General features: G+C 40.9%; 2 protein-coding genes across 5 annotated transcripts; one reads left to right on the top strand and one right to left on the bottom strand.

Annotated features, from left to right (window-relative positions):
- Positions 1–7,564: 7,564 nt before the first annotated feature.
- On the top strand, positions 7,565–8,687 carry LOC116752004 (olfactory receptor 56-like). Its single transcript, XM_032628559.1, has one exon. The coding sequence runs from the start codon at positions 7,669–7,671 to the stop codon at positions 8,587–8,589; it is 921 nt and encodes a 306-aa protein (XP_032484450.1). The 5' UTR covers positions 7,565–7,668; the 3' UTR covers positions 8,590–8,687.
- Positions 8,688–29,156: 20,469 nt separating this feature from the next.
- PGBD2 (piggyBac transposable element derived 2) lies at positions 29,157–58,882 on the bottom strand. 4 transcript variants are annotated; one of them, XM_032629264.1, is made up of 3 exons: positions 58,751–58,882; positions 33,268–33,331; positions 29,157–31,040 (listed from the first exon to the last, which is right to left on the bottom strand). In XM_032629264.1, exons 2-3 carry the CDS (start codon positions 33,282–33,284, stop codon positions 29,279–29,281), a joined length of 1,779 nt encoding a protein of 592 aa, XP_032485155.1. In that variant the 5' UTR covers positions 33,285–33,331; positions 58,751–58,882; the 3' UTR covers positions 29,157–29,278. The 4 variants fall into 4 exon arrangements, with proteins under 4 accessions (XP_032485155.1, XP_032485157.1, XP_032485156.1 ...); XM_032629266.1 differs by having other exon boundaries at positions 29,157–31,037; XM_032629265.1 differs by having other exon boundaries at positions 58,626–58,848.
- Between the last annotated feature and the right edge of the window lie 13,207 nt (positions 58,883–72,089).

The raw sequence follows: 72,089 nt of genomic DNA, 5'->3' as shown, positions 1-72,089 counted from the left end.
TTTTTTTCCTTCTCTTAATCTTTTGTGGATCTACTAGGCTTTCCTTTGTGGTTACCATAAGGCTTACCTAAAACATACTATAGTGATAATAGTCTATTTAAAGATGATAAAAACTTAACTTTGATTTCAATCAAGACCTCTACACTTCAACCTCTCTCACCTCAGAGACCACTGCTCATTTTGAGACATCCTTTCAACTTGACTCTGATCTTCTGATTCCAGCAGTCTTTTCTTCTTTTTGCCCTTTGATGTACTGCACTATCCATTCTAGTTTTTCTATAGCTTGCCTTCATCGTTCCACATTTGTAAGCATTTCCTGTACTAACACGATCTTGAATTATTTTAACTTGAGTTTGCCATCCTTTTATGCTGGGACCCTAGCTGATACAAGGTTGAAGCCTAAATTTTGATAAGTTCTCTATTGTTTTAACACCCACTCCTTTCATTCACTAATTAGATTTCTAGGGAGGGTAGAGACACCTAGATGGCACCTGACATGATATTCTCTTGGTCCCTACTGTCCTTAACTCTCCCCTGCTTCACCTAGTATATTTACCCATCCTTCAACCACCAGAAAAGACAACCTGGGATCTTCCTGTGGAAAATTTACCTAGATTACATCTCACCTCAATTATAGCTTAGCTAATTTTGCAGAGCATTCTTTGGATTTTCATAGAAGACACTGTGGGTTTCTGGCTACATCACTAGAGTATTATGTTTTATTATAATTATGAATATACCTCCCTTTATCCCTAGTCTAGATTCATTTCATATTCTTGAATATTAACATCCTGAGCCTTTTATTGCTTTATATCAATTTTGTAACACCAGGCTTGATACAAAGTAGACACATAACAAATTTTCCTTTGATGAATGAGTGAATGAATTAATATTTTGCGTATTAATTAATTAATTAATTACATCACCATATTGCTAATGGCAGAGAACAGAGAATGTGTTTCCTATAATCAGGGATATGGCCCACATCAAGTTGAAGATTCCATTGAAGCAGTCTATTTAATACACAATCTGATTAATACAAAAAATTAAGAGTTCTCTCAAAATAGCCTAAAAGAGGAAAACTCTGCTTCTAAGTCCCTACCCAGTAATTTCTGTTTGTTCAACCTAGTGCCAAATTTTTAACAACTTTCTCATCAGACTAGAAAAAACAGCATTTGTGTTTAATTATTATGGTAAGTGAAGTCCTTTTATGGGCCACAGGCCAGGGCTTTCTCTTGCTCAAGTGTAAAGGCAAGACAGTATAAACGCAGCATGAATTTGACCCTTCTAAGTCTCAATAACATCTGTCTCCTTAAATAGTTTCTCATAATATTACACCAAGGTAGATTGAAAAAAAAAAGTTTATATGTTGCATTCATGAGAATATATTTCCCTAAATTCCTCTCCCCCTACTACTCATTCTTGGAGGATTCAGTTGATCTTTTTGCCACAACTCTTTCTTCCACCGATACCATATGTTAATCTTTCAAATTATCCTTTATATATTTGCTTATTTTGAATTATTAATGTAATTATTTGAAATGAAAGCAAGGGAAATCTAGTACAGAAAATTATTCTGTCATTAGGAAGGTATGAGTGATGATTTTAAAATATACATTTCAGTGTTGTGTTGGGTTGTCTGCCATCAGACCCTTGAAACATTAGCTCACATTTAATAGGTTGACAGTTGGGTCAGGCATATATGGCATATATTATGTGCATTGATATTCTACAGAATAAAGTTAATTAGCTTATATTATGATCAAATGGGTAAGTTTTCAAAGCCATAGTTGACCTTGCCTCTGACTGATAGAATTAACTTACCAAAGGAGCCCATCAAAGGTTGACTGAATAATATAAATGACAATAAGGTGAATTCTGAATTGTACCAAAATTCAAGACCCATAAAACCTGAGAAATGTGATTCAAGGGAGACTGAGGAAAGAGAGTGCTTCTAAGAGTGGCTAATTCTCTTTAGAGATTGTTTTACAGCATTCAATTCTAATTCTCCAAGGACTTGTTAATTAAAGCCTAAGAGAATATTTCCTCCAGAAAACTCATGTACAGCCCATATTTCCTCAATTATGTAAAATAAATCTAAATTTAAGCTTCACTCACCACTCTGAACCTTTTATTTATTTATAACAATGAACACTGGCCCACCTATCCTGGAGAGATATAGTGGGTTCTTGACTGAGCATTGCCCCGGTCAAGAAGGTCCTTATTTCAGATATAAATGCCATACCCTTCACACTACAAGGATGCTCAGCTCTGGGGACATAGAGAGCTGAACATGCCTCACAGCATGGTATGACTTAAAGTGAATTAGAGCATTGGGATCCAGACAAGTTATGTATGATTATTGGTTTATTTTTGACTTTTAAAGTTTGACAATTAACTATAACTGTAAGAAACAATTCCCACTGGGCTCAAGTCCTTCTGAACTAATTACAGGCAGGAAATACCTAGGGAGATAAAGCCCCATGGGTCACACAAGGCAAATGGTCACAAGAGGGTATGAATTGATATTGGCAGACCTGAACTTGAGAAGCTGGCTTGCATCTCTCCTCTCCACTAAAGAGTCTTTCACTCCTGGAATTTTCATATGGGATGATTTCTTCACCATCAAGCAAAAGCATTCTCCAGTTGGTAACAGGAAAGCCTGAACACCTGTCTGCTTGAATATCAGGTTTAATGAGACTTCCTCTTTACTTTCTAGGTGGTGATAGCAATGAATATAGGCTCTCTCACTTCCCTCTTAATGCTGAGAAGCTAGAATACTTGGGATGATGGGACAAAGGGCTGAAAGCACCTATAATTCAGGCCACTGTCTGTGTTTAAAAAAAAATAAAACTAATAGTAAACATAGTTAAGTATGTAGCGATAGCGATGTAGGGAGAAAACAGATATGAGTATAGAATTAAGAATTACAGAAATTTGAAATGGCTTCCCCCAAGAGACCAGAAAGGATAGTTTGAAGAAAGATTATGGTTATTTACTCCAAATTTAAAAGAAAAGAGAATGGAGTTTCTCTAAGAAATTTAAGAATCTATAAATGATCCACTAATTGTATTTATTACAATTCAGTAGCAGCATGTCTTTTACCTTGTTGTAGCCTGGGATGAGTCACCATTGTTGCATCTACTTTTCCTCATATTTAAAATTGGAATGGCATTCCTCACAGGGCTGCCATGAGAATGGCATAAACTTATAGGAAAAAACCTTGGTAAATGGAAAGCTACACAGGTAAACTTTTAAATGTAATTTCAAAGGAGATCAGCCTTTGGTTCTCATTCAGAGGTCAACTAAATCACTCATAAAATATAACATTTGTTCTAGAGACTGGAGATTAAACAGGACAGAAAAAATTATGTCCTTGAGTTTCAAAAGTTAATCTACAGTATGAGCATTTTGGTGTTTATTTAAAGTACTTCTACTAGGACCCCACTCCCAGAAATTCTCACTCAGTAGGTGCAGGGTAAGACCCAGAAATATGTATGTCAAATAAGAACCCTGCCTTCCAGTACTTCGGTTAATGCATTTAAGAAACCTTGAATTGGAGCAAATATTTTATCACTGAGTGGCTACTTAATGATTCTTGTCCCTCAATTCCTTAAGGGTAAACAGAATTAAATGATATATTTTGCTCCCTGAGACAAAGCAAACACCATACTTTGAAGAAGAAACAGGTGCCTGAGAAAAACACCACCAATCCTACAGTTCCTTTATTTTGTAGAGCAACAGACATCATGAAGTTTTTATTCCTGTTTACCTGAATGTTCAATATTTGGAAAATGAACATGATCCAGAAGAGATAATAGACAGTTGAAAGGACTCAACTAAAGGACAGAGGTGAGTGAGAAGTGAGGAAATATTTTCTTCAAAGCAAAGTCTTCAATATAAAGATAATTACAATGCACCAGGAGAATTTTTTTGTCAATCGGTCATAAACCTAGTTTTGTAAAGGAGAACAGAAAGGAGCAGAAGGAGACCACAGTGGATTGCTTTGATGACTATCATGAAACCAGATGAGGGGTAATAAATTCCTTATTCCTCATGATCATAGCAATTAATTGGGTAGAGATTGATCTGTTTTTACATTTTTTCCCAGAGCAGTGATGTTTTGTTGATCACTCAACAAAATCAAACAGGCAGAATTCTCCAAGAAAGAAAGGGAAACTATAGATTCCTCTGTTAAGATTTCACATCTCTAAGGAGAGGCAGTTGCATCTAAGTAAAAGAAACTGAACTAATTCTTTTTTTTTTTTTTTTTTTTTTTTTTTGCGGTATGCGGGCCTCTCACTGTTGTGGTCTCTCCCGCTGCGGAGCACAGGCTCCGGACGCGCAGGCTCAGCAGCCATGGCTCACGTGCCCAGCTGCTCCTCAGCACGTGGGATCTTCCCGGACCGGGGCACGAACCCGTGTCCCCTGCATCGGCAGGCGGACTCTCAACCACTGCGCCACCAGGGAAGCCCTGAACTAATTCTTTGACTTTTCCTACATTCTACTCTCTTACTTTGAGCCACCAGGAGATAAATGAAAATGAGATTTTTTTTTTTTTTCATTCTGAGGCAGGGCAACCCAGGAAGAAAGAGTATGAGGAACAGTAATGAGAGCAAATCACAGATAAAGCACTTTTCTGTAATCTTACAGACAGGGAATGTGGTTGGTGATAATCTGAGAAGGCAGCATTACGGAACGTGAGTGTGGAGTAGTGAAGAAGAGAAAGTCTCCCAGTGTGTGTGGGAGACTTTACTGGTGGGGAAAGTAGTAAGTAGGTGAGCAAGTAGGTGATGGACCGAAGATTAAAGGAGCAACTAGGCATTAAAGAATGAAAGGTGAGGAGGGCTAAGACGGTGATTGCACTGTGATTGGAGAAATGTCATGTTCTGCCCCAAATGCCTTGCCCAAGAGTCAGCTTTGACCACAGCAGAAGTAGCACCACATTTATGTCTTTGAGTATTTCAGATCAAAAAGCAGATCCATCTCAGCAGAGGTTGGGGAGAGGTGTTTAGAAAGCCCCACCACAAACAAAGTGTCATAAGGAGAATGGTGCCAGAATGTCAGAGGGCACCAGGCACCAAGTTAAGAGACACTGTTTTGGGGGAAGTGTGGCATGATAAACTTGACCTATTTTACAATGCTGTGAAGGTCAAGCATATATGTATCAGCCAGTGAGGCAATCATTAGAGTATATACTCCCTGGTGCCTTAAAATCAAACAACATATTCAAGGCTTTGACTGTTCTTCATGTCAATGTTTTCTGAGGTAGAAAGTAAGGGTCTGTACTCACATTACAGCAACATAAATGTCCTACGTCAAAGAAAGGCATTGGTGACAGTGGGAATCAGTATCATTATGACTAGCTATAGCTTTGACCAAAGAGCACTCTCTCTCCAGATGGTGTGCTCACAGGCATTGACCCTGCAGAAGCTCTTCACCCATCCCACTGCTCTGTAGACTAACGTTTAATGAAAGGTAAAAAATGAATGATTATAAAAATGCTTAACACACCAATTCTGGGCATATCCTGAAATAATAAAATGATATGTAAAATTACAGGATCTTTTTTCTCATTCAACCCTGTATAGCTGAATCTGCCCTTTTAAAAAACACACAAGAATAATTTCAGAAATGTGCCATGCATAAAACTTTGTAAATAAATTACTTGAAAGTATATCAGTTCAGACATTGCAAATACCATGAATCGGTAATACAGAGAGTATAGTTACATAATCTGTATTCTGGGTGATCCATGTTTTTGTCATATGCAGTCTTGTGTACCCTTCCATTTATAGTCCCTCTACATGAGACTGCCACTGTATGTCCGTTTAGAGCATTTATCATCATGGATGCAGATGTGAATAACTAAAATGACTATGTTGAAAGAGGTCTAGAAAACGATTAAAAGCTGTGTGCTGGATACTGTGCCTTCTAGACCACCATTTTGGGTAACTTGAAACAAGTCTCTGAGTCTCTATGAGCCTCAGTCTCTTCATGCATAAAAGAATAAAGGCAGACTGGGTGATCCCAAGATCACTTCAATCACTGAAAAGTCCAGACTTCCATAACATAAATAAATAAATAAAATGAGATTCTAAGAACAAGTACTATTTTTGGCACAGAGTCAGGCCAGGGTGTCAGTGGCTTGATATAGTGTGACAATGACATAAATGACACATTATGGTCATATTTTTCAATGTACACCAGCAGGACACATGAATGTGCTGGATAGAGAGGGGGAAATGAGGAAAAAAGAGTCAAAGATAACCCCTAGGAACTGGTCCTGTGCAATGGATGAATGGTCCTGAATTTGACTAAAATGAAAAGACTAGGGCTTCCCTGGTGGCGCAGTGGTTGAGAGTCCACCTGCCGATGCAGGGGACGTGGGTTCGTGCCCCGGTCCGGGAAGATCCCACATGCCGCGGAGGGGCTGGGCCCATGAGCCATGGCCGCTGAGCCTGCGCGTCCGGAGCCTGTGCTCCGCAACGGGAGAGGCCACAGAGGTGAGAGGCCCGCGTACCGCAAAATAAATAAATAAATAAAATAAAATGAAAAGACTAGAAAAAGGAAAGGTTGGGATGAAGAAATCTAGAGTTATTTTTAAGATATGTTCATTTGAAATACCTCTTACTCAGCCCAAGGAGAAGTTTATGCACAGTTTTGCATAGTCTGTAGTTAGTGGAATTCGTAAGCTAAATCATGGATGTACATATATACACTACTATATATAAAACAGATAACTAATGAGAACCTACTGTACAGCACAGGGAGCTCTACTCAGTGCTCTGTGGTGACCTAGATGGGAAGTGAATCTAAAAAAGAGTGGATGCTGTATACATATAACTGATTCACTTTGCTGTACAGCAGAAACTAACACAACACTGTAAAGCAACTATATTCCAATATCAATTAATAAAAAAATTAAATAAATAACATGAAAACAACATGGGTGATGTTTATACCCAAAGAACTTGAATTTAAAGAAATAATACTTATTTCTCTGTTATGAAATATTTTAAAGCCTTGTTGAATAGAATGTTAAAACTTAAATTAGTAGAAAACAGCAAGACATAAAATATAATAAACTATTAACACAAAAATAATCAGTGAGGAAGGCAATGTACAAGTTGAACAAGTTCTTTCTCTGACGTGAAATAACAGTATAATGTGAGACAACTGATTTTCTCTCTTAGTCCCTTGATGGAGATAATTAAACTTCTTCCCAAACACAGTCCTTGTGATTGGGAACATCATAATCATCTGAGGTGTTAGGTTAAAATAAGTTCTATTTGAACCTGGAAATCAAAATTTGAGGGAGAAAAGGTTGCAGGAGAACTTATCTTTGAAGGGCTTCCCCTGAGGTACCACCATCTTTGTGACCCATCCCCCTTCTCCAGGACTTGGGCCACTTGGCTATAGCAGTGTGCAGTAATTTCTGTGACCAGTGACTCTTTCCTGAGAATAAGAGTGTAGGGAGACAGAAATCAGGTTAAAGCCTATGAAAATTGCAAATGCCTCTTTAACATGTTTGCACTATCTAATGGATCCTGGTTAAAGATGAGAGAGGAAAGGGGTTTGAAGGATTAAATCCATTGTTTGTAGCAGTTCATAATATCTTGCTATGTTTTCCTTCTGTTATTTAATTGTTTACAACAAAGCATAGGCATGGATAAAAGAAATGAAACCTCAGGAGCTGATTTCATCCTCCTAGGCCTTTTCCTGGATATGAAACATATCAGATTTTTTATTGGTGCTATGCTTGTGATTTACACTGTGGCTCTGACTTTGAACTTTGTCCTAATTCTCCTGATCTCCGTGGATTCTCACCTCCACATGCCCATGTACTTCCTGCTCAGCCAACTAGCTCTCATGGACATGATGTTAGTCTCTAGCACAGTACCCAAGATGGCAACCAATTTCTTCTCTGGGAGGAGAAACATATCACGAGTGGCCTGTGGGACTCAGTTCTTCTTCTTCCTGACTCTAGGAATTGCTGAGTGCATCCTCATCACCCTCATGTCCTATGACCGGTATGTGGCCATCTGTAACCCTCTGAGATACGCCCTCATCATGAGCCAGAAGGTCTGTCTGCAGATGGCTGCCATCTCCTGGGCTGGGGGCGCCCTTACATCACTCACACACACGGCCTACACCATGCATTTCCCCATCTGTGGTTCCAGAGAGATTTCCCATTTCCTCTGTGAGGTCATGGCCATTCTAAAATTGGCCTGTGAAGACGTCTCTGCCTATGAGAAGGCTGTGATAGTGACAAGCATTGTGGTGCTCCTCATCCCCTTGTCCCTTATCATGTTCTCTTATGCTCTCATCTTCCTTGCCATCCTCCACATGAAATCCCCAGAGGGAAGGGACAAAGCCTTAGCCACTTGCTTTTCCCACTTGACTGTAGTGTGCCTCTATTATGGCCCTGCCATGGTGGTCTACATGAGGCCTAGTTCCTATCATAATCCCAAGCTGGACCAGGTCCTCCCTGTACTTGGCCCTACTCTCACACCTTTGCTAAATCCTCTGATTTATGGTCTTAGGAACAAAGAAGTTGTGGGGGCCCTAAGGAAGGTGCTGAGTTGATGATACTGATGTCAAATTAAAAGAAGAAGATATACCCACCTCTAATCACTAACTTTAATTCAGCCTAAATAAGTTAGACTCCTATGTCAAGAGTTCTTACTTTTCGAGTTATTCATTCACTAAACAAATATGTAATGAGGGTCTCCTATGTGTCACATACGATTTTATGTACTTTTGGTATCCTCTTTAGAATTGCTTTAGAATCCTGGTGGAATTTCTCAGGGTTGTTTTTTTTCTATTTTTAATTGGCATCACTTGTACTTGCCTTCTTTGAAACATCCTTACAATATTAAGTTTCTACCCTGAATCTGTGAACTTCCACAAGTGTGGTGGTGGTAGGAAACTGATGATAAAATTCCACAGAAAATTGCTGGAAAATTGGATCAAAGATAGAACTTGATATCCCTGAGAATCATATAGGTCTCATTCAACCCCTGAAAGAAGCACATCTTGACATAAACCCAGAAATGTTATATGCTTGACTTCTTCATCTTCCAAAACATGCACGCATCCATCCACATACAAAAATGGCCATATATAAACTACTCCTGATGCAGACCACTTTGCATTTCCAAAAGCTTTAATTATTAAGTTTACTCAAAAGTTGAGCTGTAACACTGCAACAGAGCAAAGAGTAGAATAAGATAGCCAAGATTACAGATTTTGATCATAATTACAAGGCACCTGAGCATAAACCAGTGGATGGAATGTTTTCACTATTTAGCTCAATCAAATAGTTAATTTGAATGCAATTAACTCATTTAAATAAGTAAAATGATAATATTCCAATGCATCTCAATACTATAATTATTTAGAGAGCCATGAAGCCAATTAAGAAGAAAAGGAAATGCAATTTAAACAAGAATGTGCAGTGGCCTAATGAATTAAAAGATGTGTGTGTAACTCAAGTCTAATGTAGGAAACGAGAACTAACTGCAAGTCAGAAATATCTTGAGGATACGTGGATGAAACTCCTTGATCTACCAAGTGGATGAGCAGAGTAATCAATATCTGAATGCTTAAGACTTGCGAAAGTTAACAACTGAATAAAAGAGAAGTATGATGTGCCGAATGAGATCAAAGACTCAGAGTATTTTATGGTATAAAAATATGAGTCTCTTTAATGATGACTGTATGGACTATGCAAAGACCTGTTGATAGAGAAAGGATCAAATCATCTTAGTCCCTGAGCTATGGCTTACAAATCAGTTCTTGCTATTTGTTGTTTTTCCCTTGCTGCTTTTAATATGTTTTCTTTGTATTTAATTTTTGATAGTTTGCTTAATATGTGTCTTGGCGTGTTTCTCCTTGGATTTATCCTGTATGGGACTCTCTGTGCTTCCTGGACTTGATTAACTATTTCCTTTCCCATATTAGAGAAGTTTTCAACTATAATCGCTTCAAATATTTTCTCAGTCCCTTTCTTTTTCTCTTCTTCTTCTGGGACCCCTATAATTCGAATGTTGGTGCGTTTAATGTTGTCCCAGAGGTCTCTGAGACTGTCCTCAGTTCTTTTCATTCCTGTTTCTTTATTCTGCTCTGCAGTCGTTATTTCCACTATTTTATCTTCCAGGTCAATTATCCGTTCTTCTGCCTCAGTTATTCTGCTATTGATCCCTTCTAGAGTATTTTTTATTTCATTTATTGTGTTGTTCATTGTTGCTTGTTTCTTCTTTAGTTCTTCTAGGTCGTTGTTAAATGTTTCTTGCATTTTCTCTATTCTATTTCCAAGATTTTGGATCATCTTTACTATCATTATTCTGAATTCTTTTTCAGGTAGACTGCCTATTTCCTCTTCACTTGTTAGGTCTGGTGGGTTTTTATCTTGCTCCTTCATCTGCTGTGTGTTTTTCTGTCTTCTCATTTTGCTTATCTTACTGTGTTTGGGGTCTCCTTTTTGCAGGCTGCAGGTTCATAGTTCCCGTTGTTTTTGGTGTCTGTCCCCAGTGGCTAAGGTTGGTTCAGTGGGTTGTGTAGGTTTCCTGGTGGAGGGGACTAGTGCCTGTGTTCTGGTGGATGAGGCTGGATCTTGTCTTTCTGGTGAGCAGGTCCACGTCTGGTGGTTTGTTTTGGGGTGTCTGTGGCCTTATTATGATTTTACGTAGCCTCTTTGCTAATGGGTGGGGCTGTGTTCCTGTCTTGCTAGTTGTTTGGCATAGGGTGTCCAGCACTGTAGCTTGCTGGTCGTTGAGTGAAGCTGGGTGCTGGTGTTGAGATGGAGATCTCTGGGAGATTTTCGCCGTTTGATATTATGTGGAGCTGGGAGGTCTCTTGTGGACCAGTGTCCTGAAGTTGGCTCTCCCACCTCAGTGGCACAGCCCTGACTCCTCGCTGGAACACCAAGAGCCTGTCCTCCACACGGCTCAGAATAAAAGGGAGAAATAATAGAAAAAAAGAAAGAAAGAGGATAAAATAAAGATAAAATAAAGTTATTAAAATAAAAAATAATTATTAAGAAAAAAATTTGTTTAAAGTAAAAAAAAAGAAAAAAAAAACCCAGACGGTCAGAACCCTAGGACAAATGGTGAAAGCAAAGCTAAACAGACAAAATCTCACACAGAAGCATACACATACACACTCACAAAAAGAGGAAAAGGGGAAAAAATAATATATCTTGCTCCCAAAGTCCACCTCCTCAATTTGGAATGATTCGTTGTCTATTCAGGTATTCCACAGATGCAGGGTACATCAAGTTGATTGTGGAGATTTAATCCGCTGCTCCTGAGGCTGCTGGGAGAGATTTCCCTTTCTCTTCTTTGTTCACACAGCTCCCAGGGTTCAGCTTTGGATTTGGCCCCACCTCTGCGCGTAGGTCGCCTGAGGGCGTCTGTTCTTCGCTCAGACAGGACAGGGTTAAAGGAGCAGCTGATTCGGGGGCTCTGGCTCTCTCAGGCCGGGGGGAGGGAGGGGTAAGGAGTGCGGGGCGAGCCTGCGGCGGCAGAGGCCGCCGTGACGTTGCACCAGCCTGAGGTGCGCTGTGCATTCTCCCGGGGAAGTTGTCCCCGGATCCCCGGACCCTGGCAGTGGCGGGCTGCACAGGCTCCCGGGAAGGGCGGTGTGGAGAGTGACCTGTGTTCACACACAGGCTTCTCGGTGGCGGCAGCAGCAGCCTTAGTGTCTCATGCCCGTCTCTGGGGTCTGCGCTTTTAGCCGTGGCTCGCGCCTGTCTCGGGAGCTCCTTTAAGCAGCGCTCTTAATCCCCTCTCCTCACGCACCAGGAAACAAAGAGGCAAGAAAAAGTTTCTTGCCCCTTCAGCAGGTCCAGACTTTTTCCTGGACTCCCTCCCGGCTAGCCGTGGTGCACTAACCCCTTCAGGCTGTGTTCACCCCGCCAACCTCAGTCCTCTCCCGCCATCGACAAAAGCCGGAGCCTCAGCTCCCAGCCCCGCCCGCCCCGGCCGCTGAGCAGACAAGCCTCTTGTGCTGGTAAGTGCTGGTCGGCACCGATCCTCTGTGTGGGAATCTCTCCGCTTTGCCTTCCGCACCCCTGTTGCTGCGCTCTCCTCTGTGGCTCTGAAGCTTCTCCCTCTGCCACCCGCAGTCTCTGCCCGTGAAAGGGCTTCTAGTGTGTGGAAACCTTTCCTCCTTCACAGCTCCCTCCCACTGGTGCAGTTCCTGTCCCTATTCTTTTGTCTTTGTTTATTCTATTTTCTTTTGCCCTACCCAGGTACGTGGGGAGTTTCTTGCCTTTTGGGAGATCTGAGGTCTTCTGCCGGCGATCAGTGGGTGCTCTATAGGAGCAGTTCCACGTGTAGATGTATTTCTGATGTATCTGTGGGGAGGAAGGTGATCTCCGCGTCTTACTCTTCCGCCATCTTCTCCAGCCTCCTCACAAATCAGTTCTTGTATGCCAGAGGAATTTAACACTTAACACCTCAGTAAAGACATTACACAATATCAAGAACAGAGTCCATGGCATGTGCAGAGGTAGTCTCTCTGCCACAACTTTGAAGATGCCACCAAATCAGTACTCATCAAAATGAAACCATCTCAAAGGTCCATGTCAGCATTTTGGTGGCAAAAACTTTCTCAAGCCATGCCTCAGATTTACTGAATAAAACTCTGTAGTTTCCAAGTTCCAATGTGATCCATATTCCCCACAAAGTTTGAAAAGCACTGATCTAATCCCATTCTTCTCCATCCCCAATTCCACTGTCTTAGTTCAGAATTTCATCCCCTCTCCCTTTATTATTTTAATAGCTTCATTACTGGTATTCATGCCTCAGTCTCTTCCCATTCCATACACTATCTACAAAGTTGCCAGAAGTGAGTTTTCAGCCAGGACAGTGTGTTCCTTCCATTTCCATATTAAAAAAAAATGATAATGCCTATCTTATATTCAAACTCTTTAGCATGGTAAATTATCTAACTGAAATCCAGACTTAACCCTGACTACTTTCTTCCATTCCTTTCATATATTCATACTTCAACTTCATAGAATCATCTCCTTTTCCTTCTCACAGTACTACTTCCACTTGAGTGGAAGTCAACTTTCTTGCCCAAAATAACCTTCTCACCTGGCCTAACCTTTTATTTATGATGTGAACACAGAGCTCAGAGAAAAATTAATTTGGGTTTAATCTTGGCTTGCCAGAGGTGTAGTGTTGGACAATGTACTTATGCCTCTGTGTCCTCATATACAGAACTGGAATTAGTAATACCTGTCAGGGACTTAAGGAAATTACATGTCAATAAATACCTGGCCAGTAGCAGTCATTAAATATCTCTCATTTTCTTCAATTCCTGATTCAAATATCATCTACTTGGACCCTCAATAAAGTTAATCCCTTCCTCTCTCCCTTTCCTCTACACTTGTTCCCAGAGGTTTAAATCTCTAACTCTGCATTTAAGATTGTGGTATGGCTGTGGCTTCTTTGTCCTGCTAGTGACTGATGGCTTCTCCACTTACGACTGTGCCTACTTGGAATCACCCTTACTTCCAGGTAGAGTGTCATGCACAGCACAGGGATGACTCAGTATTCCCTGCATCATACTGTGATCGGGACCCAAGCATCACACAAAAGCATAAATTGCATAATTCAGTGTCATTAAGGACATTCATGAGGTTGGTGATCTATATTTTTTAGAAACAACTAACCAATCAAGAAGAGTATTCATAGAAATCAAAGAATTTGCAGGAAAAAGAAAGACAGCATTTTTGAAATGAAGAAAGTAACCCACCTAGGATTCTGAAGTTCTGGGTTTCCTTCCTTTTCTTCCTTTTAATGTATAAAGTAAGTTTGTATGGTTTTTCTTTGCTCCCATGGGTATACAAAAGTTATAGCTATTTACAAAGGAGCTACAGTGTGAATGACCTGAAGACCAACAGAAAAGATTTTCTTTCTTTTATAAAGATATAAAGAAGGAACCACAATGAAATGGGTAGGAGGGGCAGAGACACAGTAGAGTCAGGACCAATACTCATGGATAGGTGACCCAAACACAGGAGGACAATTAAAATTGCAGAGGAATGAGGAGTTTGAGCCCCACATTGGGCTCCCTAGCCTGGAGGTCCTGTACTGAGGAGATGAGCACTCAGAATGTTTGGCTTTGAAAGCCAGTGGGCTTATTTCTGGAGCAAGAAATGGCTGTGGGAAACAGAGACTCCAGTCATAAAGAGTGCACACAATATCTCACATGCTCTGAGACCCAGGATAGAAGCAGTAATTTGAAAGGCGCCTGGATCAGACACTTGCTGATCATGGAGAATCTCCCAGAGAGGCAGGAGGCAATTGGGACTCATCCTGGGGACATAGATGCTGCAGTAGATATTTTAGGGAGCTCATCCTACCACGAGGACACTAATGCTGCAAAGCACCATTTTAGATTCTCCCTTTTGCTTATTACTCCTGGGACATGGCCCCAACAACTAGCTGGTGGGCACCAGTCTTGGGATGCTTCAGGCCATGCAGCTAGCTAGGCAGGGACACATTAGCAGGCCAGATGCCTTAGGACCAACTGAGCCCCCAGCTGCCCCAGGACCTGGCTCTAACTACTAGGGGGCCCAGGATCCAGCCCCACCTACCAGTGGTCAATACAAGCACCAGGACCTCCAAGGCCCTGCAGCCAACCCTGTCAAGAAATGGCCGAATCACCAGCAGACCAGCAAATCCCCAAGATAGGACTGCCTTTTCTCAGGATTGCTTTGACTATTTAGGGTCTTTTGTTTTTCCATACAAATTTTAAAATTATTCTAGCTTTGTGGGAAATGCCATTGGTATTTTAAGAAGGATTGAATTAAATCTGTAGATTGCCTTGGATAGTATGGTCATTTTAACACTATTAAATCTTCCAATAATATATGGAAGAAAATAAGAACAAGCTAGTTACCATTACTGAAATTGAATCAGTAATTTAAAAACTCCCCACAAACAAAAGTCCAGGACCAGATGGCTTCACAGGTGAATTCTACCAAATACTTAGAGAGAGTTAACACCTATCCTTCTCAAGTTCCAAATTACGAAGGAAGGATTACTCCCAAACTCACTGTATTAGGCCAGGATCACCCTGATACCAAAACCATACAAAGATATCACATACACACACAAATAAATAAATAAAGAGAAAATTACAGGCCCATATCACTGATGAACATAAATGCAAAAAAATCCACAAAATACCAGCAGGCTGAATCCAATAATACATTGAAAGGATCATACACCAAGATCAAGTGGGATTTACCACTTCAATATCTGGAAATCAATCAATGACAAACTGAAGCATAAAAAGTATATAATCATCTCAATAGATGCAGAAAAAGCTTTTGACAAAATTCAACACCGATTTATGATAAAAACTTTCCAGAAAGTGAGCACAGAGGGAACCTATCTCAACATAATAAAGGCCATATATGACAAAAACACAGCTAACATTATACTCTATGGTAAAAAGATGAAAGCATTTCCTCTAAGATCAGAATCAAGAAAGGATGCCCACAGGATGGGAATAAAGACTCCACTCTTGCCACTTTTATTCAACATAGCTTTGGAAATCCTAGCCATGATGATCAGAGAAGAAAAAGAAATAAAAGGAATCCAAGTTGGAAAAGAAGTTAAACTGTCACTGTTTGCAGATGACATGCTACTATACATAGAAAATCCTAAAGACACTACTAAAACTCATCAATGAGTTCAGTACACTTGCAGGATACAAAATTAGTATATGGAGATCTGTTGCATTTCTATACATGAACAATAAAATATCAGAAATAGACATTAAGGAAACAATCCCATTTACCTTCACATCAAAAAAAATATATAAAATATCTAGCAACAAACCTGCCTAGGGAGGCAAAAACCTGTACTCTGAAAACTGTAAGATGCTGATGAAAGAAACTGAAGATGACACAAACAGATGGAAAGATATACCATGTTCTTGGATTGGAAGAATCAATACTGTTAAAATAACCATACTACCCAAGGCAATCTACAGGTTCAATGCAATCCCTATCAAAATACAAATGGCATTTTTTACAAAACTAGAACAAAATATTTTAAAATTTATATGGAAACACAAAAACTCTGAATATCCAAAGCAATCTTGAGAAAGGAGAACGGAGCTGGAGGAACAATGTTCCCTGACTTCAGACTGTACTACAAAGCTACAGTAATCAAAACAGTATGGTCCTGGCACGCACACACACACACACACACACACACAAACACACACACACACACACCACACACATGGATCAGTGGAACAGGACAGAGATCCCCAAAATAAACCCACACACTTATGGTCAATTAATCTATGACAAAGGAAGCAAGAATATACAATGGAGAAAACACAGAATCTCCAATAAATTGTGCTAAGAAAACTGGACAGATACATGCAAGATAAAGAAATTAGAACATTCTCTAACACCATATACAAAAATAAACTCAAAATTGATTAAAGACCTAATTGTAATACCTGATACTATAAAACTCCTAGAGGAAAACAGAGACAGAACACCTTTTGAGATAAATCTCAACAATATTTTTTTGGATGCATCTGCCAAAGAAAAGGAAATAAAAGCAAAAATAAACAAATGGGACTAATTAAACTTGAAAGATTTGCACAGCAAAGGAAACCATTGACAAAATGAAAAGACAGCTTTTGAATGGGAGAAAATATCTGTAAATGATATGACTAGTAAGGGATTAATACCCAACATATATAAACAGTTCATACAACCCAATATCAAAAAAAAAAAAACACAAAAACGTGCTTTAAGAAAAGGGCAGAAGATGTGAATGGACATTTTTCCAAAGAGGAAATGCAGATGGCCAACAGGCATCTGAAAAGATGCTCAACATTCCTAGTCATCAGGGAAATGCAAATCAAAACCACAATGAGATATCACCTCACACCTGTCAGAATGGCTATCATCAAAAAGAACACAAATAACAAATGTTGATGAGGATGTGGAGAAAAGGGAACCCTCATACACTGTTGGTGGGAATGTAAATTGGAGCAGCCACCATGGAAAACAGTATGAAGTTGCCTCAAAAAAACTAAAACTACCATATGACCCAGGAATTCCACACCTGGGTATATATTCAAAGAAAACAAAACCACTAATTCTAAAAGATACATGCACCCCAATGTTCATAGTAGCATTATTTACAATTTCTGGGATATGGAAACAACCTAAATGTCCATCAACAGATGAATCAATAAAGCATAAGTGGTATATATATACAGTGGAATACTACTCAGCCATAAAAATGAATGCGATACATGAGAGGAGCTTCAAGATGGTGGAAGAGTAAGACGTGGAGATCACCTTCCTCTCCACAAATGCATCAGAAATACATCTACATGTGGAACAGCTCCTACAGAACACCTACTGAACGCTGGCAGAAGACCTCAGACCTCTCAAAGGCAAGAAACTCCCCACGTACCTGGGTAGAGCAAAAGAAAAAAGAAAAAACGGAGACAAAAGAATAGGGACGAGACCTGCACCAGTGGGAGGGAGCTGTGAAGGAGGAAAGGTTTCCACACACTAGGAAGCCCCTTCACGGGTGCAGACTGCAGGTGGCAGAGGTGGGGAGCTCTGGAGCCATGGAGGAGAGCGCAGCAACAGTGGTGTGGAGGGCAAAGCAGAGAGATTCCCACATAGAGGATTGGTGCTGATCTGCACTCACCAGCCCGAGAGGCTTGTCTGCTCACCTGCCTGGACGGGCAGGGGCTGGGAGCTGAGGCTCGGGCTTCAGAGGTCAGACCCCAGGGAGAGGACTGGGGTTGGCTGCATGAACACAGCCTGAAGGGTGCTAATGGGCCACGGCTAGCCGGGAGGGAGTCCAGGCAAAAGTCTGGAGCTGCTGAAGAGGCAAGAGACTTTTCCTTGCCTCTTTGTTTCCTGGTGCATGTGGATAGGGGATTAACAGTGTCGCTTAAAGGAGCTCCAGAGATGGGTGCAAGCCGGGGCTGTCGGTGCGGACCACAGAGACGGGCATGAGATGATAAGGCTGCTGCTGCTGACACCAAGAAGCCTGTGTGCAAGTACAGGTCACTACCCACACCAGCCCTCCAGGGAGCCTGTGCTGCCTGCCACTGCCAGGGTCCCAGCATCCAGGGACATCTTCCCTGGGAGAACACAGGGCACACCTCAGGCTGGTGCAATGCCACGCCGGCCTCTGCCACCACAGGCTGGCCCCACATCCGCCTCCCTCCCTGTGGCCTGAGTGAGCCAGAGACCCAGAATCAGCTGCTCCTTTAACCCCGTCCTGTCTGAGCGAAGAACAGATGCCCTCAGGCGACCTACACGCAGAGGCAGGTCCATATCCAAAGCTGAACCCTGGGAGCTGTGTGAACAAAGAACAGAAAGGGAAATTTCACCCAGCAGCCTCAGGAGCAGCAGATTAAATCTCTACAATCAACTTGATGTACCCTGCATCTGTGGAATACCTGAATAGACAACGAATCATCCCAAATTGAGGAGGTGGACTTTGGGAGCAAAGATATATATTTTTTTCCCTTTTTCTCTTTTTGTGGGTGTGTAAGTGTATGATTCTGTGTGTGATTTTGTCTGGATAGCTTTGCTTTTACCATTTGTCCTAGGGTTCTCTCTGTCTGTTTTTTTTCTTTTTTTCCTTAGTACAGTTTTTAGTGCTCATTATCATTGGTGGATTTATGCTTTGGTTTGGTTGCTCTCTTCTTTCCTTCTTTCTTTATTTTCTTTTTTTATTACTTTTATTTTTTTTACTCCTAATAATTATTTTTTATTTTGATAACTTTATTTTACTTTTCTTTCTTTTTTCTCCCTTTTGTTCTGAGTCGTGTGGCTGACAGGGTCTTGGTGCTCTGGCCAGCTGTCAGGCCTGTGCCTCTGAGGTGGGAGAGCCAAGTTCAGGACATTGGTACACCAGAGACCTCCCAGCTCCACATAATATCAAATGGTGAAACCTCTCCCAGAGATCTCCATCTCAATGCTAAGACCCAGCTTCACTCAACGACCAGCAAGCTACAGTGCTGGACACCCTATACCAAACAACCAGCAAGACAGGAACACAAACCCACCCACTGGCATAGAGTCTGCCTAAAATCATAATAAGGTCACAGACACCCCAAAACACACCACTGGATGTGGTCCTGCCCACCAGAAAGACAAGATCCAGGCCCATCCTCCAAAACACAGGCACCAGTCGCCTCTACCAGGAAGCCTAAACAACCCACTGAAACAACCTTAACCACTGGGGGTAGACACCAAAAACAATGGGAACTACGAACCTGCAGCCTGCGAAAAGGACACCCCAAACCAAGTAAGTTAAGCAAAATGAGAAGACAGAGAAATGCACAGCAGATGAAGGAGCAAGGTAAAAACCCACCAGACCAAACAAGTGAAGAGGAAATAGGCACTCTACCTGAAAAAGAATTCAGAGTAATGAAAGTAAAGATGATCCAAACTCTTGGAAATAGAATGGAGAAAACACAAGAAACGTTTAACCTAGAAGACCTAAAGAGCAAACAAACAATGATGAAACACAATAAATGAAAATTTTAAATCTCTAGAAGGAATCAATTGCAGAAAAACTGAGGCAGAAGAACGGATAAGTGACTTGGAAGATAAAATAGTGGAAATAACTACTGCAGAGCAGAATAAACAAAAAAGAATGAAAAGAATTGAGGACAGTCTCAGAGACCTCTGGGACAACATTAAATGTGCCAACATTTGAATTATAGGGTTCCCAGAAGAAGAAGAAAAAAAGAAAGGGACTGAGAAAATATCTGCAGAGATTATAGTTGAAAACTTCCCTAATATGGGAAAGGTAATAGTTAATCAAGTCCAGGAAGTGCAGAGAGCCCCATACAGGATAAATCCAAGGAGAAACATGCCAAGACACATATTAATTAAACAATTAAATACAATGAAAAAATATTAAAAGCAGCAAGGGAAAAGCAACAAATATCATATAAGAGAATCCCCATAAGGTTAACAGCTGCTCTTTCAGCAGAAACTCTGCAAGCCAGAAGGGAGTGGCAGGACATGTTTAAAGTGATGAAAGGGAAAAACCTACAACCAAGATTACTCTACCAGCAAGGAACTCATTCAGTCGTCAAAGAAATTAAAACATTTACAGACAAGAAAAAGCTAAGAGATTTCAACACCACCAAACCAGCTTTACAACAAATGCTAAAGGAACTACTCTAGGCAGGAAACACAAGAGAAGGAAAAGACCTACAATAACAAACCCAAAATTAAGAAAATGTGAATAGAAACATACATATCAATAATTACCTTAAATGTAAATGGATTAAATGTTCCAACAAAAAGACATAGACTGGCTGAATGAATACAAAAATGAGACCCGTACATATGCTGTCTACAAGAGATTCACTTCAGACCTAGGGACACATACAGACTGAAAGTGAGGGGATAGAAAAAGATATTGCATGCAAATGGAAACCAAAAGAAAGCTGGAGTAGCTATTCTCATATCAGACAAAATAGACTTTAAAATAAAGACTATTACAAGAGACAAAGAAGGACACTACATAATGATCAAGGGATCAATCCAAGAAGAAGATATAACTTTGTAAATATTTATGCGCCCAACATAGGAGGACCTCAGTACTTAAGGCACATGCTAACAGCCATAAAAGGGGAAATCAAGAGTAATACAATCATACTACAGGACTTTAACATCCCACTTTCACCAATGGACAGATCATCCAAAATGAAAATAAATAAGGAAAAACAAGCTTTAAATGATACATTAAACAAGATGGACTTAATTGATATTTATAGGACATTACATCCCAAAACAAGAGAATACAATTTCTTCTCAAGTGCTCATGGAACATTCTCCAGGATAGACCATATCTTGGGTCACAAATCAAGCCTTGGTAAATTTAAGAAAATTGAAATCGTATCAAGTATCTTTTCCAACCACAGTGCTGTGAGACTACATATCAATTACAGGAAAATATCTGTAAAAATACAAACACATGGAGGCTAAACAATACACTGCTTAATAACCAAGAGATCACTGAAGAAATCAAAGAGTAAATTTAAAACTACCTAGAAAGATATGACAATGAAATTGCAATGTCCCAAATCATATGGGATGCAGCAAAAGCAGTTCTAAGAGGGAAGTATATAGCAATACAATCCCACCTCAAGAAACAAAAAACATCTCAAATAAACACCCTAACCTTACACATAAAGCAATTAAAGAAAAAAGAAACCCCAAAGTTAGCAGAAGGAAAGAAATCATAATAAAAATCAGATCAGAAAAAAACGAAATAGAAATGAAGGAAAGAATACCAAAGATCAATAAAACTAAAAGCTGTTTTTTTGAGAAGATAAACAAAATTGATAAACCATTAGCCAGACTCATCAAGAAAAAAGGGAGAAGACTCAAACCAATAGAATTAGAAATGAAAAAGGAGAAGTAGCAACAGACACGGCAGAAATACAAAGGATCATGAGAGATTACTACAAGCAACTCTATGCCAATAAAATGGACAACCTGGAAGAAATGGACAAATTCTTAGAAAAGCACAACCTTCCAAATCTGAACCAGGAAGAAACAGAAAATATAAACAGAGTAATCACAAGCACTGAAATTAAGACTGTGATTAAAAATCTTCCAAAAAACCAAAAGCCCAGGACCGGATGGCTTCACAGGCGAATTCTATCAAACATTTAGAGAAAAGCTAACATCTATCTTTCTCAAACTCTTCCAAAATATAGCAGAGGGAGGAACACTCCCAAACTCAATCTACAAGGCCACAATCACCCTGATACCAAAACCAGACAAAGATGTCACAAAGAAAGAAAACTACAGGCCAATATCACTGATGAACATAGATGTAAAAATCCTCCACAAAATACTAGCAGAGTCCAACAGCACATTTAAAAGGATCATACATCATGATCAAGTGGGGTTTATCTCACGAATGCAAGTATTCTTCAATATATGCAAATCAATCAATGTGATACACCATATTAACAAACTGAAGGAGAAAAACCATATGATCATCTCAATAGATGCAGCAAAAGCTTTTGACAAAATTCAACACACATTTATGATAAAACCCATCCAGAAAGTAGGCATAGAGGGAACTAACCTCAACGTAATAAAGGTCATATTGATAAACCCAGAGCCAACATTGTTCTTAATGGTGAAAATCTGAAAGCATTTCCACTAAGATCAGGAAAAAGACAAGGTTGCCCACTCTCTCCACTATTATTCAACATACTTTTGTAAGTTTTAGCCACAGCAATCAGAGAAGAAAAAGAAATAAAAGGAATCGAAATCAGAAAAGAAGTAAAGCTGTCCCTGTTTGCAGATGACATGATACTCTACATAGAAAATCCTAAAGACACTACCAGAAAACTACTAGAGCTAATCAATGAATTTGGTAATGTAGCAGGATACAAACTCAAGGCACAGAAATCTCTGGCATTCCTATACACTAATGATGAAAAATCCGAAAGAGAAATTAATGAAACACCTCCATTTACCACTGCAACAAATAGGATAAAATACCTAGGAATAAACCTACCTACGGAGACAAAAGACCTGTATGCAGAAAACTACAAGACACTGATGAAAGGAATTAAAGATGGAGAGATATACCATGTTGTTGGATTGGAAGAATCAACATTGTGAAAACGACTATACTACCCAAAGCAATCTACAGATTCAATGCAATCCCTTTCAAACTACCAATGGCATGTTTCACAAAATAGAACAAAAAATTTCACAATTTTTATGAAATCACAAGAGACCCTGCATATCCAAAGCAATCCTGAGAAAGAAAAACTGAGCAGAAGGAATCAAGCTCCCTGACTTCAGATTATACTACAAAGCTACAGTAATTCAAACAGTATGGTACTGGCACAAAAACAGGAATATAGATCAATGGAACAGGATAGAAAGCCCAGAGATAAACCCACACACATATGGTCACCTTATCTTTGATAAAGGAGGCAAGAATATACAATGGATAAAAGACAGCCACTTCAATAAGTGGTACTGGGAAAACTGGACAGCTACATGTAAAAGAATGAAATTAGAGCACTCCCTAGCACCATATACAAAAATAAACCCAAAATGGATTAAAGACCTAAATATAAGGCCAAACATTATAAAACTCTTAGAGGAAAACATAGGCAGAACACTCTATGACAGAAATCACAGCAAGATCCTTTTTGACCCACCTCCTAGAGAAATGGAAATAAAAATAAACAAGTGGGACCTAATGAAACTTAAAAGCTTTTGGACAGCAAAGGAAACCATAAACAAGATAAAAAGACTACCCTCTGATGAGGAGAAAATATTTGCAAATGAAGCAACTGGCAAAGGATTAATCTCCAAAATTTACAAGCAGCTCATGCAGCTCAATTTCAAAAAAACAAACAACCCAATCCAAAAATGGGCAGAAAACCTAAATGACACTTCTCCAAAGAAGACATACAGCTTGCCAACAAACACATGAAAGGATACGGAGCATCACTAATCATTACAGAGATGCAAATCAAAACTACAATGAGGTATCACCTCACACCAGTCAGAATGGCCATCATCAAAAAATCTACAAACAATAAATGATGGAGAGGGTCTGGTGAAAGGGAACCCTCTTGCACTGTTGGTGGGAATGTAAATTGATACAGTCACTATGGAAAACAGTATGGAGGTTCCATAAAAAACTAAAAATAGAACAACCATACAACCCGGCAATCCCACTAGTGGGCATATACCCTGAGAAAACGATAATTCAAAAAGAGTCATGTACCACAATGTTCACTGCAGCTCTATTTACAACAGGCATGTCATGGAACAACCTATGTGTCCATCGACAGATGAATGGATAAAGAAGATGTGGCGCATATATACAATGGAATATTACTCAGCCATAAAAAGAAACTAAATTGCATTATTTGTAGTGAGGTGGATGGACTTAGAGTCTGTCATACAGAGTGAACTCAAAAAGAGAGAAACAAAAACCGTATGCTAGCACATATATATGGAATCTAAAAAACAACAACAAAAACAAAAAACGGTTATGAAGAACCTAGGGGCAGGACAGGAGTAAAGACACAGATGTAGAGAATGGACTTGAGGACATGGGAAGGGGGAAGGGTAACGTGGAACGAAGTGAGAAAGTGGCATGGACTTATATATACTATATATACTATCAAATGTAAAATAGATAGCTAGTGGGAAATATCCACATAGCACAGGGAGATCAGCTCAGTGTCTTGTGACCACCTAGAGGGTGGGATAAGTAGGGCGGGAGGGAGATGCAAGAAGGAGGAGATATGGTGATACATGTATATGTATAGCTGATTCACTTTGTTATAAAGCAGAAACTAACACACCATTGTAAAGGAATTATACTCCAATAAAGATGTTTAAAAAAACATCCTTTATCTGGTAAAGTTGTCCTTTAGATATGAAGGAGAAATAACTACTTTCCCAGACAAACAAAAGCTGTGGGAGTTCTCAACCACTGGATCTACCTTGCAAGAAATTCTGAAAGAAGCAGAAATGGAAAGGAGGTGAGAAGGCATAGAGTGGCTGCATGGAAAAGAAGACCCAACTATATACTGTACACAAGAGGCTTTATACACTTTAGCTCCAAAGGCACACATAGGCTCAAAGTGGTTAGAAGAAGATATCCCATGCAAATGGAATTCAAAAGAAAGTGGGTAGCCATATATATATATATATATATATATATATATATAAATAATACAAAATAGACTTCAAGCCAAAAACAGGAATAAGAGACAAAAGGGTCTTTATATAATGATAATGAGCTCAATACATCAAGAATATATAACAATTGTAAATATATACGCACCCAACATAGGAGCACCTAAATGTATTAAGCAAATACTAACTGATCTGAAATGAGAAACAGACAATAATACAATAATAAAAGGGCAATTCAATACCTCACTCTCAGCAACGGATAGAACATCGACAAAGAAAAACCAAAAGAAAATGTTTAAACCGAACCAAACTTTAGAACAATAAACTTAACAGACATACATAAACCATTCCATCCAACAGCTGCAGAATACACATTTTTCACAAATGCACATGGAACATTCTCCAAGATAAAGCATATAAGACACAAAACAAGTCTTAGCAAATTTTAGAAGATTGAAAGCATTCTCTTTTCTGACCACATTGGTATGAAACTAGAAATCAACAAAAGGAAAGCTAGAGAATTTACAAATATGTGGAAACTAAACAACACACTTTTAAAAAACAAAAGAAATCAAAAGGGAAATTTAAAAATATCTCAAAACAACTGCAAAAGGAAATACAATATACCAAGTCCTATGGGATGCTGCAAAAGCAGTTCTGAGAGGAAAGTTTAAAGCAATAACTGCATATACTATGAAACTAGAAAAAAAAATTAAATAACCTAACTTTAAGCCACAAGAGCATAAAAAGAAGAAAAATTAAGCACAGGATCAGGAGAATGAAGGAAATAATAAATATCAGAGCAAAATAAATAATACAGCAACCAGAAAAACAACAGAAAAGATGAAAAAACTAAGAGCTGGCTTTTAAAGATAAAATAACTTGACAAATCTTCAGCTAAACTAACTTAAATAATGAGAAAGAAGACTCAAATAATAAAATTAGAAGTGAAAGAGGAGACATTACAATTGATATTACATAAATACGTAGAATCATAAAAGACTACTATGAATAGTTACACACCAACAAATTAGATAACCTAGAAGAAATGGATAAATGTTTAGAAACACACAACCTACTAATGCTGATTCAGGAAAAAAAATAGAAAATCTGAACAGAACAATAACAAGTAAAGAGACTGAGTAAATACTCAAAACCTCCCAACACAGAAAACCCCAGGACTAAACAACTTCACTGGTGAATTCTACCATACATTTTAAAAAGAATAAATGCCAATCCTTCTCAAGCCCTTCCAAGAAATTGAAGATGAGGGAACACTTCCGAACTCATTCTACAAGACCAACATTACCCTGTTACCAAAACCAGATAAAGACTCTACAAAAAAAGAAAACTACAGACCAATATCCCTGAGGAATGTAGATGCAAAAAATTTCAACAAAATATTTGCAAACTGAATTCCAGAACACATTAAAAGGATTATGTACCATGACCAACATGAATTTACCTCTGGGATGCAAGGATGGTTCAACATATACAAATCAATAAATGTAATATATCACGTTAATAAAATGAAAAAAATAACATGATCATCACAATAGAGTCGGAAAAAGCATCTGACAAAATACAACAGATAATAAATTTTATGTTATGTGTTTTACCACCTTTTTTAAAAAAGACATAATAGCCTGGCAATCAATGAAGTCTTGTAGACAAAGTCATTTTCATGGTTCATTTGAAAAGTTTCAATGTTGTGCATGCTCCCACAGTTTGGTGTACGAAGTTTTGTTTCGTTTTCAATTTTGTCTAGTTTCTCAACAACTAGAAGAATTTTGAAATGTCATCCAGAATAACCAGGACAACTTTCATATCCTTTCTAGTTAAAAGATTCATGAATGGTTCTGCAGTACTAGAGTAGACAAGGTAGACAATCTGTTCAAGTGCTTCCCCAGTTGTGGGATTGGTGACAGACCACAGTTTCGTTTTGTACCTTAAAGTCTTCCTTTGGGAATATGCCAACAAGGAATGTCATCTGGCCTTGACTGCCAGTTGTGATACTTGATATTGTCTACACAGTCTTCTACTGTGTTCGTTTTGGCATCATTCAGTGGCCTGGGATAGACTGCACATGCTCCTACATCAATTACACATGCTCCTACATCAATCATACGTCAATTACAACCTGCGACCAAACATCTGTCTAAGTGTAAATATTTCCTTTAGCTCTTAAGAGAGGAATCACAATTGGCCATTCTGTAGCTTCTGGAAGCTTCACAAACTGTTTTCACAACCATTCAATTAATTGATTTGGACCATCAGTAAAGGTAAAAAACACCTGGTTAATATTTCAGGATCATCATGATGCAAGAGATGAAAACTGAGGAGTAGAATTTGATGAACAAACTTCTCCTTAAGACAAATGTTTTAAAGTATCCAGGCTAGATTTCTAAAGGTGGAAATAATGCACCAAAGGTATAAACATTTTTTAATGTTCACTCTGAAAGTATTTCATACCTACAAAACAGTTCCAGGGTACAGATAGTTCCCTTCTACCAGTCTTCCCCAGATGCTGACATCCTGCATAACCACAGTACAGTTGTCAAAGCCAGGAAATTAATATTTATAAAACAGCAGAACTACGGATCTTATTCAAGTTTCACCAATTGTCCCACTAATGTTCTTTTTGAAAGCTTTTTTGTGGAACCTGGCGAGTATCACACATCACATTTGTTATACTTCCTTGGTCTCATCTAATTGTGGACAGATCCTCATTTTCTTTGTCTTTTACAGCCTCAACACTTTCAAAAGGTATTCAACTGTTTTGTGGAATGTCCCTCAGTTTGCGTTTGTCTCATGTTTTCTCATGATGTAGAATGCAGGCTGTACATTCTGGGCAGGAATATCACAGTGTACCTACCATACCTGGGGAGAGTGGGGTAGGACACGTGATGTCTCTATCTCAATACTGGTGGTATTAACTTTGGCTGCCTGGTTGTGGTGGTGTGCCTGATTTCTCCACTAAGCAGTTTCTGTTTATTCCCCCTGGATATCTTGTGAGGAAATGCTTTGCCCTCCTAAGTTTAGCAACTACTGACAGTTCTTGCCTGCAAAATTACTGCTGTGGTGTTTGCCAAATAGCAGTATTTTATTTCCATCCTTCCTTCTACATTTATAATTGGGATTCCACTGAAGGGAGGATCTGCCCCCTTTATTTATGTATTCACATCACAATGGACCAAACATTTCCTTTTCTATGGGTATGAACAATTTTTAAGATTTTGGATGGACCTGATAAATTGCCTTCAGAAAGAGTGTACAGATTTACACTCCCTCAGGTACTACATGAGTCTGTCACCTTTCTACACCCATACCAACAGTAATTATGTACAAATAAATTCATTTGTTTAAAAAAGGATATCTAGTAATTACTTACCTTTGCAGTTTATTGCCTCTTATGTATCTTCACTGTTCATTTGTTTTTCATCTTCCATCATTTGTTATTTTATATAACATTGCACATTTTACCCTTGTCACCTATGTGTTTACAAGATCTTTTTGCACTGAGGATATTATTACAAATGGAATTATTTGTAACATATTTTCTCAGTTTCTTTGCATTTTACCTTTACTAATGAATGTCAATTTTACAGTTTTACATGGTCAAATATATTGATGTGTTTCTTTTCTATTTGTGCTGTTGTAGAAAGTTCTTTACCAAATAAAGATACTCAACATGCTCTCTTAGATTTTTGATTAAGTCCAAATTTTTATATGTATTTCTTTTATTCTCCTGGATTATATTCCACTAGGCTTTCTAACATAAACTTTTTTCTTTGTTTCAGTATTTTCCCCCAAAGTTCAGGAATTTTTAAAGGTAGAATTTAAATCACTGGGGAAATATATATATAACTTTTAATATTAATATGATGCTAACCATCCATTTGGGGGAAGAAACTCCCTACTTCACACTATTTATAAAAATGGATTCCACATGGATATGTGTATTAGAAAAATATTTTTTATCAAGAAAATACAAACTCTACAAATCTAGTCAGCTGGATAAATACATGGCAGATTATCTGTCCCTGGACAGTTTGCTAGCATTAGATTGAAGTGAAATAAATATGATCAAGATATCCTTCATCATATTGATACAATATTGCCTATATCTTAGATTATAACTGAGAGCATACACTATAAAATCTTTTTACTGTTCACGAAAGTTTCTCTTAAGTTTTTGGTTACGTTCAAGTCTCCTTATCAGGACAGCTGTACCCCAAAGCAAGATTTTTATCTGAATAAAAAAGGGCCCATAAGTTGAAATAAATAACAGTATAAAATATATATTTATAAACATTTATGATTACTAATATAAATATTAATTTATATTACATGTAGGCATAATAGAAGATGATAAAAAGATAACTGTAAGGAAGACGAGGAAAAATACAAAACCAAATCAGGGATTCAGGTCTCTTTTTGTCAACATAACACACAAAGGCCCCAAATGCTATATGTAATTAGCTGTAAACATCTCATAACAAACCAAACATCCAGGGGGCTCCCTCTGCCCAGGATGCATTACCGGATGTGGTACGCCCTGAAGCACTTGGCATGGACGCCCTTCTGGCACTTCTCACAGCGGGTGTTGGTCTGTGAGTGGCACAGGGCACACCGGGTCCTCTTGTCCTGGTGGATGATCCAGTGCCCAATCATGTCAAAGCGGCTCTCGGTTTCCAGCCGCCTGCTTCGCCTCCCTTGGGATGATGTATCCGCGTTGCTCTCTAGGTACACGCAGGCCACATATCTCCGGAAGGCCAGAAGGTCCACCTGGGCATCCTGGCAGCATATCCTGTGCAGCTGCCATGCATTGTTAAGAGCAGCGTCAATAACATAGCCAATGAAACTCGAGTACCACTTCATACCCCGGATCTTCACCTTGTACTTGGCGATGTTCTGGTCCATGCGGCCGACGCCCCCGACCTTCTCCTGGTACAGCCTCAGCAGGGATGGCTGATGAACCTGGGCCTGCGTCTTGGCTGCTCCTGAGTGATGGCTGGTCAGCCCCGCTGGCTCTATGCCCACAGCGTTGGAGCAGATGTTGACCACACTGCTATCGTGCCAGCGGCACACGATGATCTCCTCACTCTCATCAACTTTGTAATCGAACGAACCCCTCTTCATTCTCTTCAGTTCTTTGGGATCTTTAAGGGGACATCGTTCAGTTCTGTACTCACGGACAGTTCCCGTGGCCTTCACTCCCTTCTTCCTTAAAATGGACATCAATTTGACACTTGTAAAAACCTTGTCAAAAAATATGTGGTATGGCAGACACCCACGTGTCTGAAGTGCATCCACAAATTTCACCACCATACTGCCTCCTAGGTCCAGGCCCCTGTCTGGCTTAGTGAACAGTGTGCCCTGTGAGGGCTCGAACCACACCAAATAGCCCCTGCTGGTCGTCCCACACCAGATCTTGTAGCCCAGCCGCACAGGTTTCCCCGCAGGCAGACGCTTGGACCCCCGGTGTCCAAAGTACTCACACATAGACTCGCCAAAGCTGTAGAACTCTTCCAAGGGTGCATGCTTCTGGAAATTGTAGTTCATGCGGACAATGAGAGGCCTCACCTTGGCAAACCTATCACTTTCATCAAGCTCATTGTTATCTGCAAAATGCAGGTATGAGAAAATCAGTTCAAATCTGTCCCTTCTAATTGCATCAGCCACGAGATGATGATGTGAATCAGGGGATGTTTCCCAAAACATCCTTCTCCTTGGATAGGAGATATACCCACTTAAAATCAAAATGCCCAAAACGCACTTCAATTCCTGAGCTGTGAGACCCAGGTTGACATTCTTCTGCCAAGCGTAACGATTGGTTTCATTAACAATAAAATTAATTGTTCCTTCATCAAAAAACAATTCAAAGAGGCCTACAGGACTCAGTTCCTGGCTTTTGAGATCCTCCATATGAGGATCCGATGCTGTCCAACTGGTGAAGTCTGGGCAGATATCTCTTTTGGTCCAAACATGTTGAGGTTCCACTGCTGCCTTTTGCTTCTTCATGGCTGGCTGCAGCTGCAGGTCATCATCCTCCTCCCCGGTGCCAGAGTCCTCAGGCACAACAAAGGCATGCAGCACATTGCCAGGCAGGTGGGTTCCTCGCCGGCCATCTTCATCACCCGAGTCCTCATCAGTGAAGTCCCCTGAAGCATTGTTGGGCGGTGCAATGAAGATCTCCTCCCTACTCTGGCCAGACTCCTCCTCCTCCAGAGCATTCAGAACCTCAAGCAACTTCATGGACTTCAGCTTTGAGCCGGTTCTTCTCCCGGTAGTGAGGCTGCTGCGATGACAGGAAACAGAATGAAGAGAGGCCATGCAGGAAAGCCAGTGCTTCAGCAGAAAACTCCACTAAAGCACTGCCCAAGAGGAGGGCACTCCCACTGCAACAGCATCATGGACCTAACACCATAAGGCATAGTGCCAGATAAGTGAATTTTCCAGACAAACACAAATTATTCAACTAAGTGCAGAAGTATTTTAATGAAGGGAGACATTCTAAAGAGGTATTCTATACTTCCTTTCCTTCTTAAATAAAGTGTCTGAATAGAGGATCCCCTCTAGTGATGAATCCAGGTGCCACTGTTATCACCTGGTTAACAGTAACTGTCAATGGGAAGGCTCGGCTGCAGAAGTGACATCCACCGATGTCTCCTGACTCAGTGGCCCTAGCAGCTCTGCTTTCATGCTTCTGCCTTATCTGTCTCTTCCCTTTTTCTTATTCACTTGGCATATATAAGTTTCCTCACTTCCCCAATTCTCAAACTCTCCATACTTGAACTCTCACTACCCAAATTCAGGACCTAAACAGATTCAGACAGATTTTCAGAAAGCTCCCTCAATATCTGATATCCTACTGCATACTAACTGCTAAATAGATTTGGAAACATGGAAACCCCTGCTATTCTAACTCTCCCTGTACATGTAGGAACCAAATACAAGAGGTATTTGTATTTAGCGGGCACCAACCACGAGCAGGTGCTGCCCAGGGGCTGGCAGTGAGCACACTCCACTCCCTGACCTGCATAGCACTTGTTTCCAAATGGAGGAGACAGATGACACATCAACAAACATGCAGCTACGCAGGACGGCATCAGGTAGTGATGAGGGCCATCCTGAATAAGGGACAGAGAGTGCAGCAAAGGCATAGGGCCGGGGGTGCTACTTTAGACATATGATGAGGGAAGGCTCACAGGGCAGATGGCCTGGAGAGGTGGAGTGAGCCTTGCAGACAGCTGGAGACTGGGTGTCCCAGAGGGAGAGAAAGAACTGTAGGTAGAGGTGCAAGGCCCTGTGGTTGAAGGGACTTGATATCTATGAACAGCAAGGAGGTTAGTGACACTGCAGATGTAGTGAGGGGAGGAGAGTAGAGCAGAGGTGGCTGGGTCCAGGGCCAAGGCCCCACAGGGTTCCAGAGGTCCTGATCAGGACTTCCAGTTGTATTCAGTTATCACAGGAAGCCCCTGAGGGGATGGAGCAGGACAGTGAGGGGTCAAATACATTACTCTGGCTATAAGAATAGACTGGACTTGGGAAGGTGGGCACTGCTGCTGCCCTATGCCTTGGCCTCTGCATGAGAAAAGCCGTGTACCAGAGGGAGGATGCAGGCTTTACCACAAAGGCTATTTCTCTGCCTGCTCTTAGGCTTTGGAGTTTAAGCTGCATTAGAGATTCACTCCAACCTCACTTCCAGGACACTGACTCCACCAGCCACCCCTGCTGGAGGCTAGAGCACAAGAAGTCTGACCTCTGGGGAGATGAGGTATGCCTCAAGCTCTCCACGGCCAGCCAGAAAGGGAGAGGAAACCTGAAGCTCTTCCTTTCCATGGACCTTGAACTAAGACACGTTCTCAAAGGGTAACAGCCATCTTCATGCCTCCCCTGGTCTACAGCAGCAGATCCAGGCCTGCCCAGCCACAATCTCTGCTAGTCTCATCACTCAAACAGGTCCTCAAACACCTCTGTGCATACCTGTTCAAACCCTTGGAGCGAGAAAGCCTGCAGGAACTGAGGCAGCCCCACAGACAACCATCTTGTATCTTGAAAGATGAGGAAAGTAAATCATGTTTTTAGATCAAGTGCAGAACTAGAGCTACACAGCTGCACCATACTGTACCATACACACTCCTTTGTCTGCCTTGTCTTTTCTCCAATCTTCCTCTCTCCTCTCCCTCCTTGGTGCTTCATAGACACCAAGTGCTTAGGGTGGGCAGCAGGACTGAGAACTGAAAATGTTATAGACTTGGTCTTTCAAAAGCAGAGAAGTAAATATAGTTAGCCTTGAATAACATGGGTTTGAACTATGTGAGTCCACTTATACATAGATTTTTTTCGGTAAATATGTCCTGGAGTACTACATGATCCTCAGTGGGTTGGAACCACCAGTGCAGAGGGCCCGATTATAAAGTTATACACAGATTTTCAAATGCGAAGAGTCAGCACCCCTAATCCCCATGTGTTCAAGAGTCAACTGTACTTGCATAAAGCCTTTCAACAAACATTACTCCTACCTTGATGATGAAGCCATGGTATATTGTGAACATGAGCTTGTCTTTACTTGCAGAGTCTAAGAATCTGTAAAACAACAGAAGTCAGTTTTAAGAAATCATATCTTAATTAGCAAAGGAATAGGACCTTCTCTACCATTTAAGGGAAAAAAATCTCAAGATTCACTATCAACCAGAGGGAAATGGATCAAGTACACACAGGAAATGAGGTGTAGTTGACTGGCTAGTCAGAGGGAAAAAGAACAAGCTCCCCCATCTCACACCTCACAACAAAATACATTCTAGAGCAGGGTTTCCCACAGTCAGAACTATTGGCATTTTGTTTCTCGTGGGGGGTTGTCCTATGTATTATGTGATGTTTAACAGCATCCCAGGCCTCCATCTACTAGATACCAATAGAACAACTACCCCACTAGCTGTGAAAAACGAAAAGGTTTCTAGACAAATGTCCTCTGGTGGGGAGAGTAGGAGGTAAAATCTCCCCTGGTTGAAGACTACTGTCCTACATCAGCACTGCCAATAGAACTTGCCACAATGATAGAAATGTTTTATATCAGTGCTGTCCAATACGGTAGCCATGAGCCACATATGGGTATTAACCACTGGATATATGGCTAGTGTGACTGAGAAATTGAATTTTTAATTTTATGTAATTTTAAGTAATTCAAATTTAAATAGTCACATGTGGTGGCTACTATATTAGATAGCGAAGTCCTCGATGTATTAAGTATTAATTGCAAAAAGGCAAAACTTTTAAAGTATATTAATGACCACAGAGGGAAACCTTTCTTATAGAAAACACAGAAACTTAAAGGAAGGTGGATAATTTTAACTACATCAAACTTCCAACAAATCTGTAGTAGGCAGAAGGCCCAAAGGACCCCAAATAGGTTGAACTCAAATAGGGCTACACCAAGACACATTACAATTAAATTGTCAAAAGTCTAAGACAAAGAAAGAATTTGGAAAGCAGCAAGAAAAAGAGAAATTACATACAGGGGAATCCCTATAAGACTAGTAGCAGATTTTTCAACAGAAACTTTTCAGACCAGGAGAGAATGGGATGATATATTGAAAATGTAGAAAGAAAAAACTATCAACTAAGAATGTTATTCCCAGCAAGCTGTCCTTCAAAACTGAAGAAGACATAAAGACTTTCACAAGCAAACAAAAGCAGAGGGTGTTCATACCACAAGACCTGCTTTAAAATAAATGCTGGGCTTCCCTGGTGGCACAGTGGTTGGGAGTCCGCCTGCCGATGCAGGGGACACGGGTTCGTGCCCCGGTCTGGGAAGATCCCACATGCTGCGGAGCGGCTGGGCCTGTGAGCCATGGCCACTGAGCCTGCGCGTCCGGAGCCTGTGCTCCGCAGCGGGAGAGGCCACAGCAGTGAGAGGCTCGCGTACCGCAAAAAAAAAAAAAAAAAAAAAAAAAAAAAAATAAATGCTAAAAGGAATTCTTCAAGTAGAAGTAAAAGGGCACTAATTATATCATAAAATCATATGAAGAGAGTGTAAAACTCATTGGTAATGGTAACTATAAAGTCAGTCAGGTAATAGGGGTGTATAATTCACTAACAACTCTAGATTTAAAAGTTAATGCATATATGTAGATTCTAGAAAAATGGTACCGATGAACCGGTTTGCAAGGCAGAAATAGAGACACAGATGTAGAGAACAAATGTAAGGACACCAAGGGGAGAAAGCAGGGGGAGGGGAGTGGAGGCATGGGATGAACTGGGAGATTGGGATCGACATATATACACTAATATGTATAAAGTAGATAACTAATAAGAACCTGCTGTATAGCACAGGGAACTCTACTTCGTTTTACTGTACAGTAGAAACTAACACAACATTGTAAAACAACTATACCCCAATTTAAAAACAAAGGAAAAAATAACATTCTAAAACAACTATAACTACAATAATCTGTTATTAGATACATACTATAAGAAATATGTAAACTGTAGCATCAATAATCTAAAATGTGAGGGGGAGGAGAAGTAAAAGAGTAAAGTTTAGAAATGTTACAGAAGTTAAGGTGTTACCAGTTTAAAATAGGGTGCTATCATTTCAAGATTATTTTATGTAAACCTCATGACAAACACAAAAGAAAAACTTATTGTAGTTACACAAAAGAATATGATAAAGAAGTCAAGGCATAATGATATAATAATTCATCAAATCATAAAAGAACACAACAGGAATAGAAGAAACAAAGGATTTATAAAACAGAAAACGATGAACAAAATGAAAACAGTTAGTCCTTACCCATCAATAATTACTTTAAATGTAAATTCATTAAATTATCTAACCAAAAGCCACGGAATGGCTTAATGGATAAAAAAGTAAGATCCAATGATATGCTACTGACAAGATACTCACTTGACCTTTAAATATACATATAGGCTGAGTGTAAAAGGATGGAAAAAGATATTTCAAGCAAATAGTAACCAAAAAAAAAAAAAAAGAAAGCAGGGGTAGCTATACTTATGTCTGTCGAAATTAACTTTACTAAAATGGAAACAAGAAAATAAGATAATTACATAATGGAAAACAACAATCCATCAAAAGATATAACAATTGTAAATATTTAAGCACTAAATATTTGAGCACCTAAATATATAAACCAAATACTAAGAGAACAAAAAGGAGAAATAAATGGCAATAAGATAAGAGTGGGGGACTTTAATATCCCACTCTCAACAATGGTAGATCATTCAGACAAAGAATCAATAAGGAAACATCAGACTTGAATGCCACTATAGACCAAACGCACATAAAAGACATATACAGAACATTCTATTCAACAATAGAAAAATATACATTCTTCTTAAGCACACATAGAACATTTACTGGGATGTTAAATGTTAGGCCACAAAAAAAGTCTTAGCAAATTCAACAAGACCAAAATCGTACTAAGTATCTTTCCTGAACACAGTGGTATGAAGCTAGAAATCAGTAACAGGAGGAAAACTGAAAACTCAAGAATGCATAAAAATAATTCTCCTGAACAACCAATGTAGCAAATAAGAATTAAAAGGAAACTAAAAAGTATCTTAAAACAAACAAAATTGGAAACACAATATACGAAAACAGGGGATGTTAGCAAAAGCAGTTCTAAGAGGGAACTTTATAGCCATAAACACATACAGAACGAAAAGACAACTATCTCTAATAAATAACCCAACTTTACACCTCAAGGAACTAGAAAAAAGAACAAACTAAGCTTAAAGTTAGCAGAAGGAAGGAAACAATAAAGATTAGAGCAGAAATAACTAAAGGAGAGAAGAAAAAAATGAGAAAAGATTAACAAAACTAAGAGTTTGTTCTTTGAAAAGACAAACAAAATTGACAAACCTTTAGCTAAACTATCCAAGAAAAAAAAAAACCAACAAAATTATAAATCAAAGAGGAGACATTACAACTGATACCACAGAAATACAAAGGATCTGTGCACCTGAAATGATCACATTGTTAATCAGCTATACTCCAGTACAAAATAAAAAGTTAAAAAAAAATACAAAGGATCAGAGGGTAGTAGGAACATTTATCTGCCAACACACTGGACAATGTAGAAGAAATGGATAATTCTTAGAAACAAAAAATATACCAAGACTGAATCAAGAAAAAAGAGAAAAAGTGAACGAACCAGTTACTAGTAAGGAGACTGAATCAGTACCCAAAACTTCCCAGCAAAGAAAAGCCCAGGACCAGATGGATTCAAGGTGAATTTTACCAAACATTTAAAGAATTAATGCCAATTCTTCCCAAACTCTTCCAAAATATCAAAGAGAAGGGAACACCCCTAAACTCATTTACAAGGTCAGTATTACCATGATACCACAGCCAGAATAAGGACATTACAAGGAAGGAAAACTACAGACAAATATCCTTGATGAAAACAGATGCAAAAATTCTAAATAATATACTATCACACCAAATTCAACAGTACATTAAATGATCAAATGGGGTTTATCACAGGAATGCAAGGATTCTTCAATATATGCAAATAAATCAATGTGATATGCCATATTAACAAACTGAAGGATAAAAACCATACGATGATCTCAATAGATGCAGAAAAAGCTTTCAACAAAACTCAACAGCCATTTATGATAAAAACTCTCCAGAAAGTCGACTAGAGGGAACCTGCCTCAACGTAATACAGGCCATATATGAAAACCCACAGCCAACATCATTCTCAATGGTGAAAAACAGAAGCCATTTCATCTAAGATCAGGAACAACACAAGAGTGCCCACTCTCACCATTATTATTCAACATAGTATTGGAAGTTTTAGCCACAGCAATCAGAGAAGAAAAAGAAATAAAAGGAATCCAAATCAGAAAAGAAGCAGCAAAACTGTCACTGTGTGCAGATGACACGATACTATACATAGAAAATCCTAAAGACAATACCAGAAAACTACTAGAGCTAATCAATGAATTTGGTAAAGTAACAAAGTACAAAATTAAGGCACAGAAATCTCTTGCATTCCTATACACTCATGATGAAAAATCTGAAAGAGCAATTAAGGAAACACTCCCATTTACCATTGCAACAACAACAAAAAACATGTAGGAATAAACAAAAGACCTGTATGCAGAAAACTATAAGACATTGATGAAAGAAATTAGAGACGATACAAACAGATGGGGAGATATACCATGTTCTTGGATTGGAAGAATCAACATTGTGAAAATGACGATACTACCCAAAGCAATCTACAGATTCAATGCAATCCCTATCAAACTACCAATGGCATTTTTCACAGAACCAGAACAAAAAATTTCACAATTTGTATGGAAACACAAAATACCCCGAATAGCCAAAGCAATCTTGAGAAAGTAAAACGGAGCTAGAGGAATCAGGCTCCCTGACTTCAGACTATACTACAAAGCTACAGTAATCAAGACAGTATGGTACTGGTGCTAAAATAGAAATATAGATCAATGGAACAGGATAGAAAGCCCAGAGATAAACCCACACACATATGGTCACCTTATCTTTGATAAAGGAGGCAAGAATATACAATGGAGAGAAGACAGCCTCTTCAGTAAGTGGTGCTGGGAAAACTGGACAGTTACATGTAAAAGAATGAAATTAGAACACTCCCTAACACCATATACAAAAATATACTGAAAATGGATAAAAGACCTAAATGGAAGGCCAGACACTATAAAACTCTTAAAGGAAAACATAGGCAGAACACTCTATGACAGAAATCACAGCAAGATCCTTTTTGACCCACCGCCTAGAGAAATGGAAATAAAAACAAAAATAAACAAATGGGACTTAATGAAACTTAAAAGCTTTTGCACAGCAAAGGAAACCATAAACAAGAGGAAAAGACAACCCTCAGAATGGGAGAAAATATCTGTAAACGAAGCAACTGACAAAGGATTAATCTCCAAAATATACAAGCAACTCATGCAGCTCAATATCAAAAAAACAAACAACCCAATCCAAAAATGGGCAGAAGACCTAAATAGATATTTCTCCAAAGAAGATATACAGATTGCCAACAAACACATGAAAGAGTGTTCAACATCACTAATCGTTAGAGAAATGCAAATCAAAACTACAATGAGGTATCACCTCACACCGGTCAGAAAGGCCATCATCAAAAAATCTACAAACAATAATTGCTGGAGATGGTGTGGAGAAAAGGGAACTCTCTTGCACTGTTGTTGAGAATGTGAATTGATACAGCCACTATGGAGAAAAGTATGGAGGTTCCTTAAAACACTAAAAACAGAACTACCATATGACACAGCAATCCCACTACAGAGCATATACCCTGAGAAAACCTTAATTCAAAAAGAGACATGTACCACAATGTTCATTGCAGCACTATTTACAATAGGCAGGACATGGAAGCAACCTAAGTGTCCACCAACAGATGAATGGATAAACAAGATGTGGCACATACATACAATTCAATATTACTCAGCCATAAAAAAAGAAACAAAATTGAATTATTTGTAGTGAGGTGGATGGACCCAGAGTCTCTCACAGAGAGTGAAATAAGTCAGAAAGAGAAAAACAAATACCGTATGCTAACACATATATATGGAATCTAAAAAAAAAAAAATGTTTCTCATGAACTTAGGGGCAGGACAGGAATAAAGATGCAGACATAGAGCATGGACTTGAGGATATGGGGAGGGGAAAGGGTAAGCTGGGACAAAGTGAGAGAGTAGCATTGACATATATACACTACCAAATGTAAAATAGATAGCTAGTGGGAAGCAGCAGCACAGCACAGGGAGATCAGCTCAGTGCTTTGTGACCACCTAGTGGGATGGCATAGGGAGGGTGGGAGGGAGATGCAAGAGGGAGGGGATATGGGGATAAATGTATACATATAGCTGATTCACTTTGTTGTACAGCAGATACTAACACACCAGTGTAAAGCAATTATACTCCAATAAAGATGTTAAAAAAAAATCATACACCATGATTAAGTGGGAGTCATCCCTGGGATGCACGGGTGGTATTGATAAAACATATGCAAATCAACGTGATACACAACATCAATAGAATGAAAGATAAAAATCATAGGAACATCTCAATAGATACAGTAAAGCACTTGACAAAACACCATATCCTTTCAAGATAAAACTCTCAACAACTTAGGTATAGAAGGAACATACCTCAACATAACAGAAGTCACAGATGACAAGCACACAGCTAACATCATATTCAGTGGTGAAAGACTGAAAGCTTGTCCTCTAAGATCAGGAACAAGACAAGGATACCTACTCTCACCACTCCTATTCAACACAGTACTAGAAGTCCTACCAGAGCAATAAATTAAGAAAATGAAATAAAAGGCATCAGAATTGGAAAGGAAGAAGAAAAACTGTCTCTATTTACAGATGACATGATTTTACATACAGAAAACCCTAAACACTTCACAAAAAACCCGTTAGATCTAATTAATGAATTCAGTAAAGTTGCAGGATATAAAATCAACATACAAAAATCATGGGCTTCCCTGGTGGCGCAGTGGTTGAGAGTCCGCCTGCCGATGCAGGGGACACGGGTTTGTGCCCCAGTCTGGGAAGATCTCACATGCCGCGGAGCGGCTGGGCTTGTGAGCCATGGCCGCTGAGCCTGTGCGTCCAGAGCCTGTGCTCCGCAACGGGAGAGGCCGCAACAGTGAGAGGCCCGCGTACCGCAAAAAAAAAAAAAAAAAAAAAAAAAAAAATCAGTAGCATTACTATACTTTAAAACTGAATTCTCTTAAGAATTGGAGAATGGGACTTCCCTGGTGGTCCAGAGGCTAACACTCCACACTCCCAATGCAGGAGGCCCAGGTTGGGTCCCTAGTCAGGAACTAGATTCCATATGCTGCAACTAAGAGCTCTCATGCCGCAACTAAGGATCCTGTATGCCGAAACTAAAGATTCTGCATGCTGCAACTAAAGACCCCGCATGCCACAACTAAGACCTAGTATAGCCAAAAAATAAATATTTTTTAAAAAAGGGAATTGAAGAATATTACCCCACTACAGTAGCATTAAACAATAAAATATATAGGAATAAATGTAACCAAAGTAAAAAAAAAAAAATCCCTACACTGGAAACTACAAATCATTGATGAAAGAAACTGAAGACAAAAATATCCCACGATTATGGATTGGAAGAATTAATATTACAATGTCTATACTACCCAACGCCATCTACAGATCCAATGCAATCCCTATCAAGATTTAATGGCATTTTTTATAGAAGTAGAAAAAACAATCCTAAAATTTGTATGGAACCACAAAAGACCTCATATAGTCAAAGCAATCCTAAAAAGAACAAAGCAGGAGGCATTACACTTCCTCATTTCAAACTATATTATAAGGCTATAGTAATCAAAGGGATCAAGATGGCAACGTGAGAGGACATGAAGCTCACTGCCCGCCACAAACAAATCAAAAATATATCTACACATAAACAATTTTCACTGAAAACTAAGTGGAAACTGGCAGAAGGACTGTTGTACAAACAAGGATGTAGGAAAGATATACACGTGATCAGGTATGAAGGGAAGAAAAGATGGGGTCAGGACCTGGTGTTCCTGGAAGGGGACTCAGAGGAAATAGAAGATTATAAGGACAGACACCTGCCCTGGGAAGTGAGCAATTCAAGCCACAGATTAGGTGCCCCAGTCCTGGGGTGCTACGTGGAGGAAATTAGATATTTTTCCAAAGAAAATACTGAACGGCCAACAGGTACATGAAAAGATGCTCAACATCACTAATCGTCAGACTTCCCTGGTGGCACAGTGGTTAAGAATCCGGCTGCCAATGCAGGGGACACAGGTTCGAGCCCTGGTCCGGGAAGATCCCACATGCCGTGGAGCAACTAAGCCCTGCACGCCACAACTACTGAGCCTGCACTCTACAGCCCGCAAGCCACAACTACTGAGCCTGCATGCCACAACTACTGAAGCCTGTGCACCTAGAGCCCGTGCTCTGCAACGAGAAGCCACTGCAATGAGAAGCCCGTGCACTGCAATGAAGACCCAACGCAGCCAAAAGTAAATAAATAAATAAATTTATTTTTAAAAAATCACTAACTGTCAAGGAAATGCAAATCAAAACCACTGTTAAGATATCACCTCACTCCTGTTAGAACGGTTGCCGTCAAAAAGACACATCAAGCATGTGGAAAAAAGGGAACCCTTGTGCACTACTGGTGGGAATGCAAACTGGAGCAGCCACTACAGAAAACAGTATGGAGGTTCCTCAAAAAAGTAAAAATAAAGCTACCATACAGTCCAGCGATTCCACTTCTGGGTATACATCCAAAGGAAATGAAGTCACTATTTGAAGAAATACCTGCATCCCCACATTCACTGAAACATTATTTACAATAGCCAAGATGTGTCCACTGAAGAAAATGTGGTACATATATATAATGGACTGTTATTCAGCCATAAAAAAGAAGGAAATCCTATCATTTGTGACAGCATGGATGCACTTGAGGGCATTATGCTAAGTGAAATAGGTTAGACAGAAAAAGACAAATATCGTATGATCCCACTTATATGTAGAATCTAAAAAAACAAACAAATGAACTCATATAAAAAGAATCAGATTTGTGGTCACCAGAGGTGGTGGGTTGAAGAAGAGGGAACTGGTGGGTTGATGGTGGTGAAAAGGTCAAGTGTCCAGGTATAAAATAAATGAGGAAGTCTCAGTTTATAACTGGGGAAATATGTACATGATGACCATAGTTAACACTGCTGTATAGTATCTTTGGAAGTTGCTAAGAGATTAAATCCTAAAAGTTGTCATCACAAGGAAAAAAAATTTATTCTTCATAACTATATGAGATGGACGTTAACTTACTATAGCAATTTACAATATATGTATGACAAGTCATTATGTGGTACAGTTTAAACTTATACAGTGTTGTATGTCAATTATATCTCAATACAACTGAAAAAAAATTAAAAAGCCAACTTCAAAACAATAGGAACGTTTTGTTGAGTTCTTACTCACCCTTGACCTACCCCCTTTCCAGTGCTGCAGCAATCTTAGTCTTGAGTAGCCAGAAGCCCAATTCCCAGTTTTCCCCTCAAACTAAAGGGAGAAAGAGCAAACCTGATTGCAAATTATTGTGTATTTCTGCTCTAACGTGTCTTAAGGATACCTGAAACACTGGTGTGGCAGAAAAAGCTGTGAGGCAGAAAACAAATCCACAGACGTCTGGAGCAACAGACTGTGGGTAAAGATACATAACAGACCGTTTAAGGCCATTTGGAATACAGGACATTCAAAAGCTTCCACGAATATGGAGGAATTTAAGAAAGCCACATGCAAGACCAAGACACACGCTCAGAAACCTCCTGAGACCTTAAATTTTTACCTCGGGCTAATCCCAAGGTTAAGAGTATCCTAACTAAGCGATGAAGGAGTGTCCCAGCAAAGAGCAAATATGTAAAGACAGGGAGAGGTAGATGGTCTTTTGGGGGTTTTTTTCAGTGTTTTTTTGTTTGTTTCAGCTCCTGAGATTCATGGAATTCTCTGTCAAAAGATTAGCTGAACACAAGCTACAGGAACAAAGTCTTCAGTGATCACACATGACAATATACAGTCTTTGCAGAAATAGTTTGGAAAAGTCCCAAAACAAATGAACTACAATGGCCTTCAAAAAATTTAAAAAAGCAAACCCTGGGGAAGGCAAGGAGTCTAATTTCCAGAGTTACCACATAATAATAGAAAAACATTCAATTTTTAGCAAAAAAAATCACAGGGCACATAAAGAAACAAGAAAATGTGGCTCATTTAAAGCTGACAGAACCAACTCTGAGGAAACCTAGATATCAGACTTACTAGACAAAGACTTTAAAATAATCATCTTAAATATGCTGCAAGTAAATGGAAAACATGGACAAAGAACTAAAGGAAATCAGGCAAACAATATATAAACAAAGCTGAAATGAAAAATTCACTAGAGGAGTTCAACACCAGGGTTGTGAAGGGAGAAAAAATGGACTGAACACAGGACTATTAAAAATAGTAACTCTTACAAACAGAAAAAAATATATATATGAAGAAAAGTGAACAGAGCCTAAGAGACTTGTGGGTCACCACCAAGTCAGTCGATATACACATTTTGAGAATCTCAAAAGGAAAAGAGAAAGAAAAGGGCACAGACATTACTTGAAAAAACAATAGCCATAAGTTTCCCAAACTTGAGGGAAGACACAGATCTATAAACCCTGAAGTAGGATAAACTAAAGAGACCTACACCAACACACATCATAATCAAATTGGCCAAAGCCAAAGCAAGAATCTTGAAATCAGGAAGAGAAGAGCAATTCATAGTATAAAGGATCTGCAATAAGATCATCAGTCAATTTCTCATCAGAAACCTTAGAGGCCAAAAGGTAGTAAGATGATATATTTAAAGTGCTAAGAGAAAAAAAATTGCGAACCACGATTTCTATATTCAGCAATACTGTCCTTCAAAAATGAGGGAGAAATTAAGATATTCCCAGACAAACAAAAGTTGAAGGAATTCATTACCACTAGACCCACAATACCAGAAATGCTAAAGAGAATCCTTAATGTTGAAAGGAAAGGATGCTGGACAGTAACTCAGTCATACTTGAGAAAAGATAAAGTTACCAGTAAGGGTAAATATATAAACCCATATTTTAAAAAAAAACAACATTGTTGTCACTTTAGTTTGTAACTCCACTTCTTATTTTCTACAGAATTTAAAAGATGAATGCATAAAAAACAATTATAAATTAAAGATGTAATTTTTGACATCAGTAATATAAGGGGGGAAGAACTTTGTAAGAGAGGAGTTTATGTATGCAACTGAAGCAAAGCTGCTATCAAGTGAAATTAGTTACATTAGGATATTCTATATAATCCCATGGTAACTGCAAAAAAAAAATCTAAAGAATATGCATGAAAGGAGATTAAAAGGAAATCAAAACATGTCACTGCAAAATATCAACTAAACACAGAAAAGGTAGGCAGTAATGGAGGAAAATGATAGACAAAAGAGCTATAAGATAGATAGACACAAAACAAATAGCAATGTGACAAAATAAGTCTCCCCTTTTCAGTAATTATTTTTAAAGTAAATAGATTAAACTATCTAATCAAAAGGCAGATAATGGGGGAGGTGATATCAACAGATGAAGGACTAGGAAGTTCTAGGTCCTCATTCCCCACAGAAATGCAAGTTAACATCAATATATGGGCCAGAATACCTTTATGAGAACACTACTAAATTGGAAAAACCCAGTTTTCCTCCTCCTGGGTAGGAAAAACCCAGTCCTTCCCTCCTTTGTTTCTCTCCTGTGGGTCTTCTTTACCACTTGCACAGAACGTTTCACTTCTGACACTTCTAGTGACCAAATTCGGGGTGGGGGGGTCCATACAAGTAACTCTCTGCAACACCAGCTGGGTGTCCAACAATTCTGACACCATCTACCTGGAGACAGTGTCAGATCCCACAGGTTAAGGGCTCAGTACCACAAAACTGCTCCCCACATCAGATGCCAATTACAAGTAGTAGGTCCCCAGGTTACCCAAAATTTCTGTCTGACTTGGCTACAAATCAGGGGTTCCCATGATCCCTTCCTTGGGTTCAATGAATTTGCTAGAGCGGCTCACAGAATTCAGGGAAATGCTTTATGTTTACCAGTTTATTAAAGGATACGATGAAGGATATAGATGAACAGCCAGATGAAGAGATGCACAGGCCAAGGTATGGGGAAAGGGTGCAGAGCTTCCATGCCCTCTTCAGGCATGCCACTCTCGCAGCACCTCCATGTGTTCACCAATCCGGAAGCTCTCTGAATCCCATACTTTGGGGATTTTTATGGAGGCTTCATCATATAGGCATGATTTATCATTAATCCCGTTTTCAGCTCTCTCCCTTCTCAAGAGAATGGGGAGTGGGTGGGGCTGGAAATTCCAAGCTTCCAATCATGGCTTGGTCTTTCTGGTAACCAGCCCTCATCCAGGAGCCATCCAGGCACCCAACCAGAGTCACCTCATTAGAACAAAGGACACTCCTATCACGCAGGAAATTACAAGGGTTTCAGGAGCCCTGTGCCAGGAACCCAGGTCAAAAACCAAATATTAGGACAAAAGATGCTCCTAGTGTTCTTATCACGTAGGAAATTACAAGGATTTCAGGAGCTCTGTTCCAGGAACTGGGGCAGAGATCTATATATATTTTCTATTATCTCATAGCCTACCCCATGGGCTCTGGCCACAGACCCCTTTCAGCAAAATGATACCCAAGTCAAAAGATACTGACACATTACTAGAACCCCATGCAATCATTAATAATCATTCCAGTTCATCATTTTGTTGTATGAGGATGTTTCCCATGGTTAGGCCACTCCGGTTTGCAGTCTTTCATTCGATCATATCAGGCTCCAAAAGCAGGAGTGGTTTCAGCAAACATATGGCTTCACTCTTTCAGACAGCTGATATAATTGAGCTAAGAAACAATGTCATCTCTTACTCTGAGCTCTTTTGAGGTACTAATGTAATACTGAATTTACCTTTTTACATAACACATTTATTCACTACTTACCCTTAGCTACTATTCCTCCTTCTCTTCATTTATACTCAAACTCTTCCATTTTTGGAAGGTTCATTAGATTCAACCATTGTGCTGGTCTAGGTTGCAGAAAGCAATATTAGCCTAGCAAGTGCCTTCCCTCAGTCCACTCCCATTTAGAGAGGGTGAGGTTATGTAGGTACAGAACTAGTGGGCTATCTTTACCACCAAGCAATATAGCTGCATTCAGTCTTGTCAGATGGGATGAAGGCACATTCTGCCCCATCAGGCCCTTAGGAATTCTGACATAAGGTTTAAAAATATAGTTATAGTTTCTTGCTTAGGAATCAATCAACTTGTATTTGCAGCCCTGGTCACATGACCACTGCCATCAGGTAGGAAAAACGAACATTTTGTTGAGGTGATGTGAGGAAGAAAAAGAAAAAAAAGAGAGAGAAAAAAAAAACTATAGCTATTATACCAACGTCCTCCTCCTTTGGCAAGAAGGTAAGTCATATCAGCATCCTTTGTCACCCCTACTTCCCTAGATCCACCAGAAAAATAGAGGAATCTATCCAGTGGGGACACTCTTCTAGGCCCCCCCCCATTTAGTATGAGTAGACACTCATGAAGGTGTGTAAAGCCAGCCTTCATGCCTTTATTTTCCTCCATTTTAGACAACCAATGCTTCAAATGCCCATTCCAATCCTCTATCAAACTAGTACTCAGAGGAGAATATTTCTCTGCCCATTGTTGGACATTACAGACCGTAAAATGTGTTCCTTGGTCTAAAGAAATGATAGTCAGCAACCCAAATTGGTGTAGTATCTTCTGTTCCAGTTCTTTCACAGTATTCTGAGCATTTTCATCTACCATTAGGCAGGCATAGCCCTGTCCAGAGTCAGTGTCTATTCCCAGTGTCAGGACCCATTTGTAGCCCCCCATGGCTACCAGCATTGTCTCACATGCCAACCATGATCAGAGCCTTCCCACCAGGGAATCTGCCATATAGCCATGTGCAATCTCTGACAGAGAGAACTTCTCTTACTGGCATTTTGTGCATGAGAGTACAAGAAGACTATGAGGAAATTCAACCCATCTTTACTTTGCTGCAGTGACCCCTATGTCCGTACATGTCACGAACCCAGGTGGCCATCTCAAGGGAGCACACAGGAGTATCTGCTTGCTGATTCCAATCACCTACTAAACCTGGAAAAGAGTTCTTCTGATGGGCACTGACATGTTCTACTTTAATGCACGCCTCAAATTTCCGCAAGCCTGTGCCCTACAAGGGCATCCCTTTAATGGGCCAGGTTTCCATTGCCCTCCTACCTGACCATATGGCCAGTCTATTGGCCAGCATCCATGAATCAATAAAAACCCAAACATAGGTGCTTATACCATCGTTCAATTCTTCCATCACTGTTAGGATAACAGCATGCAAGTCAGCCCACCAATCTGATTTGAAGAATTCAGAGTGGTGGCCTTCCAAATAGGATGTTGTCCATTCACCTTCTAAATGCCATCCACAAATGAAGCAACTCTTTGTTGGTCAGTTGAGAGTTCTTTATAGGGCACTGTCCAAGTGACAAAAGAATCCAGCAACTCCTCACACAGTTACAGAGACAGTCCTAGAGAAAAAGAAGGCCCCTACTCGTGAGTATCTCCTTGCACTCCCCAGGCAGCAACATCCTGTATAAACCATTTCTATTTTATTATGAAATTCTTCCAGGCACTGACATCCCCATTAGAGTGATTCTCTGACATCACCCTACACATTGAGTATTTCAGGTTTTAAGATAATTTTATGTCCTTCAGTCATAGGGGTAGCTTCAATTAATAATGTCAAATGGCAAGATAGTAAATGCCCTTCAAATGGAAACTGTCTAGTATAAATTCCCAGTAGTGATCGCTGGGAGGCACTCACAGGCTTTTGTCATAAACCACAGTCTAGGCTCCACGGGCTATCACACAGACAATTTGTCCCTACCAGCAATCCAACTTCTATTCCACACTCCTTACTGGTTCCTATTTATCGTGTCCGATTAATATTGCTCAAAGGGTAGAGTTACATGCCTTCTGTTTACAATATTAGGTAGGGGAAACATCCCCCAGATACAACGTCCATCCCCATAATACAATCAGAAAAAAGAGACGCAACCACTTCACATAGAGCCTGTTCAAACAACAATTCTACAAACTTCAATCTTAATTCTATCAACCCTCACTGTGGCCTCCATTAGGATCACATCAACAGGTTTTGTGTTACAATATTAGGTAGGGGAAGTGTTCCCCAGCCAAACACAGTATCGATTCCCATAAAACATTCAGGTAAAGAAGACACAACTTCTTTACATAAAGCTTGTTTAAACATTTCAACTTTCAGAATCTCATTAACTCTTACACTTTTTTTTTTGGCTGTGCCACGCGGCTTGTGGGGATTGTAGTTCCCTGACCAGGGACTGAACCCAGGCCCTTGGCAGGGAAAACACAAAGTCCTAACCACTGGACCGCCAGGGAATTCCCAACCCACACTTTTATACTCTCTAAATCTAACTGTAGCCTATGTCACGGCTTCACCAATAGGTCTTGGTACCACAGTTCGTAGGACTCCTGTATCAACCCCCTGACCATTTTACCCACTCATGTGCAAAAGGCTTTGGGTCCTTAGTAAGGGTTGAGCCAAGGTACCCTGGCCCTTTTGTCAACTGTCAACTTGATTAATCTGCCTAACCACTGCCCCAAGTGACTGCTGGCGAGGTTCCTCAATGTAGTCTCTGCCTTCTGGCTTTTTACTTCTCCAAACTGGGATAAATAGAGCAGACTTGTTTGGGACCCCTACATGCTGGGGGACCAGCAGGAGATCCCTTTGGCTAACACCCAGTCTTTGGTATTGCTGTATTAAAACCTTTGTTTTAACCCCATCAATGTCCATTTTATTCATCCCACTTCTTTTTATTTTTTTAAATTAACATCTTTATTGGAGTATAAGTGCTTTACAATGGTGTGTTAGTTTCTGCTTTATAACAAAGTGAATCAGCTATACATATACATATTTCCCCGTATCTCTTCCCTCTTGCGTCTCCCTCCCTCCCACCCTCTCTATCCCACTCCTCTAGGTGGTCTTCATCCCACTTCCTAACAACCATCTAAATAAAGATTTCCACCCTGCTGAGACAAGTCCTGTGACTCTCCCTTTTCTGTTTCACCTTTCTTTCACCCCTATCAATATTTGCTTAATTCACCTTATTCCTTAATAACCATATAAAAATTTCCACCCTGCTAAGTAAGACCAGTCTCTTGATTCTTTCCCCTGCTTTTTCTTGTTCTCTTGTCCCAGGAACGGGGGTCAGAGGCCAATGGAAAACCAAGCCAATAGAAAACCAAGAAGGGATTCCATTGAAAAGGGTAGGAAAAGTTCATGGCATTTTGTAGACACATGCTTCTCCCCCATCTCAGTATAGTTAGGTGCAACTAAGAGAAAACCTAGTTCTGGTTTGCCTGGGGCCTGCCTGAGGGACAGATTTCTGTCTCACCAGACTTGGAGCACTGACAGGCATGTTGGCGTAGTTTGGAAGACACTGAAAATGTAGGCAGGTGCCACAGCACAGTAGCTGCAGAGATTCTGCAGTTCAGCAGGCAGATGTCTGGGAGAAATTACAAGCTCCTGAGAAGAAATAAGGACAAGCAGTGTAGAGAAATTGAGACAGTTAAAAAGTACACACACAAGTCCAGAGAACATACATCACTAGAAAAGGATGGGGAGGTCCCAAACTTCCAGGTGGGCTGATTGGTGAAAGTATTCTGCTAAATGAAGCCAGTCCATTAAGACCCGGACAGGAAGTTGCTTTGTCAAATGGCCAAATCTCAGCAACAGATCACAAAGTATACAAAGAAACAAGGAAACATGGCCCAATCAAAGGAACAAAATAAAACTCCAGACTGGACCCAAAAGAAAAACAGGTTGCTGAATTTCTTAATGAAAAATTCAAAACTACTTCTTAAAGACATTCAATTAGCTAAAAGAAAACACAGATATACAACTAAACAAAATCAGGAAATGCATGAACAAAATGAGAATATCAACAAAGAGATAGAAACTATAAAAAAGAACCAAACAGGGGCTTCCCTGGTGGCGCAGTGGTTGAGAGTCCGCCTGTCGATGCAGGGGACACGGGTTCGTGCCCCGGTCCGGGAAGATCCCACATGCCGCGGAGCGGCTGGGCCCGTGAGCCATGGCCACTGAGCCTGCGCGTCCGGAGCCTGTGCTCCGCAACGGGAGAGGCCACAGCAGTGAGAGGCCCGCCTACCACAAAAAAAAAAAAAAAAAAAAAAAAAAGAACCAAACAGAAATTCTAAAGCTGAAAAATATAATAGCTGAGCCAACCTTACCCTGATACTAGAGCCGGACAAAAACACTAGAAGAAAATTAAAGACCAACAGCCTTGATAAATATGAACAAAAATCCTCAATAAAATACTAGCAAACTGAATTCAAAAGCACATTGAAAGGATTATACACAACAAAGTAGGATTTCTGGAACGCAAGAATAGTTCAACATGTAAAAATCATGTAAAATAAAACATGTTCATGTTAATTGATGCAGAAAATGCATTTAACAAGATTTAACACTGTTTCACGATAAAAACACTTAATAAACTAGGAATAGAAGGAAACCATCTCAACATAACAAAGGCCATATATGAAAAAATATCACAACTAACATCATATGAAATACTGAAATGCTGAAAACTTTTCCTCTACCAACAGGATCGAGATAAATGCCCACTCTGGCCATTCTACTCAATGTAACACCATAAGTCCTAGCCAGAACCTTTCGGCAAGAAAAATAAATAAATAAATAAAAGGCATCCAAATTGGAAATGAAGAAATAGCATTACCTGTTTGTGGATGACATGATCTTATATGTAGAAATCCCTAAAGATTTTTTAAGAAGCTGTTAGAAATAATAAAAAATTCAGCAAAGTTGTAGGAATCAAAAGTAACACACTAAAATCTATTCATTTTAGTTGCATTTCTATACACTAACAATGAACAATATGAAGTGGAAATTAAGTAAACAATTCCATTTACCACAACATTGAAAAGAATAAAATATTTAGGAACGATCCTAACCAAGAAGGTGAAAGAGTTGTAAACTGACAAAAAAACATTAATGAAAACACTTTAAAAAAAACACCAAAAAATGTAAAGACATCTCAGGTCCATAGACTGGAAGACTTAATGTTGACAGTATGTCAATACTACCCAAAGTAATACACAGATTCAATGCAATCTCTATCAAAATCCCAATGGCATTTTTGGTACAAATAGAAAAAGCCACCTAAAAATTCACATGTTATATCAAGGAACTCCAATGGCCAAAACAATTTTGAAAAAAAAAGAACAAAGTTGGAAGACTTACACTTCCTCATTTCAATACATATTACAAAGCTACAGAAATCAAAACAGTATGGTACTGGCATTAAAGACAGACATATAGATCAATGAATCAGCATAGAGTGCCAGAAATAAACCTTCATGTATACAGCCAGGTAAGGGTGCTAAGACCACTCAGTAGGGAAAGGACAGTCCCTAACAAATGGTGTTGGAAAAACTGGATATCATGCACAAGGATAAAGTTGAACACTTATCTTTTATCATATACAAAAATTAACTCAAAACATACCAAAGACCTAAATGTAAGAGGTAAAATTATAAAACGCTTAGAAAAAAACACAGGGGAAAAGATTCATGACATTGGATTTGGCAATGATTTCTTGAATATGACACCAAAAGCAGAGACAACAAAAGCTAATACAGACAAATGGGACTACATCAAACTTAAAACTTCATCAAAGGATATAATCAACAAAGTAGAGAGGCAATACATGGAATGGGAGAAAATATTTGCAAATTACATCTTACAAGGAGTTAATATCTAGAATATATAAAGAACTCCTATATCTTAGTAACAACAAAAAAAGTAACCCAACTAAAAAGTGGACAAAAACCATGAACAGTCATTTCTCTAAAGATATACAAATGGCCAATAAGCACACAAAAAGATGCTCAACATCACTAATCACTAGGGAAATGCAAACCAATAGCATAATGATTTATCACCTCATACCCATTAGGATGACCACTACCAAAAAAAAAAAAAAACAACAGAAAATAGAAAATAACAAATGTGGCAAGGATGTGGAGAAATTGGAACCCTTGTGCACTGTTAATGTGAACATAAAATGGTGCAGCCACTATGTAAAACAGTATGATGGTACCTCAAAAAATTAAAAACAGAACTACCATATGATCCAGCAATACCACTTCTGAGCATTTAACCAAAAGAATTGAAAGCAGGGTCTCAAAGAGACACCCAGGTTCATAGCAGCACTATTCACAATAGCCAAGAGGTGAGAGCAACTCCCATGTCCACCTACAGATGAATGGATAAAGAAGATGTGGTCTACACATAGAACCTACAATAGGTAGATCTACAATAGAACATTATTCAGCCTTAAAAGGAAATCTTATCACATGTTACAACGTGGATGAAACGAGAACATTATGCTAAGTGAAATAAACCACTCACAAAACGACAAATACTGTATGATTCCACTTACATGAGGTATCTAAAGTATTTAAATTCATAGAAACAGAAAGTAGGATGGTGGTTACCAGGAGTGGGTGGAGGGGAAAATGGGAAGTTGATGTTCAATGGGTATAGTCTCAGTTTTGTTAGCTAAAAATGTCCTGGAGATTAGTTGCACAACAATGTGAATATACTTAACACTACTGAAATGTACACTTAAAAGTGGCTAAGATGGTAAATTTTATTTCATGTGTTTTTTACAATTAAAAATAACAAAATGTAAAGCAAGCATTATCAGAGAAAATGAGGGTAACTTCACAGGGAAAAAAGGTGGGACTCATCAGAAAGATATAATAATTTTAAACTTCATGCATCTAACAATATAACTTCAAAATACAGTAAAAAGTAATAGAATTATAGAAATTCACAAATCTATTGTAACAGTAAGAGATTTCAACACACCTCTTCCAGTAACTGATGGTCAAGCAGACAAAATTACTGAGACTTGAACAACAGAACTGACATGTTTGACCTATCCTACTTAAACGGAGACAGGGAATGACATTAGCAAGGTGGTAGAATAGGAATGCATCTCCCTAAACAAACAATGATTTGGAAGGCAACTACAGACAAAAGTGCCTTTGTGAAAGCCTTGGGATCCAGATAGGAGGTTGCAAAACCCCAGTGAACCCCAAGGCCAAGGATAGCTGCTCTAAAAAGGCAGGCCCACACCCTGGTGGCAAGCTCACATGGTTCTGCCAGCAAACTGAAAGCAGCCCCAACTCCCTTACAGACTCAGCTCCAGACCTGCCTGGTCACGGTCCTGTAACCATCTGACAAGGGACCCAGGAGGAATCATGCATCTGTACCCCTAGTAACAGGCCTACCATCCTTGGACCAGACTATAGATCCTGAAGCAGCCCTGTGACCTGGCTAGCCCCGCTCCCAGTCCTGCTCACCCAGGGATCCAGCAACACCCATCTGTGCCCCTGGCAGCAGGCCTGCCAACCTTAGTGCCAGCTGTGGGTCCTGAAGTGGCACTGAGACTTGGTTTCAGCACTGCTCCAATGTGGTCCTAGAACAAGTCCTGCCCACCTGGGGATCTGGCAGGAAACCAACCAACCAGCAAAAAGCATTTAACCATAAAGAAAATGATTGATAAATTCTACTACATTTAAATTAAGAACTTTTCAGCCCATCAGAATAAACTCAAAAATGGGAGAAGTTATCTGCAACAAATATAAGGGGTTAGCATCTAAGAGGTAAGAATAATCTATGATATATAAAGAAATCCCAGACACAATTAAGAAAAACACAAATAACAGGAAAATGGGCAAAATGGTATCAGGAGGCACTTCTCAAAGGAAATACAAAAAGAAGACAGACATGAAAAGATGCTCAATCTCATTACTGTTCAGGAAATGAAATAAAACCACAATCAGATATCATTTCACAGACACCAAGTTGGCAAAAATTTTCAAGGCAGAGATTATCAAGTGTTGAAAAGGACAATGAGTAATGCAAGAGGCCACATACTGCTGAAAGGAGTGTAAACAATATGCTAGTATCTACTAAAGTTGAACATGCACAAACCCACGCACCGAGCAGTCCACCCCAGGTATTTACCCTAGAGCAGGGGTTCTCAGCCTCGACACTCGCATTAGGAGTCGGACAATTCTTTGGTGCGTGGGAGAGGAGGAGATGGGAAGGCTGTCCTGTGCATTGTAGTATGTTTAGCAGTGTGCCTGGCCTCTACCCACTAGAGACAAGGAGCACACCACCTCCCAGTTATAACAACCAAAAGTGTTTCCCTTTCTTCCCTTACCCCTATCTCACCTCACCTCCCTCACCCCTGTTTGAGAACTACTTCATCTGTGCACCGGGAGACCAGGACAAGAATGTCCACTGCAGCACTGTTTATTTAGAGTAACAGAAACTAGAGACAGCCCAAACGGCCATCAACAGAATGCATGCAGTGCAATACCACAGAAAAAGTGAGTGAAGAACTTTAGCCACACACACAACTGAATGGATCTCAAATAAAAGACAATAAGCAAAAAAAAAAAAAAAGAAAACTTGCTACATGGTTTCATTTTATAAGGATCAAAAAGTTAAACAAAACTAAAATATTATCTGGAGACACATACACATTGTGAAACTATAAAGAAAAGCAAGGAAATGATTAAGAGGAACTTCAGAATAGTAGCTACCTCTGAAGAGAAAAGATGCAATTGGGGCAGACATACAGGGAATTGCTAAGATTTTGACAAGGTTCTATTTCTTAAACTGAGTGGAGTGTTCAAAGTTCTTTCTTGACTCTTTAAACTGTTCCTATATATCTTATATGTTTTTGAATGCATATTTTGCACAGTTATACATGCACTCACAAAGGCACAGGGACATTCCCACACACCTGAGCAAATATGATCAAATTGACCCATTCAATGTCCTTTGAGAAGACCACTGTCTGCAGTGACATGGAAGTGGCAGGCAGAAGGCATTCATCTCTGGTGCTCCAGAGCACATATATCTTTTGCAGTTAGAGGAAGAAAATTAGAATACAGTCATCTCCAGACTCAACAGTCTGTGTCTCTCATGAAGAATCTCCTTATAGAATCCTCATAAAATCATTTACCTAAATTTTCTCAAAGCCCAGCTAGTCTGCATCCCAGCTTGTCAACCCAGTGCCTCTGATCACCCATGTCCTCCTCTGGTCCACTTGACAGTGCACTTAACTTCCTCTACAGCTTGTGAGAAGAGCTCACTGCCCAACCAGACCACAAGCTCTAGGCACCAAGGAAGTGAGTCCCCACAGGCATTCAATGAATCTGTGTATGTAACCACAACCTCTACAGGGCTCCTGCCTCCCTTCTCTTCCGACCCTCCTTGGCACTCACACAGGCTGGTTGCAGATGCCAGGTGTCTGAGGTATGGGAGAAAGACTTTGGTCCTGCAACTCCCCAACCTCCCATTCACACGTATGCAGTCTGGTAAGAATGTGGACTATGGAGCCAACAGGGGTGAGCTGTGTGACTGTGGGCAAATCAGTTACCTTCTCTATGCCCTCATCTCCTCACCCACAAAATGGGATCTGCATGGTATCAACCCTTGTAGGGTTGAGGATGAGAGTCAATGCCTGTGAAGCACACACAACAGGCCTGGCTCTACAAGTGGTAGCTATCTTTTCAGATCCACAACCCTTCACCTACAATTCTCAAAAGTCAAAAATGTTGTGAAAACTGAACATTATTTCAAAATTTGGGCAACAAACTGCCTGGCAGCAAAACCTGAAAATATCTGAGGCTCTTTATAATACCTATTTCTATTACTTACTATAGATATTGATAGATATTGCTACAGAAATCCTATGTTTGATTAAGGAGTGCTTCAGTGTGACTTTGATAAAATTCAAACATTCTGACTTTTCCCCATGTCTGGTTGGGTTTGGGTCAGAGAGTATAACCTGTGTTACCATTTCACAGTCACACCACTCTCAGCAGCTCATCTCATGCCCTTTTCCTCTGCTGTACCCCAGGCTGACCCTTATCCACTCACCAACATTCAGTGACAGCCCCCAACGCCAGCCCATCCTCATAGCCTAGGGAGAACTTCCCGAGGTCACAATCCCACGAGCCCTGGAAATAGGTCAAGGCCCCTAACAGCTGGGTCCCCAGCCTTCTCCCACCTAGGCTCAGGCCAACTCACGTCCTGCAACCTCCTTCTCCAAGTTGAGGCTTCCTCTATCACAGATTTCATCTCAATTACAACACATGACCCCACCACATGCCCTCTGATGGCAGGGCGGGTGCAGAATTTATTCATCTCTGTATCCCCAGAAGCCAACACAGCTCCTGGCATGCAACAGGCACCCAATAAATACTTGCTGAACTGAACAACTTGTGCTGCTAAGCAAATGGCCATACTGCAGGGCATCCTCCTCATCCTGTAGCAGGCCTTCATCTTCATCTTCACTTTCTGGCTTTAAGACAGCTATTTAAAAAAGTACTAGGAACTCTTAATATTTGATTGCCCCTAACCAAAATGCATTCTCTAAGATTCTCTGAAACTCTGCATAGGAAATGTCTATCAGTGGAGACCCAATTGATACAGTGGACTAGAAATGGGTGACTTGGAGCTGTGTTTTGCGCATATTGGGATGGAAATGCTTTTTTTTTTTTTTTTTGGCAGTACGCGGGCCTCTCACTGTTGTGGTTTCTCCTGTTGCGGAGCACAGGCTCTGGACGCGAAGGCTCAGCAGCCATGGCTCACGGGCCCAGCCGCTCGGCGGTATGTGGGATCTTCCCGGACCGGGGCACGAACCCGTGTCCCCTGCATCGGCAGGCGGACTCTCAACCACTGCGCCACCAGGGAAGCCCCTGGAAATGCTTTTGAGATAACCCAGAAAAGTAGCGATAGGCCACAATCCCTGTGGGTCTGAGACCGAGAAATGGCCTGGGCTGAAGTGATAAACAAGTGAGTTTTCTGAGGATTTATGGAATGCTCAAAGCCACAAGAATCCTTGAAGCCACAAGAGATCATGCAAGGGAGGAAGCCCACACTGAAAGAGAAGCTGGCCAAGGAGGGCATCTGCAGAGATCTGAGGGAGGAGGTTGACTTGAGAGGTAGGAGGAGAACTAGGAGAGCCTGAGCAGCCAAGGGCCAGATGGGTCAAGGGATAGAGGTGACCACCTATGCCAAAGCTGCCGGAAGGCTCAGCTGGACGTTCTCAACTGTCCCTGGCATCCAAGAAGAAAAGCCTCTTTGATTTGAGATCTGGTGGTCCCAAGGGCCACTCTGAAGGATCTTGGAGGTAAGGGGGCTTCTACTGTTTAAAATATAAATTTTTCCAATGAGACACGACAACTAAATGCATCTAAATCCTGACTTGGATCCTATACCACAAAAAGGAAATGGACAAGAAGAGCAAAAAAAATCTGAATAAGGCCTGTAGATGTTAGGTGTCCTGGTTTTGCTAATTGTTCTGTTAAATAAGATGTTAACATTTGGGGAACCTAAGTGATTAGAATGTGGGAATTCTTTGTACTAGTTTTAAAACTTTTTTCAAATTTTTAAGTTACTTTAAAGAAAATTTTTTTTAATAAGACATTTTATAAACGTAAATGCCTCAAAGCTAAGCCAGTTGTACCACAGCTCAGGAATGGCCTTTGTGAAACGGAGTCCTCCTCCTTCTTCTCCTACCCATCTCAATACCAAACAAAAAGTGGGGAAAAGGGGAAAACAAAGACCCCATGCAACGTCGGCGATCCCAGAAGCAGGCAGAAACTATGAATGCCAGAAATGCCCTGCACCCAGCGCGCCCCGCGCGGAGTAGCCCCTCCCCCTAAGGGGCGTGGCGTGGGAGCCGCACCCCACCCACCCCGCCCACAGATGTCCGCCCACGCCGCCCCCAATCTGCCCCGCGTCAGCCTGACCCAGCCCCAGCTCCGCCCACAGTCCGTCCGGCCTCCTGCCCGGGCCCGCCCCCGGTTCCTACCAAGGGTCCCAGCCACTCCTCCCTTAGTACATCCTGCGTTTAGCAGGCCCCGGTCCCGCCCACAGCCCGGCCTCGCCCAAAGTCTCCCGCCCCCAAGTCCGCTCCGCCCCAGCTGAGTCCTCCCCGGTCCCAGCCCAGCCTCCCCGTCCCGCGGCGAGAGCGCCCCCGTGCGGCCCTCTGAGTTCCGCGCCCGGAGGTCCATTGTCCCTGTCCTGGTCCCACCTACCCGTAGTCCGCCCGCGGCAGCGAAGGCCAACGCCTCGGGCACCGTTGAGAAAACGCAACGCCAGGGCGCGCCGCTCCCACAACCAAGAGGGGCCCAGTAGGCGGTGCAAGCGGGACGACGCCTACCTGCGCCGAACGGACCAAAACCTCATGGGTTCGCGCCAGATACCACCAGCAGCTCAGGGCCCAGAGCGCCGCTGCCCCGCCGGCGTCGGGCGTCGCGGCCGCGCAACGTCCGGCACGAGAGCGCTCGGTTCCCCTCGGCCCGCCTTCTGCTCTCCGCCCAGGACACGCCCCTGCCCAGGACACGCCCCCGATTCGAGCGACCATCGAGACATTGGGGCCTCCGCGGCGCCTAGAGGGGACGCAGAAGTGCCTCTGAGGCAGGGCCCAAGACGGCAGAGATATCTTCTGCCCCTATTGCAGCCCCTTCTCGTCCTGTCTCCTTACATGCTAGACTAGGCACTTTCCTCGCTATTACGCAGGAGGGCACGAAGTCTTTTTTTCTTTCTAGGTCGGTGGTTCTCCAATGTAGTTCCAGATCAATGGCAGCTTCACTTGGGAACTTGATAGAAATGCAAATCCTGGGGCCCCACCCCAGACCTACCGAATCAGAAACTCCGAGGCCAGGCCCAACAATCTGTGTTACTGGACCAACCTCACACCCTGGACTTTTGGTCTGGATAATTCTTTGTTGTGGGGCCCTGTCCCATGTATTGCAGGTAGGATCACCTGATAAAATATAGGGCGCCAAGTTAAATTTGAATTTCAGATAAAAATATACTCTAAAATTAATCTTGGAGTTATGTATTTCATCTGGCGACCCTACCGACAGGTATTTTTATTTGCTAAATCTGGTAGCCGTGATTTTAGGATTTTGAGCATCCCTCGCCTCTACCCACCACGTGCCAGTAGCACACCACACCCCTGCTCCACGCGTTACAACAACTAAAATTGTCTGCAGACAAGGTACCTTGCGCGCCGCGCGGTGGGGGGCGGGGGGGGGAGCGGAGAAATCGGGGCGGGGGAATCCCCCTTCCAGCCTGGACCACTCCCGTCGCCTCTCCATACACACACTTTGAGGCTCTGCTCCATAAAGTATATAGGAAGTGACTTTACAGAAGAGGGTGCCTTGGCCTCCAAGGGTTTTTCTAAACACAAAAATCCTTGGGAACAAACTGTGCTAAACATTCAAGAACAGGGGCAAGTAGTGAAGGTTTTATATTTTCTTCTCCACCCTGGCACTTCTCATAAGGGTTTTGGTCACTGTAAAGTGTAAACCACCTGGGTCAGAAAAATAAGTTACCATGCCCATTTGTGAGATTCTGGAGCCAAGGGCACACTCAAGTTTGTCATTGTTTTTTCCACAAATACGTATTGTTGCCAGGCAGACCAGATACAGCGGAGAACAAAAAGTTCTTGTTCTCATGGGACTCGCTTTGTAATAGAGGAGGCACTCAAGAAACAAATAGTATCAAAAGTGATAGGTGCTGTGAAGAAAAATGAAGCAAGTTAAGGGGGTAGAAGATGAGCTCTGGGAGGGTGGTGTGCTATTTTAGGTAACGTAAATGCAGTGTTTCCTACCTTCCTTTGTTCCCCAGAACTTACATCCCATTCATTCATTCATTCAACAGCCATCTACTGAATGCCCACTCTGTGACAGTCACTGCTTACATTCCAGTGAGAGAAACAGACAATAAACAAACAAGTGAAATATATGGTATGCAAAGCGGAAAGTTCTATGGAGAAAAAAAAATCAGCAAGGGGAATGTTTAAATAGTGTGGTCATGGAAGTTCTCCCTGAAAAAATTATATCTGAGGGAAAAGCCAAGAGATATGAAGAATAAGCCATGCAGAATTCAAGGAGGAAAATACTTGAAACAGGGAGAATGGCATGTTCAAAGGCCCTGAGGTGGGAGCAAGGCCAGCACTTTGGAGGAACAGCATGGCTGGAGATGAGTGAACAAGGAGAGTCAAAACAATGAAGTTGGAGAAGTGATAAATCATGTGCCAGGTATGTGGCCAGCCTCTGTGTGTGCTGGGGGCTCTAGTAGAGGAGGAATGCAGTCTGATGAAGCCTTTATAAGTGCCCTCTGAGGTGAATCAAAGAGCCAGACAGGAGGCTATTATAGTGGTTCAGACCAGATATGATGGTGACTTGGACCAAGGTGCAAATAATGGAGGCAGAGAGAAGTAGTAGGATCCTGGATATACTTTGAAGGTAGAGACACAATAGGGCTTGCTCATAGATTGGATGTAGAACGTGAGAGAAAGGAGGCAGGGAAGACTCAAGGGTTTTGGCCTTCACAAGTAGAAGAATAGCGTTGCCGTTGACTGACAAGTGAAAGATGGAAGAAGGAGAAGGTTTGGTGGGAGGTAAGGGGTTTGGTGTTACATGCATACTGGAATCCTCATTCTGTTGGGACCTTGTTTAGCAAATTAGTGGAGGTTACTGACTGGCTTGTCTTTTCTAGATGAAGAAATACCTATCCAGCTCATACCCACTTTTGTCTTAATTAATGGTTAGGATCCTGACCTAAGCCATTTTCTCCTTGGTGACTTGGACCAAGGAGAAAATGCACAGTAAAAATCGGAGATTCTGCTTGGATGACTGGATTGTTCCACTCAGAATTTAGGTTCCTCACTCCCATATGAATAATGGAAATATTCACAACCCCTAGCTGATTCATAGAGTTTAACCTGGGGAGGGATTACACTGAGCCTTCCCCCTCCATTCTAGCTCCCCAATTCCTTCCTCCTCAGACAATAGAAAGGGTATATGAAAGGACTTCACTATTCATACAGCAATACATGTGCTGAAGACTGTGGCTCTTCATTCATGAATGACCTCAAATAGAGGATGGAGGAATCTGAGAATAAGAAGCAAACACTCTTCCAGAATAAACAGCATACAAACCACCAGAAATATCAGGTCCCTATTTTGGGCTATTAGGATCATAGAGATTTGGGGAAGAGGGAATCTAAGATACGGGGAGAAATAAGTATAGAACAAAAACGGTGAAAAAGATAGTCATGAAAAGATGGACTGAAGGTGGAGAAGAGAGGGAAGAGGAGAATGATGGAGTAGTGGGTGACAGTGTCCTCCAGGTGAGCCCATCTAGTGGCTCAGGTGCTCTCTCCTTGACTGGTGTTACCTTAAAACAATAAAACAGCCAAATATTTTACCTGCAAAATGGGTTATTTGGGAGCAGCAAAGAGCTGCAATTTGGGCCATGCAATCATGGCGAACCACCTGCAAGTCTCATAAAGCAAAGGAGAAGAAACTGTTTTAGAGAGGAGAAGGGAAAGTTGGGAGGGGCTGCTACAATCAAAAAGTCCACTGAAGTATGGTGGCTTTTCATTGTCTGAGTTGTGACAACTTCACATTGGATGTGCTGTTGCCAAGCAAGGAGAAAAATCTTTCTTCCTCATGCGGCAGTGGTAAAGTAGGGTCATTTCCAGCCAGAGATGCAAAGTATGTGTCTCTTCCTACCAAGATTCGTATTGACTCAGTGGTACATGTGTGATGCTCCCCCTTGTGGCATCTCAACTCTAATACAGTAAAGTTCCCTTTTATTAATTTTCACACTGGACTGTTCTTGGAGTATATTGAAGGGATTTTTTTTTTTAATAAAGAAACCATTTCTTTACTTGTGGTATTGGAGGTTTTAATCCGCCTTGTAGTGAGTTGAATGGTACCCCCTCAAAAGATATGTCCACCCAGGGCTTCCCTGGTGGCTCAGTGGTTGAGAGTCCGCCTGCCAATGTAGGGGACATGGGTTCGTGCCCCGGTCCGGGAAGATCCCACATGCCGCGGAGCGGCTGGGCCCACACCCAGAACCTCAGAATATGACCTTATTTGGAATAAGAGTCTTTGCAGATGTAATAAAGGTAAAGTGAAATCATCATGAATTAAGGTGGACCTTAAATCCAATGATGGATGTCCTTGGTGTTTTTTGGCTTGTGGCTGCATCAGTCCAATCTGTCTCTTCTTCACATGTGTCTTTTTTTTTTTTTTTTTTTTTTTTTGCCACACACACAGCATGCAAGATGCTAGTTCCCCAATCAGGGATTGAACCTGCATGCCCCCTGCAGTGCAAGCACGGAGTCTTAATCACTGGACCCCCCCAGGGAAATCCCTTCACATGTGTCTTTGTGTGTCTCCTGCTTTCCTGTCTCCTTTAAGGACATCCATCATCCCACCTCTGTGTTTTAAGCTGTTGCTCATAGTATTATGGCAAAAAGAAAACAAAACGTGTTCTATGAGTCGTTTAGGTTTAGGGCTCAGCATAATGGGGTCTTAGTTTTCATGTATTTAAAAATGTTAAAGTCACTTTTGTAGCTTATTTTTATTTCAGCTGGAGCTTTTGTATGGCTTTGGTTAAAATTTAACTTTATTTCTTTTTTCTCTTAAACACACTTTATGCCAAATTTTGTTGAGTTCATATGCCCACAGTGGCTAGCATGAAATTTACCAACTCATATATACTGCTGAGTATAACTCAAACTTTCATTTATTGCTTAATTCTTATTATGGCTGTGACCCATGAAGGTGAACTGAGCAAGGAGTAATGAGATACATAAACAGTGTGCCCCATGCCTGCTCCTTTCAGCTCTTTATAATCTAGAGAGCATTCTCCCTGCAATGTGGATGCTAGCACATGTAATTTTACCAAAAATTAATTAAAAAATCAAGACCAAGTCTACATGTTTATGGAGGTTTGAAGACCCCATGTAGACTTTTTCAGTGCCTTGCTTGGAAATAAGCTACATTAATAATTGTTTTAAGTTGGATTTTTTTTTAAATTCAAATTTGGAGTGAGAAGGAGGAAGAAAAACCTACATGATAGGAATTGGAAAATATCAGCCCATTAAAGCAGAATTCTTTCTAAAAATGCAAATTTTGAAATTTAATTGAGAAATAGGCTAAGTTTTAAAGAAAAATTTTTGGAAAAAAGTATTAAAGTTAACTTCAGATTTTTGGCTCTGAAGAAAGAACCAGATGCCAAATATTGTGTCAAGCTACAATCTCCTGCTATTAACGGGCCCAGGGCAATAAAAGTGGCATTAACCGCGAGGTTGCTGGTTTCTCAGAACCTGCTTGTTAAGAGATGATACTGAACATGATACACATGCTGACGACAATTGAATTGACTGGGTGTACTCTGTACGGTTAAGGATTTAATGTCCTATGTAAAGTTAAGAATTACTTTTTGTAAAGAATATCCACAGGGATGATAAATATATGCACAATTAAACATAACATGTATTATACAATATCAGGAATGCAATGCACATGATTATATTCATGCTACATTAATATTGCAGTGTGTTAATTCCATGATACTTATGTGTGACAATATATAGTATATACTATGCAAAATTAAACATATAGTATTACTAGAAATATAAATGAGGAAAGACACTGAAACATGGCATACAGAGGAGTATATTATTCTTTTTCATGTCTTCTATAAGCACATGAAAAGAGTTGCAATGAATATAAATAACTCATTTCTTGGATTTTTAAATATATATCTTTTTATTTTAAAAGTATTTTTTATCCAAAATTCTAATTTAATTGGGTGTCCTACAACCCATAGTGTGTGATGCCCTTGTCTTCAGGTAAAGACTTGAGAGATGAGGTCTCTAGCTTCCGTGTTGACAATAGATAAAAGGGGGCCCAGCAAACGCAAGGAGAGAAGCTGGGAGGCTACAGAGATATCCAGACAGAAAATGGTGGTTGGAACCAGGATGAGTGGAGGTGCTGTGAAGTTGAAAGTAGAGCTGATGGAATTTATTGATGTGAGTGTGAGAGGAGTCCAGAATGACCCCCTGGAGAAGTGTGGGGTTACTGCTGGTTAAGACTGGGAAGGTAGGCAGGTCAGGGCCAAGATGGACAGAGATCAGGAGATCGGTTTGACCTATTCTGTGTGAGGTGCCTATTAGACACCCCAATAGACCCATGTGGAGTTCCCAGCTAGAGAGATACACTGGAGTAATCAACATAAATGGTACTGAAAGCTGCAAGCCTGAATGAGAGTACCAGCCACGAGGGTAAGTGGATTGGATTGCAGGGTGGGAGTGGAGCCCCTTCCAGGCCACCTGTCCTCCCCACCAGGGAGGCTGAGCTGAGTAAACTTCAATCCCTTAGTTGGCCACGATGCCTACCAGTGCATGCAGGCCAGATCTCAGTTGCCAAGCTAAAGAGGACAGGGCACTGGCCTCCCTGACGTGACCTGGGAGCCCAGGCAATTCAGACAAATCTCAAGGAAGGCGCTTAGGGTCCTGTATTCTACTCAAGTTTCTGTTATGTGGAGATAAAACAGAAACTTCGGGTTGAATTCTTCCTGAAACACATTGATCTCCTCACAGTATGACAACCATCACTGAGTCACTCTCCAATCATTCATTTTTAATAGAACAGGGCCCCTGAACTTGGACCTCTCCATTAGCAGCCAGGCGCCCCAGGCTGCAGTTCCCTCATCTCGGAGTTTGCTTGTTTCCCTATAATTTAACTCCTTCTCCCCCAGAGGGATAATCAGAAAAACACTTTTCCAATTAAATTAGGGAACTGATTAACAGGATTCTGAAAAAACCAAGTCTTGACTTTGTTTTTCCTGGTCCGCCAAAGACAGACAGGAGCCTTTCCCCATCCTCAGCCCTACGCTCCTGCCTCTCCCTCAGCTGCTTTCTCGGGGCCAGAGTCCTTCAGTCACAACATCCTCAAAGGCAGTCTTGCCACAGCTTTGCTCCCTTGAGCAGCAGACCCCTCGCTGCTCACACTCACCCCCTTGTCACCCCAGTGTGTGTTCAGCTGGGCTGGCAGTATGGCCTCCACATGTACGGGGGCCACTCACCGCCAAAAAGAACTAACACTGCAGGAGAGGCACTGGCCTCCTTGAAGTCAGAGCAAAACTAGATAGCAGCCACAGCCACACCCCTCTGGCTTTTTTCTGTTTGTTAAGTTCCCAAACAATAGCCTGTTGCTGGGGTTCCCCAGGACCACTCTCAGCTTCGATAGAAGGACTCACAGAACTGAGAAAAGCTGTTACATTCATGGTTATGGTTTATTACAGTGAAAGCATACAGATTAAAATCAGCAAGGGTAAAACATACAGGGTCCAGAAAAGACCAGGAGCAGGCTTCCAGCTGTTTTCTCCTGGTGGAGTCATATAGACGGTGCTTAGTTCTCCAGTGAGGACAACACAGAGTATTATCAACCAGGGAAGCTCACCTGAGCCTTGGTGTTCAGGGTTGTTACTGGGAGTCAGTTTTGCTGGCTGACCTTAGTCTCCAGACCTTTCGGAGGTCAAGCTGATACTGCATGGCCCAAGGCCCCCAACATAAGTCAGGTTGTTGGTATAGACTATCTGAGGTGGCCCAAGCTCCAGGTAAACAAAAACACTCTTATCAGACAAGTTATTCCAAGGCCTTATAAGTTACCTCCCATGAGCCAGGCAAAGCCTTCTTTGGAATGTGCAGGGTTTGGCAGCTCCAGACCTGCTGAGTCAACTCTTTACTTCACAGACCTCACGAAGGGCTTAGAAGTTTTCATTTTGTTGGTCATTGCCTAGAAAAGTAGAAATTGGCTATAAAGACTTTGGCTGCAAGGGGTTGGACTTTTCTTCAAAACGTTTTTTAAAAGTATCTTTGACCATCCTCTGTACTTTCCATCAAAGCACATAATTCTTATTAAGCAGAAGGGATGGTACGTTACCGAAGCAAACATCTTTGAAATTTACATGAGGAAACTCAAAAAGTTTAACCCATATTCTACACTCATAATTACAGATTTTCCCAGAAATATCTGTGTCACAGCCAGTCCACACTGTCCTCACCCTCTGGGTCCCTCTGCTATCTGGCCCCAGGCTTGACAGATAGAGGAAAGGATAGTGTGAGCATCTCTCAGGCTAGTGGGATGTAGGCAGGGTTTCCCCATCCTTCAGAGAACCATTAATGTCATCAGCAAAGTCCAGCATTTTTAAAAATAAAATGGAAGACAAGACAACAATTCAGGCATCAAGCCTGGTAGGGGTAGATTCGGCACAACCTCTATTTTGGTTATGTAACTGTGTGAGTATGAGTAACTGTGTGTGTAACTGCGTAAGTGTGTGTGAGAATGTGTGTGTGGTGTGGGGAGTGGGTGTGTACATGAGTGGGCTGTGTCCTTTCACGACATGTATTACTCCTACCGCCCTTTCGCTGGTTGAAGGCAGCATGGTATGCGGTGAAGGGTCAGACTCAAGGGCCTGGAGGCCTGGACTTGAGTCCTGGCCCCTGCATCTTAGGAGCTTTGTGACCTTGGGCAAATTTCTTGATCTCACTGGGTCTCAATTTCTTTAAGAATAAATAATAGTAACTACCTCAAGGTTATCATAAGAAATGAATTAAAACAATTAAATGTAAAGCATTTAGTACCACGTCTGACTCAGTATGTATCCTTTATTTTGTTATTTTCATCATTCTTATTACTACTGCTATTATTGTAGATCATGGTCAAACGTGTTTGAGAAACACTAACTTAGAGGATAGGATTGACAAAGCCAAAGCCAGTGCCTTCCATCAAGCCAGCCACATTTTTTAAACCCCTGAAGAATGGATAGTGCTTTTGCACAGCCCAGACCCGAGGGATAGAAGTCCTCTTCAGGTTTAAGTTCCCCTGAGGGCAGTGAGTGGACATACTTACTTCCCAAAGCAATGGCTGGCCACTTGCCCAGGCTGGAACATTCTGCTTGTTGAGGTGTGTGTTCCCCCACCATCTCTTAATTCAAAACCTGTCTTTGCTAATCAAGGTGAACATCATCACTAACAAGACAGACTGACATCAGGTATCCCCTGATACAATGCTCTGAGAAGGACACAACATCCCTTCTGTGGCGTTCTTTTTTTTTTTTTTTTTTTTTTTTTTTTTATGCGTTACGCGGGCCTCTCACTGCTGTGGCCTCTCCCGCTGCGGAGGACAGGCTCCGGACGCGCAGGCTCAGCGGCCATGGCTCACGGGCCCAGCCGCTCCGCGGCACGTGGGATCCCCCCAGACCGGGGCACGAACCCGCGTCCCCTGCACCGGCAGGCGGACTCTCAACCACTGCGCCACCAGGGAAGCCCTCTGTGGCGTTCTTGACCAAAATGCATGACCCAAACTGAGAGCCATTCAACATAAACTAGTGGTACTCCTAACATGTGTCAAAGTTAGAGAAGACTGAGGAGCCACCAGAGATGGAAAGAGACTAAGAGGACAAAGGCAATCAAATGCAATACGAGGTGCTGCTTGGACATTAGTGATGAAGCTCGTGAAATGTGAGTAAAGCCTATAGTTTAGTTAACTTCTTGGTTTTGATAACTGTACTACGGTTAGCATTGGAGAGTCTGGGTGAAAGGGATACTCTTTTTACTATTCTTGTAACTTTTCTGTAAGTCTCAAAAATTTTCTAAATAAATAGTAAACGTGTCTATGTGTGGATGCACACATACACATATATGTATGTATGCATATAAACCTATAAATATGACCATGTTGAGTGAATTGGCTGCCAGCAAGCCGCAGGGTTTTATCCTCTTGAGATTTTCTGATTAGCCTGCTCTTTGAGAAAGTATGATTCTTCCACTGTAAGTTCCCTGTTGACTGCTTTCATTATCACAGAAAAGTAAGCATCCATTTTTTTTTTTAGTTTCCTGTTAAACACTCCAGGGAGGACCCACGTAGCACTGGTTAAGGAGGACTTATTATGGTAATCCCTAGACACCCGCCAGCATTCCCTGTCCCCAGAAGGCCAGGCTCAGGCCACATGTGCTGTGCGACCCAAGCCACACATGGAAACCAGATCCCCCAGCCACCATTTCCCATCCCAACACCTGGGAAGACATTTTTCAGTTGTACTGTTTGTTCAAAACCTGAGTCTGTGTAATTTTAATTCAAAGAGATCAAACTTTCAGATGGAGCAGAAACAATCCCTGGAGGAGCCCTGAGAATAATGAATCCCTTGGTACCAAATCAACAATCACCCTCATTTCTCAGCACAAGAGAGTAATTAGTCCCAAAGGTTAGAGCTCATTTAGGTGATCACATTAGGATTGATATAGACAACACTATTTATATTAATGGAAATGCACTCAAGTATCAGGCTGATGATAATAATAATATCATTGATAATAAGAATTCATACATGCATGTTATTGACAACTCTAATTTCTATCTTTATGCCAATAAACTGTAAGCATTCCTGTAGAAACCTGGCATATGACAGGAGCTGAGAACTCTGTCTTCATCACTTTGCCAGTTTGGACGTGGGGCAAGTTGATGCAAACCAGAGATAATCTCAGCAAAGCCTTTGACAACCACTGTTTGCACAAAATACCTTAAAACAGATTATTAAAGGGGACACATTGTACTTTGATGAACCCATGCAGGATAGGAAAGCTTGCTGGGAAGAGATCTATTTCCAAGGTAGCTAAGAACAGAAGCTTGATGGGGACTTGACAAGATGAACTTATGAAAAACGCTCACCCAACAAGAACTTTGTATAAGAAATGTTGTTGTAACATCAGATTTAATATATAGGCCAGTCTCAAGGGCTGCATGTGTTTATTTAGCAGCTGCTACATATCTGATTGTGTAGCAGGATATTAAAATGGGACTCTTGGGCTTCCCTGGTGACACAGTGGTTAAGAATCTGCCTGCCAATGGAGGGGACATGGGTTTGAGCCCTGGTCTGGGAAGATCCCACTGCTGCAGAGCAATTAAGCCCGTGCACCACAACTACTGAGCCTGTGCTCTAGAGCCCGCAAGCCACAACTACTGAAGCCCACACGCCTAGAACCCGTGCTCCACAACAAGAGAAGCCGCTGCAATGAGAAGCCCGCACACCACAGTGAAGAGTAGCCCCCGCTCTCTGCAATTAGAGAAAAGCCCGGGCACAGCAATGAAGAACCAACACAGCCAAAAATAAAATAAATAATAAAATAAATTTTTAAAAAATGGGACTCTTTCGGCTTCAGTTTAAACTGAGTCACCAGGAGTTCCCTGGTGGTCCAGTGGTTAGGACTCAGTGATTTCACTGTCATGGGCCCAGGTCCAGGTTCAATCCCAGGTAGGGGAACTAACATCCCGCAAGCCACGCCACGTGGCCAAAATAAATAAATACATAAACTGAGTCACCAATCTGAGAGATATCAGTTACCACACTGAGTGTAAGAGAGATCTCTGCATGCAGAATTTAGGAAAGGAGCAGTTGGGGAACCAGTCCCTGACTCCTCTCTTTTTATCAGCTTCCAGTGTAGAAAGATGGGGGTGAGGTAGGGATCAGCAGGACTCGTGAGATTATCTTTGTCAAGCACTGTCATTCTCTGGGAGTCCCACACACATACCCCCAAATGGAGGAATGGGGTGGGATCCCTTTATTAGTCTTGAGTCTAATAATGTGAAAGGGGTTTGTTTCTGAACTGAGACTAGGTTTGAGAATTCAAATGATGGTAAATCTGTTGGGTGCTGTATTCATTTTCTATTGCTGCTGTAGCAAATTAACACAAATCTAGTGGCTTAGAACAATACAATTTTTTGGTCATACTGTTCTGAAAATCAGAAGTCTGACACAGGTCTTGCTAGGCTAAAGTCAAGGTGTTGGCAGGACTGTGTTCCTTTGGAGACTGGGGGCAACATGTTTCCCTGCTTTCCCAGCTTCTAGAAGATGTCTGCATTCCTTGGCTCATGGCCCCTTCCTCTGTCTTCAAAGGATCAATGTTGAGCTGAGTCCTTTTCATGTCACTTCACTCTGAGCTGCTTTTCTGCTTCTGTCTTCACATTTAAGGACCCCTGTGATTACACTGGGCCCACCCAGATAATCTAGGATGATCTCTCTATTGTAAAGTCCGTTGATTAGCAACCCTGTTCAATGTACTCCGTGTGCAACCTTAATTCTCCTTTACTATGTTACATAACATTCAAAGGTTCTGGGAATTAATTAGAATATGGACTTTTCGGGGGACCATTGTTATGCCCATCACAGGTACCTAAGAGTGAGCATAAGTGGCCTGGACCTCTCCAAATTTTCACCTGTAAATAGGAGCTGACTATCCCTCGGACCACATTTTTCAGGGACTGTAGTAGACATGTAAGGTTGTGTTTAACCTTTCCACAAATGGTGTTTGATTATGATGGAAGAAATTTTCTCATATTGAGGCTTGAGGAAGTCATTCTTGCTTATACATGATTTAACTTTAACTTTATGCTAATTAAAACAGCCTGTATTATGGCCCATCAAATGTGCATTGTACATCTGCTTAAACCATTAAAGAAAATAATGTATTTAAAAATCAAAATGGAGTAACTGTGGTTCAGGCATCCAAAATGGAACAGGGCAGCCATTGTGGATATGGTTTCAGATATGTTCCTGCATCACTGAGAACTTGAATTTTCGGAACTGTATCAGACTCAAAGGTACCATCAGCCATTCTCAAAATAATATCTTCTAGCCACTGCCAGCTGCAAACTCTTGGTATCAAGGTCTCCCCTTGCAATGTTTTTGGACCCCAACCAATCCTTGCTTAACAAGTACCCTTACTTCTTGCCAGCTCCAATCCTAACTCTTGACAAACAACTTATGAAATTTTGTGGATTTTACCTTCATAAGCCTCCCCTATTTTGTAGTCAGGTAGAACACAATTCAAATGCTTCTTTTTTTTTTTTTTCTTGCGGTACACAGGCCTCTCACTCTTGTGGCCTCTCCCATTGCGGAGCACAGGCTCCGGACGCGGAGGCTCAGCGGCCATGGCTCACAGGCCCAGCCGCTCCACAGCATATGGGATCCTCCCAGACCGGGACACAAACCCGCGTCCCCTGCATCGGCAGGCAGACTCTCAACCACTGCGCTACCAGGGAAGCCCCAAATGTTTCTTGAATGTGTGTCTCCCAGGCTATTGTCCTCAGCTTGGCTCAAATAAAACTCTTTTCTAGACCTTTTATGGACTATTTATTTCCATCAACAGTTATTATACTGCCTCCAAAGCAAAAAAAGCAGAAAAACAATCTTCAGTCTTGAGGAGCTTGCACTGAAGGTAGGCAAGGCTTGAGAAACATTCATGAAGTCATTATTGAATAACACATGACTAAGGCATATAATTAAGTCTTAAATTGTGTGGTAGAGACTGTAGGCTACAAATATGAGTTCGGGAAGGGGGTGGATAAATCGGGCCCCATAATCAGAGAAGGTGGCCTTGTAAATTTTCAGTGGAATATTTTTTCAGATAGTAAGTACAATACACATTCATTCAGGCAAGGCGCCCCTCCAGTAGGCAGCCCACGTTGCCCCAGGAAACCAGTAGACATTTCTGATAGTAACCGACCAGAATTTTCCTACGCATTAACACACGCTTATATTTTAAACAAATAATGTCTTTGTATTACCACATTATGATGACTGTTTTAAAGTTTTTTGGCTTTTCACTCAATGTATCGTTGATTCCTCTC

Source organism: Phocoena sinus, chromosome 3 (assembly GCF_008692025.1).
Source record: "Phocoena sinus isolate mPhoSin1 chromosome 3, mPhoSin1.pri, whole genome shotgun sequence".
Lineage (NCBI taxonomy): Eukaryota > Metazoa > Chordata > Mammalia > Artiodactyla > Phocoenidae > Phocoena > Phocoena sinus.
The sequence above is the reverse complement of the archived record's forward strand: the minus strand, read 5'-3'. Positions and strand labels throughout refer to the sequence as shown.

Excerpts from the sequence above, each read along its gene's own strand:
- LOC116752004 (XM_032628559.1), top strand. The coding sequence starts at position 7,669 with ATGGATAAAAGAAATGAAACCTCAGGAGCTGATTTCATCCTCCTAGGC.
- PGBD2 (XM_032629263.1), bottom strand. The coding sequence starts at position 31,075 with ATGGCCTCTCTTCATTCTGTTTCCTGTCATCGCAGCAGCCTCACTACC.